Genomic DNA, 60492 nt, shown 5'->3' with positions numbered 1-60492 from the left:
GTAGAAATGAGGGTGTGCTTTATTGCCTAGGCTGGTCCTGAACTTCTGGCCTTAAGAGAACCTCCCACCTCAGCTTCACGAAGTGCTGGGATTACAGGCGTGAGCCACCATGCCCAGCCTATTTTCAATTGTGATTAATCCCACCAGATAATTTTACAAAGATTACTTCCTCCAAATGTTGTATTGACTCACACTCAAACTCTTAACAGCAGTGTTTGTGCGTCCCTGTTTCAGGGTAGTCATCGGCATCTGTGCACAGTCTTTATTTTTTGCCAATTCGATGGACAAAAAAAATAATATCTCATTAATTCAATTTTTAGTTTCCTGACTACTAGTAAGATTGAACAGGTTTTTATTATTTGTTAGCCTTTGCATCTCCTCTTCTGTTACCTATTCATATACTTTGCACTTTAAACAATCAACCTTTTCATCTTCTCTAAAAATCAATCTGTAAAGTTTATTTTATGGTAGGGATATTATCTCTATTTTGTCAGATATATTACTAGCATTTTATTCCAAAGTATTTTCATTTGACTTATTATGATGTCTTTCATTTTACAGAAAAAGTTATCTTTTAGATAATCAAATTAGTCAACCTTTTATATAGAGAACATATACTACAAATACATAGATATATACAGTAAAATATATTGTGTGTATATACATTTAGTGTGTATATATGTGTGTTTGTTTCAACCTGAGTTTCTAACCTATCTCATTTGCCTTCTCTCTGAAGAACTTCTTTTAACATTCCTTGTAAGGCAAATCCACTGAAAACAAACACCCTCAGTTTTTGTCTGTCTGAGAAAGTTTTCTTTTTCCTTCACTTTTGAAGTATAATTTTGGTGGAACATATATATACACTAAATGTATATACATACACATATGTATCAATGTGTATAAAAATATATGTATATATGTGACCATTGTTTCAGTATTCTATGTTACTTAAAAGTTACCGATGCAACTCGTATCAATTTGTCAATTAAGTAACCTGATTTCATATTATTCCAGGTCTTAAAGTTAATTAAAGATCTTGGAAATTCTATTTAAGATGACACATTACAGATCATAATTAATGTTGAAATAAAAATTTTCTCAGAATTTATATAAATGAGTTTATTTTTCTAATTCGTAATTGATCTAACAGATAACAGTGTGTTCAAAATGATAATTTCAACAATGTATTCAATTAGGTAAGCATATATTTTGTTTATGTATGCATGTATACATAGATATTATGTATGTATGTATGCATATGTATAAGTGAAATGAATTACAGGAATTACAAAATGAAATAGGAAGAAGGAATTAGTATTATTTTGGTATTATAAGGTACTCGTACTACCCAGGAAGAAATATAATGTTATTTGAAAGTGGCCTTGGATTATTTGTAAATATATATTGCAAACTCTAGGGCAACCACTAAAAACAAACAAAAAAATAGGTATGACTGATATGCTAAGAAAAGAGAATATATGGAATCATATAAAAGGCTCAATTTAAACTACAAAAGACAGAAAAAAAAAGTGGAAGACACAAACACAAACAAAAAACAAGTACAGCAAATAGAAAAAAGTTAAATATTAATTCAGCTATATCAGTAATCACTTTAAACATTAATGGTCTAAATACACTAATTAAAAATCAGATATTTGTTCCTCAGATCAGTTAAAAAAAACAGATTGTCAAAGTGAAACTAAAAACAAGATCCAATGATATGCTGTCCATAAGATACCCACTTTAAATGTAAATACACATAAATCAAATGGATGAATAAAGATATACCAGGCTAACACTAAACAAAAGAAACCAGGAGTAGCTATATTAATTTCAGACAGAGGAGACTTCTGAGCAAGGAAGCCTTATCAGTGATAAAGAGAAGCACTGTATAATGATAAGGTCAATTCTTCAAGAAGATAGAAAAATCCTTATTATGTATGTACCTAACAACAGAGTTGTTTTGTTGTTTGAGGAGAGGAGAGGGAATAGCAAGAGGACTTTCTCTTGCAATGTGGACACCAGCTTAGCCACAGTAGAATAGGGCACTGGGCAGAGTTGTGAGGCCCCCATCCCAGGCCCTAGCTCCCAGATAACATTTCTAAATATACCATGGGCCAGAAAGGAACCTGCTTCCTAGAAGGAAAGGATCCAGGGCAGAGCCCTGGACTAAAGAGCCCTGACTAAAGAGCCCTTGGGCCCTGAGTCAATTAAACTTCTTTCCTTTATAAATCACCCAGTCTCAGGTATGTCTTTATTAACAGTGTGAGAACAGACTAATAGAGTAAATTGGTACTGAGAGTGGGGTGCTGCTATAAAGATACCTGAAAACATGAAAGCAACTTTGGAACTGGGTAACATGCTGAAGTTCAAACAGTTTGGAGACCTCAGAAGAGGCCAGGAAGATAAGGGAAAATTTGGAACTTCCTAGAGGCTTGTTGAATGGCTTTGGTCAAAGTGCTGATAGTGATACAAATAATAAAGTCCAGGCTGAGGTGGTCTCAGATGGAGATGAGGAGCTTGTTGCAAACTAGAGTAAAGGTCACTCTTGCTATGCAAAGAGACTGGCAGCATTTTGCTCCTGCACTAGAGATCTGTGGAAGTATGAATTTGAGAAACATGATTTAGGGTATCTGGTAGAAGAAATTTCTAAGTGGCAAAGTGTTCAAGAGGAAGCTGAACCTAAAAGTTTAAAACATTTGCAGATCGACAATGCAGTAGAAAAGAAAAACCCATTTTTCTGGGGAGGAATTCAAGCTGGCTGCAGAAATTTGCATCAGTAACAAGGGGCCAAATGCCAATCATCAAGACCATGGGGAAAATGTCTCCAGGGCATGTCAGAGACCTTCATAGCAGTCCCTCCCATCACAGGCCAGGAGACTTAGCCTGGTCCAAGTACAGGGCCCCCCCGATGTGTGCAACCTCTGGACTTGGTGCTCCATGTCCCAGCTGTTCCAGTCCATGGCTAAAAGGGGCCAAGGTACAGATCAGTCTGTTACTTCAAAGGGTGCAAGTCCCAAACCTTGGCAGCTTCCATGTGGTGTTGGTCAATTCTACACTGCAGAAAACAAGAATTTAGGTTTAGGAATATCAGCCTAGATTTCAGAGGATGTATGGAAATGCATGAATGTCCAGGCAGAGGTGTGCTGCAGGGGCCGAGCCCTCATGGAGAACCTCTACTAGGGCAGTGTAAAAGGGAAATGTGGGGTTGGAGCCTCCATACAGAATTCCCACTGGGGCACCGCCTGGTGGACATCTGAGAAGAGGGCCACCATCCTCCAAACCACAGAATGGTAGCTCCACTGACAGCTTGTACCATGTGCCTGGAAAAGCTGCAGACACTTAACACTAGTCCATGAAAGCAGCCAGGAGTGGGGCTGTACCCTGCAAAGCCATAGAGGTGGAGCTGCCCAAGGCCATAGGAGCCCGCCTCTTGCATCAGCAAGAGGTGAATCATATAGCAAGATATGGATGTGAGACATATCTAGATGTGAGACATACCTAGATGTGAGACATGGAGTCAAAGGAAATCATATTGGAACTTTAAGGTTTATTGACTGTCCTACTGGATTTCGGACTTGCATGGGGCCTGTAGCCCCTTTATTTTGGCCAATTTCTCCCATTTGGAATGGGTGTAGGTACCCATTGCCTGTACCCCTATTGTATCTAGGACGTAAATAACTTGCTTTTGATTTTACAGGCTCATAGGTAGAAGGGGCTAGCCTTGTCTCAGATGAGACTTTGGACTGTGGACTTCTGAGTTAATGTTGAAATGAGTTAAGACTTAGAGGGACTGTTGGGAAGGCATGATTGGTTTTGAAATGTGAGAACATGAGACTTGAGAGGGGCTGGGGCGGAATGATATAGTTTGGGTGTCCCAACCCAAATCTCACCTTGAATTGTAATAATCTCCATGCATCAAGAGCAGGACTAGGTGGAAATAATTGAATCATGGGAATGATTTCCCCTATACAGTTCTTTTGGTAGTGAATAAGTCTCACAAGATCTATGGTTTTTATAAATGGGAGATCTCCTGTACAAGCTCTCTTGCCTATGGCCATGTAAGACATGACTTTGCTCCTCGTTCACTTTGCACCATGATTGTGAGCCCTCTCCAGCTATGTGGAACTTTGAGCCAATTAAACCTCTTTCCTTCGTAAATTACCCAGTCTCTGGTATGTCTTTATTAGCAGCATGAGAACAGACTAATACAACTACCAAAGGTACAATCTGTGAAAAAAAAATTAATAAGTTTGACTCTATTAAAATTTAAACTTCTGTTCTACAAAAGACACTATCAGAATGAGAAGAACAGCCACAGACTGGGACAAAATACTTGCAAAAGACTGTTTTGCAAAAGACAAAATACTTGCAAAAGACTTGCAAAATACTTGCAGAATTCTTGCAAAATACTGGGACAAAATACTTGCAAAGACTGTTTTGCAAAAGACAAAATACTTGCAAAAGACTTGCAAAATACTGGGACAAAATACTTGCAAAAGACTGTTTTGCAAAAGACAAAATACTTGCAAAAGACTTGCAGAATACTTGCAAAATACTGGGACAAAATACTTGCAAAAGACTGTTTTGCAAAAGACAAAAGACTTGCAAAAGACTTGCAGAATACTTGCAAAATACTGGAACAAAATACTTGCAAAAGACTGTTCTGCAAAAGACAAAATACTTGCAAAAGATTTGCAAAAGACTTGCGAAATACTTGCAAAAGACTTTATATCTGATAAAGGACTGTTACCAAAATGTACAAAGAACTCTTGAAACTCAACAATAAGAAAATAAATGACCTCATTGTAAAATGGGGTTTTAACAGAACTGAACAGACACCTCATCGAAGACACCTTGCCAAAGATGGCAAATAAGCATTCAGACAGATACCAACATCATAACTCATGAAGGAACTGTAAATTTAAACAATGAAATACCGCTACGCAGCTATTAGAATAGCCGAAATCCAAAACGCCAACAAGTCGAAATCCACCAGCAACACAAAATGCTATCAAGGATGTAGAACAATAGGAACTCATTCATTGCTGGTGGAAATGCAAAATAGTATAGACATTTTGGGAGACATTTTGGCAGTTTCTTGCAAAACTAATCATACTCTTGCTATATGATTCAGTAACTGTGGTCCTTTTTTTTTAAAATTTCTATTTTCCGAGATGGAGTCTCACTCTGTCACTGAGGCTGGAGTCCACTGGTGTAATCTCAGCTCACTGCAACCTCCACCTCCTAGGCTCAAGCAATCCTCCCACCTGAGTCTCCCAAATAGTTGGGACAACAGGCAAATGTCACCATGCCCAGCTAATTTTTTGTATTTTTGGTAGAGACAGGTTTTTACCATGTTGCCCAGGCTGGTCTCAAATTCCTGAGCTGAAGCATTCAGTCTGCTTTGGCCTCCCAAAGTGCTGGGATTATAGGAGTGAGCCACTGTACCTGGCCTTCTCCTTGGTACTTATCTAAATAAGTTGAAAACTTATATCCACACAAAACCTGTACACTGATGTTTATAGCAGTTTTATTCATAATTTCTAAAACTTGGAAGCCACCAAGTTGTCCTTTAGTAGGTGAATGGATAAGTAAACTTATCCATTCAATGGAATGGATAACTTATACAGCAATGGAATATGATTCAGCACTAAAAAGAAATGAGGTATGAAATTATGAAAAGACATGGACAAGCTTAAATACATATTAGTAAGTGAAATAAGGCAGTAAGAAAAGGCTATGTACCATGGGATTCCAACTGTGTAACATTCTGGAAAAGGCAAAACTATGGGGACAGTAAAAGTAGCAGTGGTTGTAAGGATTAAGTTAAGATAATGTAAAGCACTTTATAACCCGAAAAGTAAATCCAATACTGTCCCCATAATGTTTTTGGGACTTAAGGGTCTGAGGCTGGATAACTCTTTCTATATTTTGCTATACTTGGTAAAATTTTGGGGTCGAAGGTTAAATGTGTTTAAGAAATCCAAACATTATATTCAGAACCCCTAAAATTACTAAATGTGTCATATTTACTCCTTTTTTGACAAAGGAAGAAAATCTTTAGAAGAGAGAGGACTCCATAAACTTCAGATTGCAAGTATGTCCAGAGCAGGACATCCAGTGTGGCTTTCCTGTTATTCCAGAATTGTGGCTGAGAACAAAACGCACTGAATACACCTCTTTCTAATTACAGTGAAGCAGCCTGAAGTTGACAGCAGCCACCAGATGCAACGCAGGTTCACTGTGTACTAGTTACCGGTTCAGCCCACTGCATTTTGGACTGTACTCTTCCTATACCCAGTGTCCAGTGAGGCAGAACACTCACACATACAAGTAACATGAAGTGGGTTTATTACTTACAGACAGTCACCAAAGGACAACAGAAGCATGAGTCATAATGAGCCCATCTCCCAAGGCCGAGGAAAACTGCTTAGGGAGGATGGTGTCTCATCTGCTCGTGCACCACTTGCACCACCACTGAGGGACCCCAGCAAGCAGTTTGCTCTGAGTTTTTATCACAGGGCAATGGGATGTGGTGGGCTAGTACTAGTTGAAGGACATCATATTTTTAGAAGAGACTGGAACAGAGCCTGGGATGTTCGGGTCAATTCCTCTTTATCTATAATATGTAGCATTCCAACATATTCTATAGCTATTCTTGAACACTACAAGTGAGAAAAGGGGAAGAACTGTGTTGGTTCAAGGCCACCCAGAGAACTGTTCCATATGAGACACCTCCATCCCTTGCCTAATGACAGCTGAGAAACCAGAAAAGTGGGTACCACCACCCCATCACTCTTTAGGAGGCTGAACATCCTGGGAGCTAGAAGACCTGCTACTAGGAGGAAACTCTAGGAGGAAAACAAACAAATGGCTGGGGAGAGATACCAGGATCTGCATGTTGGTGTGTCAGATGGACATGTGGCCAAAATCCTTTTGATTAAGTTTGTAATTCAAAGAAATACAGAGGCTGGGCGTGGTGGCTCATGCCTGTAATCCCAGCACTTTGTGAGGCTGAGGCAGGCAGATCACCTGAGGTCAGAAGTTCAAGACTAGCCTGGACAACATGGTGAAACCCTGTCTCTACTAAAAATACAAAAAATTAGCTGGGCGTAGTGGCAGGCACCTGCCATCCCAGCTACTTGGGAGGCTGAGGCAGAAGAATCGCTTGAACCTGGGAGGCAGAGGTTGCAGTTAGCTGAGATTACACCACTGCACTCCAGCCTAGGCAACAAGAGCAAAACGCTGTCTCAAAAAAAAAAAAAGTACAGAAGATAGCGCCTGCCTGTGCCTTCACACCTGAGAGCAGGCCACGGGGACATAAGATTTATGTCTTTAATCTTGTCAGAACTGACAAACTGACAGACATTGGGGCAAAAAAAGTGAGTACGTTAGAGAAATGTGACAAGGTGTCAGCGTGGGCGGTGGGGTGGGGATCTTCAGAATACATGGCCAAATCTCAGTGGGACACTGGTGTCTAGGGAGCTTCCTTAGCAAGCATCGTGTAGCTGCATAATCTGCAGCAATGGGCAGTTAGGAAGAAGACTGTAGGTTTTCCTGATCATGGCCTTTTGCCTTTCCTTCTTGTCCATCATCAGAGGAGTCGCTGCAGAGACCAGGAGAGACAGAAGTGTATGAAGGGTGTGGCTGGTGCCCAGCCCTCAATTCTTCAGGCTGCTCTGCCAAAGGGAGATGGACATGAGATTCAACTTTTAAAGTAAAGTTAAATGAGTCTTAGAAAACAAAATGAGACTAGTTGAAAAAGGGACAATGTTAAAAAAATTAAGTTATATAGCCAAGATGTGAACAGATGTTTTCCAGTGGGAAAAGGGGATTTTACAGAACAAATATTAGGTAGGCATTACAAAAATGCAACTGTTTACACACACACGTGTAAATATGTGTATATACATGTGTGGATGTGTAAACAGCTGCATTTTTGTAATGCCTACCTAATCTTTACATGTATACTTATATAAATACAAATAACTATTATTGCACACACACATATATATGATGATAGAGGATGTGGCATGTAGGATGAGCCTTGAGAAATGGGTTGGAATGTGAGGAATCCCAAGTGGGAATCAGAAATTCAGGAGAATAGCTTCAACAAAAGGGGCAAAGACAGTACAGACTTGCCACAGGGAAGTACAGAACCATTCTAGAGGACCACTTTGAAGTCCAGATGGACAGGAACGTTAGGGTGTGTAAATGGGATGATAAAGCTTTGATGGGCAGTTTACATCAAATAGTGGCGGTGACTGAAGTCACAATGTCTATATTTCTCCCCTCTAAACCTAACTCACAGGGGTTGGTCAATAAAGTCTTGCCGAATAAATGAAAAACAAAACAAAATTAAAAAATAATGAAATGAATGGACTGCCAAGCGGTAGAGCCTCTCTTTTATGTACTAAGCAATGGACAGCCAGGAAAGGATACCTTAGAGGGGAATGACGCGGGTAGAGGGTGTTTCAGGAACATGGCTGAAGAGCCTCTCACAGCCTTAGCTGGGAGGTTGAATAAAGGACTGTAGCAGGACCACTCCAGGCTTTGAGGACACTTTTGGGAGCCCTGGTGGATTCCCAGCATCAACACTTACTGAGGGCTGCTTTCCATCCCCAGGTTCTTTCCGGCATTTGTAATTTCCAATCCACTTAGGACACCTTTACTCCCATGAAACCGTTTCTGTTGGGGCCGTGAGAGGGGACAGACAGTATAAGACGCCCTGGACCCAAGGGATGCCGGGTCCCTGGAAGTGCCCATCCCTTGGATGACCACGTGTGCCTTGCTGGCGTCCCGCTCAGAAAGTCCAGTGTCGTCCGCTCATCGCCCTCCACACGACCAGGGGGCGCCCGCGGTCTCGGACCGCCTAGTTCGTAGGCGTGGGTTCTCCCTCGCTGTGCCGGGCGGGGCCATATCCTCGGACCCAGAAGACGCGTCAGAGTTCCACGCTGGCCAATCAGAACTGTCCATGTACTACCGGGGGCGGGGCTGCCAAGGGAGGAGGAAGATGGCGGCGGGGGCGAGGTGAGGTGTTGGCAGTGGAAAGGGGTTCGGGCGTGGGGGGCGGGGGCCGCGGGGCGATGGCCCGCTCCGGCCGCCGGGGCGGATAAAAAGCCGTCACGCCGCGGGAGTGGGCGGGAGGGAGAGAGGGTGCCCGAGCGCCACAAGAGTATGACGGGGCTGTACGAGTTGGTGTGGCGGGTGCTGCACGCGCTGCTCTGTCTGCACCGCACGCTCACCTCCTGGCTCCGCGTTCGATTCGGCACCTGGAACTGGATCTGGCGGCGCTGCTGCCGCGCCGCCTCTGCCGCGGTCCTAGCGCCGCTCGGCTTCACGCTCCGCAAGCCCCCGGCGATCGGCAGGAACCGCCGTTACCACAGGCACCCGCGCGGGGGGTCGTGCCTGGCCGCCGCCCACCACCGGCTGCGCTGGCGCGCGGACGGCCGTTCCCTGGAGAAGCTGCCTGTGCACATGGGCCTGGTGTTCACCGAGGTGGAGCAGGAGCCCAGCTTCTCGGATATCGCAAGCCTCGTGGTATGGTGTATGGCCGTGGGCATCTCCTACATTAGCGTCTACGACCACCAAGGTGAGACCTGGTGCGGTGGTGGGGGGTGGCCGAGGCGTCTTGGACCGCTGGAACCGCTCGTCTGGAGGGTGGTGCCCAGGTGGCTCCGCACACGGCTCGGCGAGTTGCCGCGGCCCCTCTGTGCAAATCACAGCGCTAGCGCTTTCGAGGAAGGGAGATCGGCTTTATTGAACACCTACTAAGTCGCTGGATTTGACTCAGTCGCTTTTTAGCATTTTACAAATATCCCTTATTTGTTATAATACCGCAGTTATATAGATGGTATTTGTATACCCATGTTTCCCAAAAGGGAGCCAAGGTTTAAAAACGTTAATTGATTTGCCAAAGGCCACAAAGATCGTAATGGGGCTACAAAGATTGTAATGGGGATATTGCAATTTTAGCCAGTCTGTGCTTTTTCACAGTCTTTGCCTTTGGTTACACCACAGAGTTTCTTTAAGAGAGGTTCCAGGCGCTGTTTTTAAGTCGCAGTCAGGCTCTAGAGGACTTAGGCAGGGGCTGTGTGGTAGGTACTCCAAATGAGAGCAGTTGGGATTAGGGGGTATTTGAACTGAGTTTATGAAAAGTATGTGAGAGACTGGATAGGCAGAAAAGAAAAATGGTCCCTTTCTGTCTTGGAAGCCTGGGATGGTTTGTGATCCTTGATCATCAGTGCCCAACACAGTACTTGATATAATTGTCCTTTTACACATTTTGATTGAGAGAATGAATTTCACCATAGGGAGTTTTTGTAGGTACGGAAATTCAATACTTATTGGGTAGCTACAAACCTAAAGCATTGTGCTAGGCATATTCCTTGGAATCTTGCATTTAATTTCATGGACTCTCGGGCTTGTCAGGAGGTAGGCACATACTCATATATTTGACATGGTTAATAACCATGTCAAAGTGTTGAGAGTAAAATTACTACTGTGAGAAGAGAGAAATTGTGAATGGAGGCACTTGAGAAGTTCACGCAGTGGAGGTGGGATTTAAGCAGGACTTTGAAGAATAGGTAGGAGATAAAGTTGAGGAAGACGCTAAATGTCAGTTTTGAGTTTCAATCAAATCTTGAAAGCATTGGAATTTCTTTAAAGATAAACATGTGATAAGAATGATTTAGGAGTATTGGTATGAAGGAAAGATAAGGAAAGTTTTATTTTCTGTTCAATAAATTACCTGTGTGCTCTAAAGGAGCACAAATCTTTGTCAGATAGGTAAATTTAAGTCCAGGGTTTTGTCAGAAAGGGAAAATGTAGGTGTGACAGTAACTCTTACAGGGTGAGTTTGGATTGCCCTATCATCTTTCCTGCAGCCTGCAAGGAATATGATGACTCAGTAGCCTGTCATTACCAAATGATGATTTGCCCTATAGGGCAAAGTTTGCTATATTCTGGGACTGACATTTTATGGAACTTGCTAAAGAACTCAGCAGACCAATAGAAATCATGAGACTGTTAGGAGGTGACACAATCCTTGCCTAAACCAATGCAACCAGTATTGTCTGGCGAAAAAATAAGTGAAGCAAAAGTGGACATCAAAGACATTAAGCAGTGTGGTGGATTGATGTATAGCCAAGTGGTTCTTGTAAAGCAAGTACCTTTATATTCTAGTAGGGAAGGAAAATGTGTAGCTAAATTGTTTGACTTGGGGACTATGCCTGCTAGTACAGGCTATAATGTTGCCACATTTCCTTGTTCCGGCAATTCCTGTGTTTAAATTGCTGATGTGATTCGGAAGTATCCTGTCATATTTGTTGAAAGAAAAATGATTGGTAATGAAAAGGAAGAAGTAAGCTAAACCAAGTTTTGACTGAAAACTGAAAGGCAGCTTAAGGAGCATTTTCAGTCAAGGGGCTTACAAGATTTTTGTGTCTTAACTGTAAAAGCAGTTTTTTTGTTTGTTTGTTTAAAGGAATAAGGGATAATATCATTCCTGAATTAAGAGACCTTTAATTAGTCCATCCTTGGTTTTGATTCATTCATGCTTTCATTTACAGGTGACGTTTGGGGTCTGTTAAGTACCAGGTACACTTCCAGACATGGAAATGCAGCAGTGTACTCACGGAACTTAGATTTCAGTGGGAGTCTGACAAATAGTATAAGTAGGTAAATACGTGGTAATGTAAGTGCAATGAGGAACAATAAAGCAGGGAAGGGAAGATAGGAATGTTGAAAGTCAGTGGTGTAGGAAGGGGTACAGTTTTAAATAGGGAGCCCAAGGAAAGGCTCAATAACTTTGAATATAGACTTGAAAATACAGGCCATGTGGATATCTAAGAATTACTCAGGGGGAGTATAGACAAGCTTTATTCAGTGTTTCTTTTTTTTTTAAATTTTTTTATTATTATTTTTTGAGATGGAGTCTTGCTCTGTTGCCCAGGGTGGAGTGCAGTGGTGCAGTCTCAGCTCACTGCAACCTCCGCCTCCCAGGTTCAAACAATTCTCCTGTCTCAGCCTACCTGAGTAGCTGGGACTACAGGTGTATGCCACCACGGGCTAGTTTTTATATTTTTAGTACAGATGGGGTTTGGCCATGTTGGCCATGCTGGTATCTTAACTCCTGACCTCAGGTGATCCGCCCTCTTCAGCTTCCCAAAGTGCTGGGATTACAGGCGTGAGCCACCATGCCCGGCCATATTCAGTGTTTCTAAATAAACTTCTATTTAAGCCTATTTCTAGATAGATATGTAACATGTAAAAAACATTTATTGACATAAATGCCACTGGGATACAAGAAGTACACGAAATGGTGTCTCTTAAGGAGTTTACACTCAAGTAAGGATGTCCATTAAGAATTAACACAAGGTTGGGAGGCCGAGGCGGGTGGATCACGAGGTCAAGAGATCGAGACCATCCTGGTCAACATGGTGAAACCCCGTCTCTACTAAAAATACAAAAAATTAGCTGGGCGTGGTGGCGCGTGCCTGTAATCCCAGCTACTCAAGAGAATGAGGCAGGAGAATTGCCTGAACCCAGGAGGCGGAGGTTGCGGTGAGCCGAGATCGCGCCATTGCACTCCAGCCTGGGTAACAAAAGCGAAACTCCGTCTCAAAAAAAAAAAAAAAAAAAGAATTAACACAATACTAAGTGAATGGCGGAGACTTTAAGGAGTGAAAAATGGAACATTCCCCGGGTTACCTCCATATTCCTTTGGTGAGGAAGGGAAGTGACACCTGAGATGGACCTAGTCAAAAAAGATAGAATTGAGATTGGCGTGAACAGTGTTCTCTGTATGTGTGAATGGAGATTTCCCCAATGGCAGCATTCGCATTAGACTAGCTTCAGTAATAGCATTGAGTAGAGTGTTGGGAGCAGTTAATATAGTAGATTAATTTATGTAATGAAAGTTGGGAAATGAGACAGGATGAAAGCTTGGACATCTCTTCTGGTTATCTGTTGCTTTATAGAACTCTACCCAAAGCATAGTGTTTTAAAACAACAATTTATGTGTTGACTTAGTTCAGTTGGGCAGTTTTTCCTTTGGGTCGCTCATAAGGTTTCAGTCAGATAGAGTCTGGGACCTGAAGGTTTCTCGTTATATCTGGTGCTTGGTTTTTGATGGTTGGAATAGATAGGGCAGGTTGGTCATCTGGCTTCACGTGGTATGGAGGTTGTTGGGCTTTCTTTTTTAATAGTGGCTTCAGGGTAACCAGTTAACTAACTTCCCCCAGAACAAACAAATGTTTCCAGAGACTTAGCCAAAGGCCAAAGCTGAAAGATGTCTTATGATCTAGCCTAGGAAATTATGTAGTGTTAATGTTGCTGTCTTCTCTTGGTCAGAGAAGTCTCATGTCTGCTCTGCATCAAGAAAGTGGAGAAATAGACTTCACCTCACAAGGAGAAAATGGCTTGTGTGGAATGGTGGAGTGAGGATTGAAGGGGGATTGATGGCAGCCACTTTGAAGACAAGCTTAGCACCTTACATTTTCTACTGCCCTACACCCCTTTGCGCTCAAATTTATAAATTCATTCTAATGGTGGTTGAATCTAGAAATGTTTAATCCTTAGACTAAAAGATCCATTATATTGTCCTTGATTCGACTTTGCCAGCAAACTCATCTTTTAATTTTTCATTTACCTGGAATATTTCTTGATTTTAATAGTTTCTGCAAGTAATTCTTTCATCTATCAAAAATTGGAGTTGTTTTCTCAGGACAGTGATAAGGAATTTTTTTGAGCTCAGAATTCTAGCGAGATTTGGCTGTTCTGTCTATATGGTTATAATTTAGAAAATGATCATAACTGGGATGGTACGAGAACCAGGGGTTGGGATAAATGGATTTTGTTGTTACAGCCTTAGGGGTGTCATGTTTGCCTGTGTCTCACATGGAAGTACACTTGGCTCCAAGTTATCTGGATATGTATTGTTATCTTAAGTGATGGAACTTGTTCTTATTTCCTGGCTGTACTGTGACTTGCTGAGAACCTTGCTGTTGGTCACTGTTTTTCAAAACCTGTCTGTGGACCATCTGTAAATTAGTCGTTGGGTGTGCTTATAAAAAATACAGATTCAACACACTTAGTAATCAGACTGAATGAGGTAACTGGGACCTAATCATCTGTTTTTAATCACGCTACCTATGTATTTCTGCACACTGAAGTTTAACCCTAATGCAGATCAAAAGATACTCTGCTACTTGCCTTACATTAGTTTATTTATATTTTCATGTTCCTTTTCATGATTGAGGATAATTTGGGGTAGGCCTTAGGATTATTTGCTGTAAATTGGAATGATCCAGAATAAAGCATTGCCTTCTGTGTGAGAATTCAACAGTAAAACAACAAAATTTTTTTTGTGCTGCTCTTTCTAATGTTATTTCCTTAGTTTATTTAAATCCAAGCTAGGTGTCTTTTGAAATGGTTTTTGGGTACAGGTTTTTCACAGTAATATTTTAAAAGTCTGCCTAGTGTATCCCCTCTTTTCAACCTATTTCTCAATGCTTTGCATACTTTTTGCTACATCTGTATTTAGATTATTTAATGTTCCATCCTCCTGGAACTCCCTCTTCTCCTTTTTCTGACAAATGGCTGTATGCCTAGATAGAGGCTATTGTTGAATAATCACCTTGTAATTTTAGCATCTCTTGACTATTCACTACATTCCCTGTCTTACTGTGTCTCCAAATCTCCTCAGAACTTCAAACATCTATCTCTAAAGGTACTTCTGTTCTCTACTTTGTGTAGTCATATTTACATGTATATGTGCATAAACTTTCTTACTAGATTGTAAGCTCCACAGATGGTACCAATCCTTCTCATTTTTTGCTTTTCTTACTGAGTGTATTTTGGTGTTATACATGTAATGAATAGTTAATATGTGTTCTTTGAATTCAGAGAAGGGCTGCATTTCCTGTAGATAAGAATAAAGAACTGAGTTGCACTTTCTGTTTCCCAATGCTAATACCCAGAAGTCTTAAAATAATGGAGGAAAATGAAAAGTTCGCCCTGCTTATTTGGCACAGTGACACAGATGCTATTGGGAAGTATGATTTTCTTAAGTTTCTTCTCCTTGTGTTGGAATACGGAGGTGCCAGAAATGTTGAAAGTCTAAATTTAAATGTGATTACATTTTACATACTCAATAGTACAACCTAGAATGCTTCTCTTTCCTCATGAGGAAACTCACGTGAGGGAACAGTCTATATCTTTGTGTAGTTCATTTCTTGTACAGAATTTCACATTTATCTTAACATCCTGAAATGTCCTTCCTCTTCACCTTTTTCTGGCAGAGGGCTAGCTACCTGTCAAAAGATTGTTGAATCTTTTTTTTTTTTTTTTTGAGATGGAGTCTGGCTCTGTTGCCCAAGGCTGGAGTGTAGAGGCGCAATCTTGGCTCACTGCAACTCCAGGATTCTAGCTATTCTCCTGCTTCAGCCTCCCAAATAACTGGGATTACAGGCATATGCCACCATGATGGCTAATTTTTTTGTATTTTTAGTAGAGATGGGGTTTCACCATGTTGACCAGGCTGGTCTTGAACTCCTGACCTCAAGATCCACCTGCCTCAGCCTCCCAAAGTGCTGGGATTACAGGTGTGAGCCACAGTGCCCAACCTGTTGATTCTCTTAAGTCCATCCTAATGTGAAAAGTTGAGACCCTGCCTCAATCAATTAATCAATCAAACCTGTATCTTAATAGTAATAATTACTCTTTGTTGAGTTTTACTCTGTACTGGATACTATAGAAAAGTGCCTTAGCAGTTTTACAGATAAACTGAGAATTAAAAAGCCAGGTTCCAAATCTAATAAGGAGCAGATCTAGATATTTGAACCAGATTTTTATTCTAGAGCATTTGGCTTAACCATTACATTATTTTGATTTCCACTGGTAAGAGAATGTGACCACAACAGTCACTGTTAGTACCATTTTTGATTCTTTTGGGTCATCTTAAAGCCTTGGTAAACAGGTACTTATCTACAGGTGATAGAAATTATTTGTAAAATACATTTAAAGGCTAATGGAAATTTCTTCATCCCACCAGTGTATATGTTCATCCTTTGAGTTATAGGACACATTTTTTAAAAACCAACTAAAAATGTAATGTTATGGTGCTCCAGCTTTGTGTAGAGCTGTTACTTTGTCAGATGAGCAGTCTGTAAACATATTCTCATTTTAACAATGTGCAACAAGGTACTGAAAAAACCCACATGGATTGTTCATTTTACATATCTCTTGTGCTGACAAGCTAGAGCTTAAACCCAGTGCTCATTTTGTTGTACTTTGTCACCATTACACATACCTGGTCCCTTACTACAGCACTGCAGAATATATAATTTTCTACAGTGTAATTGTTGTTCTGTGAGGTGTCCTGAGGGGCTCTCTCCTGAAATAAAATAGCTTAATGGCCTATGTATTTTGTTATGATTTATTTTCTTATGACTGCTTCAGTCATGTAAAATTTTAATGGTAGATTTTTTTCACTTTAAATAATTGCTCCATAAATATATGTTTTCTTCTCTGTAGATTTCTCTCTAGTCGTTTTATAATTGGGTTGTTAGAGGTAACTTAGATGTCTAGTTTAAAAGGAAAAAGAGGTAGGTCAATTTTCAGAATTGGCATTTATTTATAAATAGAGATTACTTTAATTCCTTAACCAGTGAAGTGCTTAATAATGAGGAGAGATTGTTTCAGTGTTTATCTCATTTTTTCCCTGTTGTTTGTTCTTGTAAGTACTTGCTATTATATTATTTCTAAAAAAAAGTCTGTTTCTGTAGAAGGGAATGAATAATCACAGTAAAAATTCCAGTTTCAGATTTAAAAGAGATAGTAAATGTTTTTAAAAGTCTCATTTTATAGACTTGATTATACATTTCACATACATTTTAAAATAATCAGTATTTAAGGAATACAGATAAGATTTGCTGATGGAATACTTTTCTAATTAATTTTTTTTTTTTTGAAACGGAGTTTCGCTCGTTACCCAGGCTGGAGTGCAATGGCGCGATCTCGGCTCACCGCAACCTCCGCCTCCTGGGTTCAGGCAATTCTCCTGCCTCAGCGTCCTGAGTAGCTGGGATTACAGGCACGCGCCACCATGCCCAGCTAATTTTTTGTATTTTTAGTAGAGACGGGGTTTCACCATATTGACCAGGATGGTCTCGATCTCTTGACCTCGTGATCCACCCGCCTCGGTCTCCCAAAGTGCTGGGATTACAGGCGTGAGCCACCACGCCCGACCCTTCTAATTAATTTTTTTAAAATGTGCATATCATGACTTTATTAGTTAATGTGTAAGACTGAATACAGTATGTAATCTAATAGGTGAATTGAACATATTCAGTTCTGTCTTCCGTGACACCACAAATGCTCTTCTAATCCAGATGTCTGGTTTCTCCTCTGTTGCACTTCCAAATGTGTGGTGTCCTAGAGTTTGGAGCTGTACGTATGCCCTTGTCTTTCTGTTATTTTTTTTATTGCAACTACTCAATTCTGCTAGTGTAGCCAAAAAGTGGCCATAAGTGAATGGGTGTGGCTGTTTTCCATAGCGGTAGTTTGCTGACCCCTGTCGCCCAGGTGATCTCCCCAATCCCGTGGCTTTAAATGTCATGTGTGTGCTGACACACAAGTTTGAGCTGGAAATACAGCCCTGATATCTCTCATAATTCCAAACTTCTGTATCTAACTCCTTGTCTGACATCTACTTTTATTAGGTAAATCCTATGCCTTCTATGTCTAAAACAGTACTTTTGAGACCTAACCCTTGTTTTAGTCTCCACTGCAGCCACCCAAGTTTAAGTTACCATTGTTCTTTCACCTGGATTGTTGTAGTAGCCTCCTAATTGATCTCCATTTCTATCCTGGTCCCTGTATAATCCATTCTTCACCTACCAGAAGGTGATCTTTTTTTTCATGGTGTCATTCAGACTGAATAAAACCCTCCAACAGCTTCTCATTGTACTTGGAATGCTTTCGAAGTTCATTACCAAGGCCCATAGTCCTCATGTTACAGCCACTGCTGGCATCTCTGGTCTCGTATGATATTCCTCTTTCCTCGAATGTGATGAGAAACCTGAGTACTGAGAGAATATGCAATAAAGTGATTCTTATAATAGTAATCACCCGGGGAACTATTGATTTTTATATTTTAAGAACTGAAAAAAGTCGCAAAGAACTTTTTTGTTTAATACAATTGTTAAAATAATCATGAGTCTAGCACCAAGGAAGGATACCAATCCCATATTATACAAGTGAAAAAAGCAGGATACAAAATTGCATAATCATGACACTAGGATTACATGTGCATGTGGACAAAGACTAGAAAATATTGAGAAATAGAAATAATTGTGTTACAATGGTAAGGTTAGGGACATTCCAATAGTTTGTTATGGGTCAGGTTAGGGAACATGCCCTTATTGTCTAAACTTTCAACATCTTATTTTTTAAGACTAGAATTTAAAGCAAATGTTTTTTAGAATATAAAATGAAATCTTAATTTGGCCCCCGAAATGCATACCTGCTGTTTATTAAGAAATAACAAAGCATGATAGTCTTTCTGAGGTATAACTTTGGTAGAATAATTTTCTTTTCATGGAAGTTGAAGATTTTGTGGTTTTTCTTTTAGTTTTTCACCTTTTATTGTAGATTCAGGGGATATGTGTGCAGGTTTGTTACCTTGGAAATTGGAAGATTTTCTTGGGTGTGTTTTGTCATAAATGGTGATTTGATATATCTTTTCCTTCTTTCTTTTTTTAAGAGATAGGATCTTACTTTGTTGCCCAGGCTGGAGTACAGTGGTGCGATCATAGTTTGCTGCAGGCTTGAACTCCTGGGCTCAAAGGATCCTCTTGCCTCAGTCTCCTGAGTAGGTGGTACTACAGGCACAAACCACCATGCCTGTCTCTCTCTCTCTCTCTCTCTCTCACACACACACACACAGGGTCTTGCTACATTGCCCTGGCTGGTCTCAAATTCCTGACCTCAAGTGATCCTCCTATCTCAGCTTCCCAAAGTGTTTGAGATTACAGGCATGAGCCACCATGCCCAGCCCATTTATCTTTTTTCTTTATATTTTATGTAATTTACATTTGGGAAATTGAGAGTACATGAAATATAATTTAAAGCAACAAAACATAAAGTAAAATTCTTTAAGTCATTATTGCAAAAACTTATTTTAGCTTCCCAAGTCACTCCTAAGGAATTCAAATATCTGTTCACCCTGTGAAACCTCCTTAAAAGCCTTTTAAAAAAGAGCTCTAGAAGCAGGAGAATCGCTTGTACTCAGGAAGCGGAGATTGCAGTGGCCGAGATCATGCCATTGCACTCCAGCCTGGGCGAGAGAGTGAGACTCTGTCTAATTAAAAAAAATAAAAGAGCTCTAGTCCTAGTTTTTTCAAAAAATACTCCTCATTTATTAAAAGATAAGTTTTATTTTATAAAATTCAACTTTTTTGGAGGGGAATTCAAAATTTAATTGTACAGTGGGATGTGGGTTTGTTCCTTTATCAGAATTAGAAATAGTAACTGAACTGAATAATTAGAGGGATACCTGGATTTCAGGCTAAATTCTTAGATGCTTGGCCAGAGACAATTGCTTGACCTTTCTGAATCTATTTCCTCTTCTGTAGAAGGATGGGATAAAATAATTCTTGAGGCTCAATACTATATAATTCTGTAAAATACTGTTTTCTTAAAAATTTCAGTGTTTTCAAGTGTTTTCCCTTAATCGGTTATTTCTGAATGAAGATGGCATCAGCTGCCTTTTACATAAAAATAATTTTCATAATAGTTTCTTTATCACTTTGGCTTTAGTTTAGATTCTAGAAGGGAAACAGGATGAATTATAATATGAGAAAAATAATTTGTACATGTTATGATATTACTAAAGGAATTGCCTGTTTTAGTCAAAGCCAATCTATCTTGTATTTCTTGTGTGTCATGTGAAGTATATGTGTAGACATTGAATCCTGAAGAAAATTGTAAGCTGATAATATTGCTTGTGGATAAGTATAATCTGATTTCTGGGTGGGGGTCAAGTTATGAGTTACTAGGAATCATCTTGCTCATAGTGTCTTATCTACACACTTAGCAGTTCTCAGACACTATACCTTTAAATTTCATCTCTGCATCCAAATCAGCGAAGACAAAGATTCTGTTCAAATAACTTTATGAAAGTCTTTATAAGAGATATTTTGTAACCATGTCACTCTGTAATATTCTTTCCTTTTAATGGAATTTCTGCCTGTGTGCAATAAGGAAGTGTCTGCTTTTATTGCGGGAAGTTCCTGGAAACCAGGAAAAATTCCATTCAGTGACATGTTCCTTTATGTTTTGTTGTTGTTAAGTGGCACTTTGTACATTGATAATTCAGTTTATTAAATAAACATTTAACTGCTATATGGAAAATATAGGAAAAGAGATGAGTAAGGCACATGTTCACAAGTAAGTCTACAATTTAGTGGGAGGGGGAGGGTGGAGAGATTTAAGCTGTAATAAAAAGTAGAATACTAGTTTATTAATAAGTTTAGATGAGTGTATGTGGAGGGGATGAGGGTGAGGGTAAGTCAGAGGAGGAATGGGGCACATCTGCCTGGGGAATTGGGAAAGGCCTCTTGAAGGTAAGTGATATTTCAGCTGGCCTGTGAAGAATTAGGAGAATTTAACAGTCATGGGCTTGGGAAAGTGGCATAAAGGATGGAGGTTGGAGTCACTCCATGTGTTTTTGAGGAACTTAGGCAATTCTAATTTGTGGGGATAATGTATTACTGAGAAATGGAAAGCCTCATTTATTTAATAAAATAAATGATTTCTGTTCAACAAGCATGGAGACAGACACTGGAATGTTAATGTTGCGCTGAGCAGTTTGTTCTTAATACACTAGGCATTTTAGGAACCATTTAAGATACTGAAGTTGGAATGTGCCAGGACTAAAGATGTACCCAAAGAAGAAGAATCTGGTAGTGAAGCTAGCAGTACTTAATAGAAGGGGGCAGAAACACCCACAGAAGTTGGTTATAATATTATAAGGAAGTAGGCTGGGCCAGTGGTTCATGTCTGTAATCTGAACTCTTTTTGAGGCCCGAGGAGGAAGAATCACTTGAGGGCCAGGAGTTAGAGACCAGTCTGATCAGCAAAGCAAAACCCTGTCTCTACAAAAGTAAAAAATAAAAAAATTAGCTGGGCACAGTGGTGTGCACCTGTAGTCCCAGCTACTCAGGAGGCTGAGGCAGGGGAATCACTTGAGCCTTGAAGCTGGAGGCTGCAGGGAGCTATAATAGCCCCACTGTACTCCAACCTGGATAACAGGGTGAGACCCTGCTTCTTAAAAATATATGTGTGTATATATAGTAAAGAACAACACAATGGCTTGGAAAAGTGGGGGCAATGGACAGAAAGGAATATGAGCTTAGCATAATTAGTAGGGCTTTGAGGGGTGATAATGGGAGAATAGGGAGGATGCCTGGGTGACTGGGCAGATACTGATGCCTTTTTTTTTTAGAAATAGAGCGTCCAGAAGATGGACTTTGTTTTTAATTATAAACCACTTTATAGAGGTTATGATTTTAAATCACCTGTTGTCCTACCCCTATATATTTACTGTTCTCATTTTGCTTGTCCTCTTCCAGTCTCGGCCTTAAGTGCATATACACTTAAAGTCCTGATCCTTTTTATTTATTTTCTAACCTTGATGTCATATAAGTGTTTTGAGAGCTAGCTGCATTAGATAAGCCACCAAGGTTTGGCTTTGTGTGCTCTCGGATGCCATCTAACTTCATGGTAGAATTAGATGTTTGAATGAACTAGAAATGTTAGGAACTAAATGAGTCTGTTTCTACTAAAAATTTTAATGTTTTGTTTATCATGGCTACTTTTCCATTAATTTTAATTTTTAAAGATACTTATTCATTATCTTAATTACTTAGTTTTTTTGGCACCCCCTTCAATTTTTGCACCCAAAATTTTGCCTCACTTATTTTTGTCTGGGCTTTTTTTTTTGTTTTCAAGTGACTAGAATCAGGAAAGGAAGAACACATGGACAAAAAGAGAGGGCTGAGGTGGGAACCCTGAGGAATAATCTTTATTTAGGGTGAATTAGAGGAAAGGATTCAGTGGAAAGTGAGAATGGGCCTTTCAAGGAGCCAAGTTGGGTGTTGAATCAGGAAGGAGACCATTGAGACAAGTTGGGATGAAGACAGAATTTTGGGAAGGAAGCATGGTGGTCATTAATGGTAATGCTTCAGAAAAGCTGAGAAGGGGAGAATAAAGATTGAAGAGAGGTGGTGAATATTTTGGTGATAAGATTGTCATCCATTGCCTTGAAGAGGGCAAAAGTTCCTGAAAAGATTTACCATTTTAATCTGGAGGCTAACGTAAATATGAGCAAAGTGGTAAGAACTGAAGGTTAGGTTTTTAGAAAGAGTATCAAAGAAGGGGATTGGTGTGATATGAACAGACAAAGCAGGGCTTTCTAGTATTACCCAACACTATGAAAATGAATAAATATTAGTTTTTATGGGAAAGGTAGTTATTTACCATTTTATTTTTAATAAACGTATATATCCTGGCTAGAGTGTTATGGAGATTTTACATTTTTTGTTTGTTTGTTTGTTTTAGACAAAGAGTCTTTCTCTGTTGACTAAGTTGGAGTTTAGTGGCATGATCACTGTAGCCTTGAACTTCTGGGCTCAAGCGATCCTCCCACCCACACCTTCTGAGTGACTGGGACTAAGGGCATGTGCCACCACGTCCAGCTAATTAAAAAAATTTTTTTTGTAGAGACAAGGTCTTGCTCTGTTGTCCAGGCTAACCTGTAATTCCTGGCCTCAAGTGTTCTCCTGCCTTGGCCTCCCAAAGTGCTGGGATTACAGGTGAGAGCCACTGGCACCCAGCCCATTGTTAAGAAATTTTTGAAATTCATATGACTTCCAAATTTATATGTACAGTACAGACCAAAGTGTGGTCTAACCTGCATAGATACTTGGAAATCTTGTAAAATTTATAAGCCAGCATCATATATTTATATCCTGTTTTGGAATATATGCTTTTTATATCATACATGTGAAGTTTATGATTGATTTGAGGATTATCATTATATCCTACACTTTTGTATTTCTCCATAGGTATTACTGTTCTAAACATTACCATTCAAATAGCTCCTGATATTAATCAACTTCCTTTAAAAATTTTGCTGCTGTTTAATGATATATTTTTTGCTTAATCTGATTCTGGATATGGCTGTTTCAGAATGTTCACTTTTATATTTCCATACTTAGAGTCTTATGAGTGTGGGCTTTTATAATAATTGTGGGCATTCATTTGTAGTGTCATCTTAGCCTTCTACTTTTCTCTATATATACCCACTTATATTTGAAATCTTACTAATCATGATTCCTGTGTATATGGTTCTCCCACCTTAAGGAGGATGACTACCAAATGTGTATCTCTGTCTCAATTTCTGAGCTCCCATATTATTTCAGCAGACATTTATTTATTGTTTGCTTTGTGCCGGGCCCTGTGGCTGGCCCTGGTGAGGAAAACAGATAAGATCCCTACCCACATTAGTGCTTACATGACCTCTTTTGAACTCCTTCTGTGTCATGTCTCTTAATCACTTCTATAGTAACCCCCACCTAAATTTTCTGTCATCAGCTGTCTAAAACTGAACTTAACCTTTTCTTCAAACCAGTTCTCTTTGTGGAATTTTCAACTTTTAAAAAATTTTTTCATTTTCTGCTACCTAGGATAAAAGCCATGGAATTTTCTACATTCACTTCTAAGTCAGTCATTTACCATATTCTCTCAATTCTTCCTTTGTGATGAATTATTTTTCCCCTCATTGCCTCAACAAATTATGTATGGACTAACACAGTAGTCTGCTGCTTGCCCTTCTATATGCTGTTGCCAGATTAATTCTTTTAAAGATATAAATTTTCACATATTTCCACATTGCTCAGAAATTGTTGCTTATCCATTTGGTAGGCAGAATGAGATAAAAATTAGGACTATCCTCTTACCCCTTTTCTCATATCCTTGGCATCAACAGCATTCATTTTTTTTTTTTTTTTAACATTCCAAACTCTTGCTTTTTCTTAAGCATTTTTTCCCATCTAATATCCTCTCTGGTTTCTTCTGTTTAACTTTCTGAGTTCATCTCAGCTCAAATCTCATTTTATAAAGCCTTCCTCACCAAAGGAGACCACTTTTGCTTCTATTGTAACTATTGTTACACATATGCTTCCGGCTTGGCATTTGTGTACAGTATATTCAGCAGGTTCTGTGCCGTATATATATATATATATATATATATGTACATATTTAATATACATATATATAAAAATATATATCAGTTCTCTGTAGAATATCCAACTTTACAATATATTTATATATATTATGTATATTAAATATATATATTTAAAACAATAGATATACAAATATATTGTAAAGTTGGAAATTCTACAAAGAGAACTGACTTGAAGGAAAAGATGTTTTAAGCAGTTATATGTGTGTGTGTGTGTGTGTGTGTAGTGTGTGTATGTGTCTGTGTGTGTATATATTAGCCTGTGTTCTCTCTCCCAGTTATTTTGTTGAACTACTTTAAAGTCAGGCCTGACTGAGAGTACAGAGTAGGAACACTTGATAAAGATTAAAAAGGCAGTGCCCACTAGAAAGCTATTGTCAAAGACTTGTTGCTTTTTTTTAGTTAGAGCTCTTACTAGTTTTACATTAAATGTATGTCACATAGTTCCTTTGTCTTTCTCAATAACATGACAGTAGTTAACAGTGTTAACTTTTTCCTACATAGAAGGCCATATATTGTTTTATGTATTTTATTTCTGTGCTTTCTTTTAATTTGTAAATTGTTACTTTTTCTGTTCTCTACTTTTTACATAATCCATACTACTTCCTCTTACGATTTAAAAATCTAATTAAATTGAGGCTATAGTATTTAATACAAGTAGTATATCTGCAGAAAAAGTATATTATACTGTGAATGAGGAACATACAGGCTGTAGACCACTGCTGCAATTTATAATTTCTTGGAGAAGACCCTTAAGAGGTTAGGCCTCAGTTACTGAAACCATAAAGATTTTAAGTAAGTGATCTTTTAAAATTCCTTTCTAATTCTGAATTTCTGTCATATTCACATGCCGCTACTTAAGTAGTTACCTCTGTTCTTTTTTTTTTTTTTTTTTTTTTTTTTTTGCTAGAAGCCAGACTCTTGTATTAACAAAGTTTTCTTGTCATGTTTTCCTTTTAGATTCTAGTTTAGGACTAGCCATTACAGCTTTGTTTGGCATTTGCTCAGTTCTGGATCTAGTGTTGTTTTCACAACAAGCATTCATTAATCATTGAAGAGGAAAAATTAACCTAGTTGTGATTTACTTGCCTTTTTCTTTTTTAAAGGTATTTTCAAAAGAAATAATTCCAGATTGATGGATGAAATTTTAAAACAACAGCAAGAACTTCTGGGCCTAGATTGTTCAAAATATTCACCAGAGTTTGCAAATAGTAATGACAAAGATGATCAAGGTAAGCATGAGTGTATAAATGAACATGTAACATATGAAGATGTGTGTTTTGTGTTTCATGGCAATTTCTGTCACCAGGCACATTTTTTAACTGGTTCCACAGAGAATCCATAAAATGGACATATTTGTAGGGATATTGAAATGAATATATAACTAGAGGTACAACTGGTTGTTCTATGGGGTGAGGAAAGAAATTGAACCTTTACTAGACAAGAAAGAATTTGCATGTCTATAGATAAGAATTTTGCAGTGTTATCCAAGAATCCTATCAGTTGTAAAATAGCTCCTATGGAAGCAGAATTGATAAAGGTGTGTATGCTATAGACAGTGCATATTCCACTGTAACAGTTTTTCCTTACGGTTTTTATTTTTTCTTTTATTCTGTGTTAACTGCTAACTGTATCACAATTCTAGGTAAATTTTAGATATATGAAAATTTGTTAGCTAGCTTAAAAAGTTTCTGTTTTCTAGAGGATGTAGTCACAATACATAGTCATTCTGAACGCTTTGAAAAGAAGGCAGTGTATGAATATATGCATGGATGTGATTTGGGGTACATGCGTCCTTTCAGAGGAGAGTAGCTAAGTATCTTTTGATATTGAAATTGAAGAGCTTAAAGAACTATATGTTTATTATGCTCTAAACTTAATATTTCTTAAAACTGATTTTGAAATATACCTGTAAGATTGTGTTTTTACACTACATTGTTTGTTTTTTCCTCCAGTTTTAAATTGCCATTTGGCAGTGAAGGTGCTGTCCCCTGAAGATGGAAAAGCAGATATTGTGAGAGCTGCTCAGGACTTTTGCCAGTTAGTAGCCCAGAAGCAAAAGAGACCCACAGATTTGGATGTAGATATGTTAGACAGTTTACTTAGTAAGTTATATATATATATATGTGTATGTGTGTGTGTCTGTGTGTGTGTTTAGTTTTGTCACACAAGGATACAGTATGAAAAAACATTTACATTTCTTTCACTCTATAAAGCCTGATTCTTTCTGGTGTTATACCTGTTATAATTCTGCAATTTAAAGACCCTTGTGAAAATGATTTCAAGACAATGAGATTTGTAGCCACTCACTTGCATGAGGATTTAATGGTAAAGGAGAGGACCTTTGAGGATCTTTTTTGCAGGGATATATATTTTCGAAAATAGGACTCTGCTTGCAGCCTTCCTCTTCCTCTTTCTTTTTAGTTTGAACTTTCCCTTAACTTTGAACTTAATATCTTTTTATGAGGTGATCCCAGGAATATAATCTTACTGTTACCCATGATTCCTTTTTCATTATTCTTTCTGTTATGCTATACCAAATATACAGCTGTATTTGTCATGTTATACCAAATATAACATTTTTTCTTCAGCTGTTTAAAAAAGCCTTTGGTTTGCTTGTACTCTCTAGAGAATTTCTTCTAGGACCTTTTTGCCTTAATTTCATGGTCCTTCTTGCTTACTAGCATTAGCCTTGATCCTTTTGAAAGACAATCTCCCTAATAAATTCATGTTCATTAATAGCTTCTGTAGTCATACAGTTTTAGACATTCATTTATTTTTTTATTACTTACAGTATCCATTTACTTGTTAGTTATGTGTTTTCAGGTTGGATGGGGAGGCTCACACTTATAATCCCAGCACTTTAGGAGGCTGAGGCAGGTGGATCACTTGAGCTCAGGAGTTTGAGACCAACCTGGGCAACATACCAAAATTCTCTCTCTATGAAAAAATTAAAATTGGCCAGGCATGGTGGCTCACACTTGTGGTCCCAGCTACTCAGGAGGCTGAAGAAGGAGTATAGTTTGAGTTCTAGAGGTAGAAGTTGCAGTGAGCCAAGATTGCGTCACTGCACTCCAGCCTGGGTAACAGAGTGAGACCCTGTCTCAAAAAAAAAGAAAGAAAAATGCGTTTTCTGTGTAACTTACTTACTAACTGTCCATTCTTTGTTTCTTCCACTTTGACATGTATCCATCACAGAGTGAAGTCAATCTCCCGCCTCTTGGTTTTGCTAACTTCCTACTTTTGTTAACTACTTTCTTCTTACCCTACTCTTATATTCTGTACTCTGTCATCTGTCATTGCCTCACTATATTCAGGCTCATTGAGTAGTAGACCATTCTGGGGGCTCTCTGCTCAGAGGTGACTGGGATGTTGACTGTTTCCTATACCCTATGATGCCCCAGTGAGAGAGTAATTTTATAAGGACATTCTGTAAGTTAATGGAGATCCAAAGATGACTTTCAGGTAGTCCATGGGAAAGCACTAATGTTTATTAATCCCAGATGTTACCTGCAGGGATTCTAGGCTCGTGATAAACGAAAATGTACACAATTCTTAACTCATTAATTTGACAGAAATGAGCACTCTGAATACCATCACCTCCAAAGTTCTCCTGTGACTCCATTTAGTCCCCATTGCTACTCCCTAAACCAACAACCACTAGTCTGTTTCTGACTATACTTTTGCTTTTTCTATAAATTTTATGTAAAAGGAATCATGCAATATATGGTCTTTTATGTCTTGCTTTCTTACCATAATATTTTTGAGGTTCATCTATGTAAAATGGTTAGTCATTCATTATTTTTTATTGGTGAGTAGTAGTTTCTGGATATACCACATTTTGCTTATGCATTCATCAGTTAATACACATTTGGTTTGTTTCTGGTTTTTGAATAATGCTGTATAACCATTGGTGTACAAGTTTTTGTGTCGACATTTTTCTTTTTTTTGAGCAGACTCTTAGTAGTAGAATTGCTATATTGTATGGTGAATGAATGCTTCACTTTTAAAGAAATTGCCAAACTTTTTTTCCCAAATAGGCTGTACATTTAACATCCCTACCAGCAATATTGAGGGTACTAGTTTCTCCATATCCCTGCCAAGACATGATATTGTCAGCTTGGTTTATTAAAATTTTAGCCATTCTACAGTGGGTACGGCAGACCTTGGGTGAGATCTAGTGCTATGCTGGCTTCAGGTCTGATCCAGCTTGGTCCCAGTAATGGTGGCAATAGGGGTGCTTGTGTCACCCCACCTCCAGCTCCAGGTGACTTAGGACAGAGAGAGATACTCTATTTCGTTAGGAATAAATAAGGGAAGAGAACAGTAGTCTCTGCCTGGTAATTTTTCCGATCTTACCCAAGACAACCAAGGCAGCACCTCTGTGAGTTTGCAAGAACCACAGTGTTACTGGGCTTGTGGTGCCTCCTGATGCTTAGCTATAGCTTGGGTCACATCATCCAAGTCCCTTAAATACCTGGAAAGCCTCCCAAGAAGGATGGGTACAAATGAGCCCAGACTGTGAAACTACTATAAATACCTAAGTCTTCAGTGTCCAGACATCTAGGACCAACCACAATCATTAAGACAATCCAGGAAAACATAACCTCCTCAAGTGAACTAAATAACACACCAGAAACTAATCCTGGGGAAGCAGAGATATGTGACCTTACAGATAATTCAAAATAAATATTTTGAGGAAATTCAAAGAAATTCAAGATAACACAGAGAAGAAAGTCAGAATTCTATCAGATAAATTTAACAAAGAGGCCAGGCGGTGGCTCACACATGTAATCCCAGCACTTTGGGAGGCTGAGGCAGGCGGATCACGAGGTCAGGAGATCAAGACCATGCTGGCTAACACAGTGAAACCCCATCTCTACTAAAAATACAAAAAAATTAGCTGGGCATGGTGGCATGCACCAGTCATCCCAGCTACTCGGGAGTCTGAGGCAGGAGAATTGCTTGAACCCAGGAGGCGGAGGTTGCAGTGAGCCAAGATCGCACCACTGCACTCCAACTTTGACAACAGAGCGAGACTGTCTCAAGAAAAAAATTTAACGAAGAGATTGAAATAATTAAAAGGAATGAAGCAGAAATTCTGCAGTTGAAAATGTAGTTGACATACTGAAAATGCATGAGTCTCTTAATTGCAGAATTGATCAAGCAGAAGAAAGTTATGAGCTTGAAGACAAGCTATTTACAAATACACAGAGGAGACAAAAAAGAATAAAGCATGCACACCTAGGAAATAGCCTCTTGAGGGCAAATCTAAGTTATTGATCTTAAATAGGAGATAAAGAGAGAGAGAGATGGGGGTACAAAGTTTTTTCAAACCTAGAGAACTTCTCAAACCTAGAGAAAAATATCAGCATTCAACTACAAGAAGATTATAGAACACCAAGCAGATTTAACCAAAAGGTGACTACTTCAAGGCATTTAATAATCAAACTCCCAAAGGTCAAGGATTTAAAAAAAATATGGATCCTAAAAGCAACAAGAGAAGAGAAACAACATACAATATAGGTCCATTATGTCTGTCAGCAGACTTTTCAGTAGAAACCTTACAGGCTAGAAGAGAGTGGCATGACATATTTAAAAAAGTGCTGGAATAATAGTATGCTCAGTGAAATTATCCTTCAAACATGAAGAAGAAATAGACTTTCCCAGACAAACAAAAGTTAAGAGATTTAGTCAACACCACACCTGCCCTGCAAGAAATGCTAAAGGGAACACTTCTAATCAGAAAGCAAAAGATGTTAATGAGCAATAAATCATCTGAAGGTATAATTCTCACTAGTAATAGTAAATATGCAGACTATTACAGCACTGTAACTGTGATGTGTAAACTACTGTCAAGTAAAAAGATTAAAAGATGACTCAGTCAATAATAACTACAACAGCTTTTGAAGACATAGACAATACAATAAGGTATAATTAATAACGGAGTTTTAAAATGGGGAGATGATGTAAAGTACAGTTTTAACTTTTTGCTTATTTGTTAATGCAAGCAATGTTAACTTGTTATCAGCTTAAAATAATGGGTTATAAGATAGTATTTGCAAGCCTCATGGTAACTTCCAATCAAAAAACAAGATACACAAAAAATAAAAAGCAAGAAATTAACTCATACCACTAGAGAAAGTTACCTTCCCCCTAAAAGGAGAACAGGAAGGAAGTAAAGAAGGAAGAGAAGACCACAAACAACCAGAAAAGAAATAACAAAATGGCAGGAGTAAGTCCTTATTAGTAATAACATTGAATGTAAATAGACTAAACTCTTCAATCCTGATGGATAAAAAGCAAGACCCAATGATCTGTTCCCTACCAGAAACACACTTTACCTATAAAGACACACAGAGACTGAAAAATAAAGGAATGGAAAAAGATATTTTATACCAATGGAAACCCAAAAAGGGCAGAAGTTACTATACTTATGTCAAGACAAAAACTCTAAGAGGAGACAAAAAAGTTCACTATCTAATGATAAAGGGATCAGTTCAGCAAGAGGATGTAACGATTGTAAATACATATGCACCCAACACTAGAGAACCCAGATATATAAACCAAATATTAATAGAGCTAAAGAGAAATAGAGCCCAATACAATAATAGCTGGAGACTTCAACACCCCACTTCAACATTGGACAGATCAAGACAGAAAATCAACAAAGAAACATTGAACTTAATCTGCACTATAGACCAAAGGGAGTTAATAGATATTTACAAAACATTTTATCCAATGACTGCAGAAAATACATTCTCCTCGTCAGCACATGAAAGATTCTCAAGGAGAGACCAAACGTTAGGCCACAAAGCAAGTCTAAGACCTTCACAAAAATTGAAATGATATCAAGCATCTTCTCTGACCACAATGGAATAAAACTAGAAATCAGTAACAAGAGGAATGTTGCAAACTATACGAACACATTGAAACTAATCAGTATGCTCCTGGATTACCTGTGGGTCAATGAAGAAATTAAGGAAATTGAAAAATTTCTTGAAACAAGGTGATAAAAATACAACATACCAAAACCTCTGGGATACAGCAAAGCAGTACTAAGAGGGAAGTTTATAGCTATAAATGCCTACATCGGAAAAGAAAAGAAACAAATAAACAACCTAAGGGTGCAGCTTGAAGAACTAGAAAAGCAAGAGCAAATCAAAAGTTAGTAGAAGAAAAGAAATAATAAACATCAAAGCAGAAATAAATGAATTTGAAATGAAAAAACATACAAAAGATCAAAACAGAAATTTGGTGTTTTAGAAAAGATAAACAAAATTGAGAAACTGTTAGACTGTGAAAAAAAACCCAGAAGACCCAAATAAATAAACTCAGAGATGGAGAGGAGATATTGTAACTGGTACTGCAGAAATTCAAAGGATCATTAGTGGCTACTGTAAGCAACTGTATGCCAATAAGTTGGAAAACCTAGAAGAAATAAATTCCTAGACACATACAACCCACCAAGATTGAACCATGAAGAAATCCAAATCCTGAAGAGACCAGTAATAAGTAACAAGATTGAAGCTAAAGTAATAAAAAGTCTTAGAGCAATGAAAAACTCAAGACTTGATGGGTTCATTGATGGATTCTACCAAATATTTAAAGAAGAACTAATACCAATTCTACTAAACTATTCTGCACAGTAGAAAGGACAGAATGGTTATAGATTCATTCTATGAAGCCAGTATTACCATGTTACTAAACCAGGCAAAGACACATTAAAAAAAAAAAAAAAAAAAAAACTACAAGCCAATATCACTGATAAATGTTCATGAAGAAATCCTCAACAAAATAAAGGCAAGCCAAATTTAACAATATATTAAAAAGATCATGACCAAGTGAGATTTATCCCAGGGATGCAAGGATTGTTGAACATACACAAATAAATGAATGTGATATATCATATTGACAGTATGAAAGTTAAAAGTCATGATCATTTCAGTTGATACTGAAAAAGCATTTGATAACATTAAACACTTTTATGATTTAAAAAACCCTTAAAAAACTGAGTATAGAAGGAAATACTACAACATAACAAAAGCCATATATGATGGACCTATAGCTATTATTCTGAATGGGGAAAAACTGAAAGCCTTTCCTCTAAGATCTGGAACACAAGGATTTCCACTTTCACCACTGTTATTCAGCATAGTATAGGAGGTCCTAGCTAGAGCAATCATACCAGAGAAAGAGGAAAAGGGATTCAGATTGGAAGGGAAGAAGTCCAAGTATTCTTGTTTGCAAATGATATGATCTCAAATTTGGAGAAACCTAAATATTCCACCAAACAACTATTGGAACAAGTAAACACATTCCGTAAAGTTGCAGGATACAAAACCAACATACAAAAATCAGTAGCATTTCTATATGTCAACAGTGAACAATCTGACAAAGAAGAAAGTAATCCCATTTACAATAGGTGCAAATAAAATTAAATATCTAGGAATTAACCAAAGAAGTGAAAGATCTCTACAATGAATACTGTAAAACGCTGATGAAAGAAATTAAGGAGGATACCAAAAAAAGTTAGGTTATTTCCTGTTCATGGATGGAATCAATATTGTTAAAATGTTCATACTCCCCAAAGCCATCTGCGGTCAATGCAATTCCTGTCAAAATATTAATGATGTTCGTCACAGAAATAGAAAAAAAATCCTAAAATTTATATGGAACCACAAAAAGACCCAGAATAGCCAAAGCAAAAAAGAACAAAATGGGAGGAATCACATTACCTGATTTCCGGTAGTTACCAAAACAGCATGGTACTGGCATAAAAACACACAAACTAAAGAAACAGAATAGAGAATCCAGAAACAAATACATCTCCAGTGAACTCATTTTTGACAAAGGTGCCAAGAACATACAGTGGGGAAAACTAGTATCTTTAATAAATAGTGCAGAGAAAACTGGATATCCATATGCGAAAGAATGAAGCTAGAACTCTATCTGTTTGATATACAAAAATCAAATCAGAATGCATTGAAGGCTTTAAGACCTCAAGCTAAGAAACTACTACAAGAAAACACTGGGGAAGCTCTCTAGGACATTGAACTAGGCTAAGGTTTCTTGACTAACATCCTGCAAGCACAGGTAACCAAAGCAAAAGTGAACAAATAGGATCACATCAAGTTAAACAGCTCCTGCACAGCAAAGGAAACAGTCAGTAAAGTGAAGAGACAACACAGAGAATGGGAGAAATTATTTGCAAACTGCCTGTCTTACTAGGGATTAATAGCCAGAATATGTAAAAAGCTCAAGCAGCTTTATAGGGAAAAAGTCTAATAATCTGATTTTTAAAATGGGCAAAAGATCCGAATAGATATTACTCAAAAGAATACATGCAGATAGCAAATAGATATATGTTTATGCAAAGATGGCTCAATATTATTGATCATTGGAGAAATGCAAATGCAAATCAGACCTATGTGAAATGGCTTTTTTCTAAACAACAGGTAATAACAAATGCTAATGAGGATATAGAGAAAGGAAATCCTTGTACCCTGTTGGTGGGACTGTAAGTTGGTACAACCAGTATGGAGAACAGTTTGGAGGTTTCTCAAAAAACTAAACATTGAGCCACCATATGATCCAGTAATCCCACTCACTTTGTGACAAGCCTGAACAATATCTCTTTCCTGTTATCCTTACCAATAAAATGAGAAGGTAGGACCAGATGATTTAGAGTTCTTTCCAACTCTAATATGCTACCTGTTCTGTTTTTGATACTTTGTCCCTCCTGCCTCCAAGCTTAAAGGACCCTGTCATACACTCTGGAGAGATACTGTGTATTCTCATAGGTTCAGCTACTTCCTAGGTTATGATGATCCCCATATATACCCTTATGCTTTTTTTTTTCCCCCAAGTCAGGTCTCATATGGAAACCACTTCATGAAAGAGAGAAAACTTGCCCTTGCCCTTGCCCTTGCTGAGGCCAGATGCTTGGTCTCCTTTTCCTCTCTGAGGCTGCTCAGGCTCTGGGGAACAATGAAGACATTTGTAGTGTATAGCTAGGAGTTGGTCTTTTTGGGTTCATAGCTGTAAAACGAGGTGCATGAGGGAAGGAAAGAGAATAGATACTTTTAAAATTTCCCTTTCATCTCTGAAGTTATTCAATTTTGTGGCTAGAACTAAGCAGTCATGCCCTTAGAACAATAGTACCTTTCCCAGGTTTCCAAGAGATCACCTACATTGAGTGTCAAAAGATACATGTGATTTTGGGGACACCTATTAGGCGTAGTGTAGGAGTTAGGTTACCCCTTCTTATCAGGTAATCAATCCAGTTAAATGGACTTTTGAGAAAATGTCCACATTTGGAAGGAGCATAGATATTAAAATATGTATTGGAGAGTTATGGAGTGGGGGCATGGAGACATGCAAATAAAACTTTGGAAGAAAACAGATAATTTAAGAGGCCAATTTGATTAATAGATTTTGCCCTAGGTCTGTGTGTGTTCGTGTGTGTGTGCATGTGTGTGTGTGCACACAGTGCATGTTAAGTTCATGTGTGCTTCTTTATTTCCAAGGTTCAAATGGTTGTCCTGATCCTGATTTAGTATTGAAGTTTGGTCCTGTGGACAGCACATTAGGCTTTCTTCCCTGGCACATCAGATTGACTGAGATTGTGTAAGTAATTAAAAGTGTACTGACTCTGTTTCGATTCAGCAAGTATTTCTTGAGCTCAGCACTGTGCTAGATCTGGTGGGGATTTCTAAAGCATTATAATATTGGATCCTTTACCTCAGTTATTTCACAGTACCACTGGTAAAATAAGGTCATACATAAATGAGTTAGACACAAAAGCGCATTGTTGTGCAGATGTTTGGTATTGCCACTAATTATCTTAAAAGATCAGGAGTGAGAGGTAATTATAAAAGGTGTGGCTTGATCTGAGGATAAATAAAATGGTTTCCATATTTAGAGAAAAGATGAGGCGGGGGACGGTGGGGGGAGAAAACCTGGGGGCGTGTTTTAAAGAAATAAGAGCAGACAGTGTCAGCCAGTAGTATGAGATGAAATCAAATAGTTCCGAGGTGTCAGGGCTCAGAAATCTTTAAATGCCAGCATAAGGAATGTGTATAGTGGTAGGCAGGCAATAGGAAGACCTGTTGAGCCTGCATATAATGTGGGAATGGTGATTTTGAAATATTTGTTTAGCAGCTTATGCATTAGAGTGGATTGGATTTGGGAAAGGATGAGATAAAAAGACAAATGAAGAGGCCATAACTATAATTTAAGGGAGAATACATGAAAGAGAATGAAATTCTCTTATTTAGAACAGTTTAGGCAAACTTTTTCTGTAAAGCGCCAGATAGTAAATATTTTAGGCTTTGCAGTCACTTGTAACGGCTCCTCTCTATTGCAGCTGTACATAGCTATGTATAGAGAGGAGGAGCCGTTACAAGTACTCTTCTGTTTAGCTATATCTTAAAAGATATCAGTTATCTTTTAAGATAATTAGTGGCAGTTATCTGCTGGTATAGCTAAACAACCATAGATGATATGTAAACAAGGGTCCTGATCATGTTCTGATAAAACTTTATTTACAGAATCAAGTATCAGACTCCTGGGCTGTATTTGCTGACCCCTGATTTAGAACAAAGGAGAGACATAGTAGTCTTAAAATATATTTAAATTCTGGGTCTTAGAAGGAGAATATTACAAATTCTCTCTCTCATGACAAGTATTTACCAAGTATAATTGCAGGCCTAGCACTTTACTAATTGTAATAAAGTTAGAGAAGAGATGAAATGACTCCTAAGTTTTTAAGCTTAAGTGACTAAGTAGTTATGATACTGAGAGGAAACCAGAAAGTGAAGATAATATTCATTTTTGAGGGGAAGATGCAGATGATTTTGAGGCCATAGTCTATTTGGATGCATATGCTTGGTGTAGGACAGATAAGGATGTAGAGTTGATGCTTCGAGTGAGAAGTCAAGGCTAAAGATGTATGTTTGGGTATCATCATAACCTAGGAAGTAGTTGAACCTATGAGAATATAGAGTATCTCTCCAGAGTGTATGAAAGGGGTCCTTTAAGCTTGGGGGCAGGAGGAACAAAGTATCAAAAAGAGAAGAGAACAGGTAGCATGTTAGAATTGGAAAGAACTCTAAATCATCTGGTCCTCCCTTCTCATTTTATAGGTAAGGATAACAGGAAAGAGACATTGTTCAGGCTTGTCACAAAGTGAGTTAGAACCCAGATCTCCAGACTCAGAGTTTCTTTATGGTGGGTGTGAGTTTCTTTATGGTGGGTGTAAGTTTCTCTTATATGGTTTTCTCCAGTGGTTTTCAAGTCATTTCAGGTGGTCTCCAAGTATGGCAGCAGTGATGCTGTGTACAGTTGGGAGTGGTTGGAGGGAAGAACAGATAGATTTTGGTTTGAATCTTGGCAATGCAGCACAATAACTTGACTTTGGAAAGTTATTTAAACTTTTGTATATTTGTACAAAGGGCATGATAATGTGGAGTTGAGGATTTAAATCTGATAATAGAGAAGATACGAAGCAAATAACAGGTTCTTCCTTTAACCTATGTACATGTCTGTGATAGCTGTATCACATTATACTGAGGTTTGCTTTGTATTTGTGTACCCTCTGTGAGACTGAGCACTGTGATGGCAGGGAAAATGTTTTAATCATAATATAGAGAGGGGAAGGGTGGGACTCTGACAGAACAGACTGATAAATAGCAGCAGAGCTTCTGAGGCACTGAGAGGTAGTGGCACTCTGTTTATTGAAGAGCTATAGGAGATGAGGATGTTGATTGAAGGGGTAAGAGGAGGAAGACTTAGGAAAGTAGAGAGTTGGAGGACATTTGAAGCAAGTTTAGCAAGAAGAATGCATTAAATGTGTTCTTTGAACATATTATTTCAGTGGCATGAATAAGACATAAGGTTGATAGCAGAGATAATATTAAGAGATGATGAGGTGACTTGTTTCAGAATTTTTGGCAGTCATAGGAAGGATAAAGAAAAGTATAACTAAAGAGAACCACAGAGTCAGGCAAGAGTCCTTTCATGGTAGGTTTGTTCAGTCTTTTTTTTTTGTTGTGCATGCGACTATCGGACTCAGATTGTGACTGTTCTATTCTGACCAGGTGTTTGACCCTGATACAGTTTAGAATTCCCAGGCCTCATTATAAAGCTGTAAAAATTACAGATGTTTTTCATGTTACTTATTGAAAATTAATAATTATAATTCATAAAGGGAACCTTCTGATTGTGCATTCAGCCTATCTTTAAAGTGCTTATTTTCACACTGTAATTACCCTTGAGTAATTGGAAATGGTGGAGGTAAGTGTTAATTTATAGATTGCTCACAACATGACTACAATATATCATCATGTTTGGATGCTGTGTGGCTCTGCCCAACATTAAGCCTGACTTTCCTAAACTAAGTAATAACTGGCTTTACTCTGACCAAAAGGAGTTCTTTAAGTGGATTTAAATGAGATCCTTTATACATAGATCTCCACCTTTGCATTAATCTAAGCTTATGGTTTAACAAGTTAAGAATCTCTCATTACTAGTTGCTTTTCTCTTCTTGTAGAAAAGGCATATTAGTTTTTTACTTGAACTCTTTCACAAAGAGCTGAACAATCTTAGTAGAAGTGGCTTGGCATATCCTGCTTATAATTTACCTTCAGAGCAGAGGGAATACCTATCTTCAGTAAACACTCTTCAATGAACAGCGAGTGCCACTACCCCTCAGTGCCTCAGAGGCTCTCTGCTGTTTCCCTGTCTGTTCTGTCAGGGCTCCATCCTTCCAGTCTCCATACTATGATTAAGATATTTTCTTGCCTGTCTTGGTGCTGTCTGGTAGAGGACAATTTGGTGTATTCTATTCTTAACCTCTTTTTGGTCCTTATCCTCTGGTTCCCTCCTACATTACATACAGTGTATATCTAATTGCTTTTTTTCCCCATGTTTTCTTTTCAGCTCTTTGCCTTCCCACCTAAACATCAGTTATGAGGACTTTTTCTCTGCCCTTCGTCAGTATGCAGCCTGTGAACAGCGTCTGGGAAAGTAGTGGTCATAGGTTGCATAATTTGATTTTAGGCTTATGGAGGAAAGGACCCAAGTGACTCTGATGTTTACAAAGCACCCTGTACACACCTAGTTCATAATCCTCATAATTTATCAGCAAATACAAAAAAGTGTCTTACTTGAGATTGAGTGAGTGTGTATGTGTGTGCGTGTGTACGTGCACACGTGCACGTTTGTATGTGTGGAAATAAACTTATAAATGGGGACGTATTGGAGAAGGAAATACATAGACCTACAACTTTGAGCAGATAGCAGCGATGTTTTAGGAACTGGAATGTCACACTTAACGTCTTCAGCCCCAGCTACTTCCCTGTTTTTGTGGGGAGAAGAGGGCCTGATAGAACTTTTCAGGTTGTGTTTGATGGGATGGAAATAATTTTTGTTCAGTCCTTCTTAGTGACCAAACTTTAATTTTTAAGAATAATATATTGACTTACTGAATTGAAGCATTCTGAGTTTAAAGAAGCTCCAGAGGAATGGAGTTCTGTGTTGCTCATGTGTTAAAAGCTTGCTCACCTTCAGAGAGAGCAGAGGGAATACCTATCTTCATATATCCGTCCATTTTCATCTCTTTATTATAGTCGAACAGTGTGACTTGAGAGTGTTGCTCTGGTGTCTGTATTCTAGGTTATGAAGATTATTTGAAAAATAACTCTTACTGCATTGAAATACAGACTTAAAAAAATTTAAATATTGGATTAGGCAGTCAAAAAAAGCAAACAAACATAAAAGGTGAATATGTTGTATTCTTAAAAGTAAAGATGGAGAACTCATTTTAAAAGGAAAGAAAGTTTTGATTTCCTTTTTTGTTTGATGGGCAGCATGCCGTATTATACCCAAAGTTGGTTTAAAAAATATTTCCATCAACTATTTTTATTTAAAATAAACATTTGAGGGAAGTTACTAAGGCAGCTTTTTTCCTCAAAAGTAACCTGTTACTCTTTGGAATAGCACATTTTAGGGCCGTGGTTAATACCTGAGACTTTTACTCAGTAAGTCCTGATGATTACTGTGTGTAAAAGGATTGAAGGCCTCTATGGGGAATAAAATATTACCAATGTCTATAAAAATAAATTTTACATGTTCTCTTTTATGACAGAGAGCAGCACTGGTTCTGTTATTTTTAAAATGAATAATTGATTTCTTGATAGGTGTCTAATATTTCTTCCCTCACTGCTGATTCTTAGATAGAAACCATTCTTTATATTTGGTAGACTGTTTTCAGAAAATCCTTATCAGCAAGTGTATAATAGTTATCTAAAACCGTACATTTAGAATGGAGCAGTTTAATACTAGATCTCGGAAGTTTGAAAAATAGCAAAGAAGATTGGATTTGAAAAGCATGGTCTACAATTCCTTGTCAAATTCTGAAGCTATGAAGGATAAATGTTTCAACGTTGGATTATGAAACCCCATTTATGATTTTTAAAATACACTTGAAATAAAAATGATTAAACTAAATTTTGGTCCAGTGATATTACTTTGCACTGCATCGTCCATTATACATTGTGTAAAACTTTGTTTTTGTTTTAATTTATTTCTGAGAGTTTTGTGTGAAGCTACAGCATATCTAATCAGAGAATTTGTTTCCTTATACTGTGATTATGTTATATTGAGGCATTTCTAGTGCAGCTTGAGACTGAATTTATGCCTTTTATAAACATGATAGGTATAAATGTCTTATAAACATTCTGGAGTATGTATAGCTTTAATGAATGAAATTTAATGAACCTGATAAAAATGAAGGGATTTAATCTTTGTTAAAGTGAAGTTAGTCAAATACATTACCTACTGGAATATAGCCCAAGCCACTAAAGGTTTAATATTCGCATTTTTGTACTTTTATTTTCTCATTCCATTCATAAGTATATACTTGAAAGTACATCTGTAGCCTGTGACTTGGGTTTCTTGAAGTTCTGGAAAGAGACCCTTACCACAAACTACTAGGATTCTGATTTCAATTATAGGCATTCCAGAACCTTCTCTTTATGAGTTCACCTGCTAGTACAGTCTCCACAGCTTGAATGCCATTGGTTGTTCTATACTTCCTGCCAAAATCATCACAAGTTGTACATCATCAAGGCTCCCTTTGCACTCCCGAGAAAAACTGATAATCTTAAACAAAAGTATGTGTCTTTATTTATATTGGAAAATACTGTCTTTAAATTGTTTCTTCTTGACACTCTCCACAATGGAAATATTATACCAAATTAAACCTATTTTATGAATGGCAGCTTGGAGCATAGCAGGAAGTTGGAGAATTTGAATTCCATTCCCAGTTCTCATTGTGTTTTGTTTCTTGAAACTATAATAATTGGTTACTGTTACAAAGTTTAAAAGGTGGTTTTAATGTGAATTGCAAATTCTGGTATATTGTGACTAACGCTTAAGAATGCCTGTCTTTGAGAGGAAGGTGTTATAATATTAATGAACAGTGCCAAATACACTGTGCATATCTACAATTTAATCTTTGAATGTATGTTACTGGATTAGCTCCCTCTTCTGTGTGATGGTACCATGCATAGAGTCAATCAAATCCTTGTGATGTTTTGTATGGACTTTGACAACATGTAAATAATGTGTAAAGCAAGTTTTTATGATTAAGGAATCAAATTTATTGAATTTTATTATTGAAAGTTGAAACTTAACATGTATGAACAAAAATCAATAAAAGAATATGCTCTTTTCATGGACCTGTAGTATTATGTGAATGCTACATTTATTCTGAACACTTAGGGGCTGCAAAAATGTATATGACTAGATAGCAATACTTTTTTTTTTTAAGATGGTATGCTCTTGATTGAAATAAATTATCACTTTTACCAGGTTAAACATATTTGAAATCTTATGTTACTTGCTTTTTTACAGATAATAGTGAAATAAATTCAACTTTGCCATTGCTAGAGTTGTCAAAATTCCACAGTAATTAAAATTGGAATTTTCACCGAATATGGAATTTCCAAATCAAAAACGTATATGTGTATCCTTTTAAAAAGGAATTTGATAGTTCTTGTGAAACGAGGAAATTTAAAGGTCAGAGTTATGATTTGTCTTAGGCTGCATAGACTGTTTACCTCGTAACTTGAAGGTCTAATCATAAGACAGTTGGTTTTTTGTGCATAGTTTTTATCTAAAAAGGTAAATAACTGGTTACTAGGAACTGCCTTTAGCAAAAATTAGTGTAGTAAAAGTTTAGGACAGTTTGAAATAAAACCCAGGAAACAAGATTAATGTGAGCAGTTCGCCAAGGTCCTAACCGGTAGGACACAAACTATGATAAAATGGGTAGGAAAAGGTAGTGCAAAAAGAATTTCTTAAGCTTTAAAAAATACACTTTCATTATAGGAAAAAGAGGATTCAGAGAAGCAAAGGAATATAACCTTATTGATTACATTTTTGGTGATCGCCCAGAATTTTTTGTACTTATATTTTAAAAAATGTATTCTGTAACAGGTTAATAAAGAGATTTTTTTTTTAACTATAAACTAGAAATTGAGAGTCTTGCTTTCTGTTTTGTATTTGATTATTGTGTCTGGATATAAATTACATCAACACATGAAAATAAAATGTTTTTAAAAATTATAGTTCACATTCAGTTATTCATAATGAATATTTAATGTTAGTCCAAATTCTTCAAATAATTTTATGCTCAGCTCTCCATCGTCTAGTGATTCAGGGACTGTAAGTTACTTTTAGCATAACATATCCAGATGATTGCAACAAATAAAATTGAATATACTCTGAGGTCAAACTATTTGCAATATCTGCTATTGACTGTTTATATCCCCTTTCATTGGTACTAGTAATTTAAGTTGCTGTTATGAAGACAAGAAAAAATCTGGCTTGGAAAAGGCAATCCTGGAAAAAAAATTCAGAATTTGGATAAACACTAACAGCATAGTTCTATATTTGTATAGAATAATGTTTCCATTCTGATAAAGATTTATTTCAACTGGTATATCTTATGGATTTGGTTCTAGAATGCTTTAATAAATGTGTATTTTTCAGTTTTAATTATCAGTAACAGCTATACTTAATAACTGCCTTAAATTAATTAATTATTTATTTATTTAGAGAGATGCTCTCACTGTACTGTCCAGGCTAGGCTTGAACTCAGGCTCAAGTAATCCTCCCTCTTCAGCTTCATGAGTAGCTGGGCTGACAGGTTGTATGCCACCACGCCAAGCAAATTTGTTATTTTTACATGAAATAGAAGTAGATGTAGGCAATGATAACAGTGACCAACTGTTGTCACCATGTATTTTAATTAGATTTCAAACAATTAGAAAATGGGACATCAAGAAGAATGTGGAAGCTACTTACCTGGGGATGTTTGACATGGCATTCATTTATGTAGTGCAGTGTTTATCAACTGGAGTGATTTTGCCCCCCAGAGGACATTTGACGACTGGAGACATTTTTGTCACAACTCAGGAGGTATGCTAGTGGTATCTAGTGGGACGAGGTCAAGGATGCTGCTAAACATGCTGCCATTCACAGGACAGCCCTTTCAACAAAGAATTAGCCTCAAATGTCGGTAGTGCTAAGTCTCAGAATCTTTGGTCTAGTTTGATTTCTATAGTTTTGTCACTTAATTTGTGGGAGGTGGGGTGGTACAGGATGTTGCCTAAAATATCCTATAGGTTAATTTCTTAAAACACCAGATTTATTTAGAATTCATTTTAGAGCCTAGAGATAAATTATATGTGCATATTTTAATTGTATGAAATAATATATTAACATTTTCCCACTCATTAATTTTGTTCATTATGTTCACATTTATCTTTGACATTTGACCTACCAGTTTTCCAAAGTCTGTCAGTTTTTTTGTCTTAATTTTACTAGAAAGAAAATGTAGTTTTAAGTTTACTAGCAAGAAAAGATAGTAATGTTTTATCCATGTACAAAGTTAGGAGAAATCCCATGCTTCAAATTACCCATTGTATTTATAAACATTAAATTAGCAGTTTCTCCCATTCATTCTGTAGGTAATTGTAATTGTGATTTCTACAGTTTAATCACTTACATTGTTCTTAAAAATGATTTTTTTTTGAGACAAGATCTCACCCTGTCACCCAGGCTGCAGTGCAGTGGCGCAATCTCTTACCCCCAGGCTCCCATCTCAGCCTGCTGAGTAGCTGGGACCACAGGTACACATCACCACACCTGGCTATTTTTTATTTTTGGAAGAGAACGGGTCTTGCCATGTTGCCCAAGCTGGTCTTGAACTCTTGAGCTCAAGCAATCTGCCTGCCTCAGCTTTCCAAAGTGTTGGGATTACAGGCATGAGCCACCGCACCTGACCAAAAATCTCTAGAATGCATGTTTGTAACACATCCAGGGCTTGTTTTTGAGGTCACATCTCCAAGAATAATGACTGAATCACTGTTAAATTTCTTTGTCTCTTTTTAAATAATTCATCTGGTGGTCTTTTTTTTAGCCTTCTGAAAGTGCAACATTGATTGAGGTAGTTTCAACCTTATGTGATTTCCAAAAATAAGTAATTAGAGTGTTCTTTATAAAAGGATTTTTCTTGCCCTGGAGTAAGATGACTTTTCTAGGGGATAATTAGAGGGAAATAAACCTGCTTTTGTTCAGGTACCTATGAGATGTAAATGTATATGAGAAATTGTCCTTATAACTCTTGTCATTGACTTTGGAGTGTGCAGTGCACACCAAATGTAAATAATCCAGGAGATTAATAGGAATGAACAGAAAATCTCCAGGCAAATGATTTCATTAAATATTGATTTATGAATTACTTGGAAACTGAAAGCTAACTATGCATGAGTATGGAGTATGGAGAATACCAAACTGGTTACAGATCCAAACCCTATCAGTTGTACTATAAGGTATCAGATGCCTATTAGATGTTAAGACCAGCTATAATGCTCATAGCATATCAGTTGGTGATGCCTTTAATTATTTTAAAGGAAAGAATCAGTTTCCCTACTGCCTACTCTTCAGAGCACTGGAAGAAAAAAGCAAAGTTAACAAAATGAGCCTGTGTGCGTCCAAATATGGATTTTTGTCAATTTAAAAGGAGAAATAAGTATTACACGTAAAACAGTACTACTTAGCTACTAAACTGGTGATTATGTCCAAAAATTGTCAATTTTTTAAAAATCTAATGTCCGAAAAAGATGAACTTAGCTCTTGGTAGTTAGGCATGCTGCAAGGATGCCTTCTCTAACTTGTGTCAGCATCATTTTTTTTCCTACTCCCAAATTCCCTGCCCTGCGTGAGGGAAAAAAAAAAAGTTTATTCCTTTTACTCCTTATCACAAGTAATAAGTAAGTTTACTCCTTATCACAAGTAATAAGTAAGTTTACTCCTATCACAAGCAATCTTCACATTGTACCTTTGTTACCATTTCTTCCTCTTCAGGTTTTTTTTTTTTTTCCCTTTCCTGTTTCTGTGCTATATTCTCCCCCTCAGCTACAGGCAGGTTCAGGTTTTTAACCTAATGCCTTGAGTCATTAGCTTACATCAAACTAAAAACCTTTTCCCTCCACTGTTAACTGTCCTGAGAACCTTTACCTGTTTCCTTGTTTCCTCAAGATTCCTGATCCTCTTACCCTGCTTCCATATTACTTATCACTTTCTAACATGTGTGTGATTTACTTATTAAGCTTTTTTTTTATTGTACTTTAAGTTCTGGGGTACATGTGCAGATCTTACAGGATTGTTGCATAGGTACATACATGCCATGGTGGTTCGCTGTCTCCATCCCCCTGTCACTTACATCAGCCATTTCTTCCAGTGTTATCCCTCCCCAACCTCACTGCCCCTCGCTGCCCCTCCCCTAGCCCCCCACCTCCCAGCAGACCCCAGTGTGTGATGTTCCTCTCCCTGTGTCCATGTGTTCTCATTGTTCAGCACTCGCCTATGAGTGAGAACATGTGGTGTTTGGTTTTCTTTTTTTTTTTTTTTTAGAGAGAGAGAATGAGGAGGAGGAAAAAGGAAGAGAAAGAGAGAGAGAGAATGGGGAGGAGGAAAAAGGAAAAGAAAGAGGGAGAGAGAATGGGAGTATTGCTTTCTTGCCCAGGCTAGAATGCAATTTAGTAATGGGTATTGAAAACCTCTTGTATACTGATAATTATACTTAATGATGTAGTCAGGAAGGAATAAGGGAAGAAGATAACAAACAAACAGCCAACCAATATTTCATTTAAACCTATGAAATGCTATGCGATTACTGAGGAGTGATTTACTTCCAATTATATAGTCACTTTTGGAATAGGTGTGAGGTGGTAATGTATGTTTTGTGTATTTGAAGTGGAGAGTTCTATAAATGTTTATTAAGTTTACTTGTTCCAGGTCTGAGTTCAAGTCCTGAATATCCTTGTTAATTTTCTATCTCGTTGATCTATAGAATCGTTAGCTATTCTTGTTACATTGATCCTTTTACCATTATGTAATGTCCTTCTTTGCCTCTTTTGATCTTTGTTGCTTTAAAGTCTACTTTATCAGAGGCGAGAATTGCATCTCCTGCTTTTTGTTTATTTGTTTATTTTTACTCTCTGTTTGGTAAATCTTCCTCCTTCTCTTTGAGTCTTTGTGTATTGTTGCATGTAAGATGGGTCTGGATGCAGCATACCGATGGGTTTTGGCTTTTTATCCAATTGCAATATATATAAGTTTAATACTGGCGTTTGATGCTAGCTGGCTGTTTTGCCCATTAGTTGATGTAAATTTTTCATTGTATGATAATGTTCTTTGCTTTTTGATATATTTTTGGAAAGGCTGATATTGGTTGTTCCTCTATATGTATAGTGCTTCTTTCAGAAGCTCTTGTAAAGCAGGCCTGGTGGTGGTGAACTCTCTAAGTACTTGTTTATTCGCAAAAGATTTAATTTTTCCTTCGCTCATAAAGCTTAGTTTGGCTGGATAGGAAATTCTGGGTTGAAAGTTCTTTTCTTAAGGATGTTAAATATTGGTCCCCACTCTTTTCTGGCTTGTAGGGTTTCTGCTGAGAGATCTGCTGTGAGTCTGATAGATTTCCCTTTGTGGGTAACCTGACCTTTCTCTCTGGCTGCCCTTAGTATTTTCTCCTTCATTTCAACCCTAATAAATCTGGCAATTATGTGCCTTGGGGTTGGTCTTCTTGAAGAATATCTTTGTAGTGTTCTCTGTATTACCTGGAGTTGAATATTACCTTGCCTTGCTAGGTTGGGAAAGTTTTCCTGAATGATATCCTGAAGAGTATTTTCCAACTTGGATTCATTCTCTTCATCACATTCAGGTACACCTATCAAACGTAGATTAGGTCTTTTCACATAGTCCCATATTTCCTGGAGACTTTGCTCATTCCTTTTTATCCTTTTTTCTCCAATCTTGTCTTCTCGTTTCATTTCACTGAGCTGGTCCTCGACTTCTGATATCCTTTCTTCTGCTTGATCAATTCGACTGTTTAAGCTTGTGCATGCTTCGCGAAGTCCTCGTGTTGTGCTTTTCAGCTCCATCAATTCACTTATATTCCTCTCTAAATTGTCCATTCTCGTTAGCATTTCGTCAAACCTTTTTTTAAGGTTCTTAGTTTCTTTGCATTGGGTTAGAACAAGTTCTTTTAATTCACAGAAGTTTCTCATCACCCACATTTTGAAACCTGCTTCTGTTATTGGAACACACTCGTTCTCCATTAAGCCTTGTTCCGTTACTGATGAGGAATTGCGATCCCCTGTAGAGGGAGAGGCATTCTGATTTTGAGTATTCTCCGCCTTTTTAGGCTGCTTTCTTCCCTTGATTATATATTTATCCATCTGTCGTCTTTCTAATTACCGACTTTCTAACTAGGTCTCTGAGCGGACATCCAACTTTTTGATTCCCAGCGCCGAAATCTGAGCAATCCACTGCGCCGGCCAAGACAGCGGTGTTAAGGTTGATGGTGCCTTTCTGCCCAGGAATCTCTGGACTCTGCACCAAGAACTGCCGCTTTAAGGCGCCAGCAAAACCGCCGCGCCGGCCACAAGAGTCGCTCTGGCGACCCATGGAGCTCCTCCGCTGGGAATCTCCTGGCCCATGAGCTACAAATATTCGTCTGAAATTGTGGCGTCCTCTCGTTCTCTGTGCTTTCACTGGGAGCTACGTGCCCAAGCTGCTAGTGATCAGCCATCTTGGATCTCTCTCCCGGTGTTTGGTTTTCTATTCTTGTATCAGTTTGCTGAGAATGATGGTTTCCAGATTCATCCATGTCCCTACAAAGGGCATGAACTTATCGTTATTTTATGGCTGCATAGTATTCCATGGTGTATATGTGCCACATTTTCTTTGTCCTGTGTATCATTGATAGGCATTTGGGTTGGTTCTAGGTCTTTGCTATTGTAAGTAGTGCCACGATGAACATACATGTGCATGTGTCTTTATAATAAAATGATTTATAATTCTTTGGGTATATACCCAGTAATGGAATTGCTGGGTCAAATGGAATTTCTATTTCTAGATCCTTGAGGAATCGCCACACTTCATACTGGTACCAAAACAGAGATATAGACCAATGGAACAAAACAGTGGCCTTGGAGGCAACACCACACATCTATAACCATTTGATCTTTGACAAACCTGACAAAAACAAGCAATAGGGAAAGGATTCCCTGTTTAATAAATGGTGTTGGGAAAATTGACTAGCCATGTGCAGAAAGCAGAAACTGGACCCCTTATACCTTACACTAAAATTAACTCCAGATGGATTAAAGATTTAAACATAAGACCTAACACCATAAAAACCCTAGAAGAAAACCTAGGCAAAACCATTCAGGACATAGGCATAGGCAAGGACTTCATGACTAAAACACCAAAAGCAATGGCAACAAAAGCCAAAATAGACAAATGGCATCTAATTAAACTTAAGAATTTCAGCACAGCAAAAGAAACAATCATTAAAGCGAACTGGTAACCAACAGAAAGGGAAAAAATATTTGCAATCTACCCATCTGACAAACGGCTAATATCCAGAATCTACAAAGAATTAAAGCAGATTTACAAGAAAACAAACTTTCAAAAGTGGGCGAAGGATATGAACAGATATTTTTCAAAAGAAGACATTTATGAGGCCAACAAACATGAAAAAATGCTCATCATCACTCGTCATTAGAGAAATGCAAATCAAAACCATATTGAGATACCATCTTACACCAGTTAGAATGGTGATCATTAAAAAATCTGGAGACAAGTGATACTGGAGAGGATGTGGAGAAATAGAAACAATTTTACACTGTTGGGAGTGTAAATTTGTTCAATCATTGTGGAAGCTTATTTTTTAATAGCCTGCCTCTTACTAGAATGTGAACTCAAAGTCACGGCAGGAATTTTTTAAAAAATTGATTTAATTGACAAATATGTATTGAATACAACATGATGTTTTGATATTTGTATACATGTGGCTAAATTGAGCTAACATGCTTAACTCACGTTTTCTTGTGATGAGAACACTTATAATCTATTCTCAGTGATTTTCAAGAATACAGTACAATCTTATGAACTATAGTCACCATGTTGTACAATAGATCTCTTAAACCTAATTGACCTGTTTAACTGAAATTTTGTATTCTTTAACCAATAGCTCCCTCACCACCTCTACCCACCACCCTACACCCAGCCCTGATAAGCACCATTTTACTCTCTACTTCTTATGAGTTCAACTTTTTTAGATTCCACATATAAGATCATTTGGTATTGGTCTTCCTCTGCTTTGCTGATTTCATGACATGATATCCTTTAGGTTCATCCATGTTGTTCCAAATACGAGGATTTTTGTCTTTTTAAAGGCAGAATGGTATTGCATTATGTATATAGACCGCATTTTCTTTATCCGTTCATTCATTGGACACTTAGGTTGATTCCGTGCCTTGGCTATTGTGAATAATGTCACAATCAACATGGGAATGTATATGTCTCTGACATACTGACTTCATTTCCTTTGGATGAGTACCCAGCAGTGGGATTGCTGGATCATGGTAGTTCTATTTTTAATTTTTAATTTTTTTTTTTTTTTTTTTCAGACAGTCTCACTTTGTCTCCCAGGCTGGAGTGCAATGGTGTGATCTTGGCTCACTGCAACCTCCGCCTCCTGAGTTCAAGCAAGTCTCCTGCCTCAGAGTCCCGAGTAGCTGGGATTACAGGCGCCTACCACCATGCCCAGCTAATTTTTTGTAGAGATGGGGATTCGCAGTGTTGACCAGGCTGGTCTTGAACTCCTGATCTTAGGTGATCTGCCCTCCTTGGCCTCCCAACGTGCTGGAATTACAGGCATGAGCCACCATGCCTGGCCCTATTTTTAATTTTTTAAAGAACCCTCAATGTTTTCTTTACTAATTTACCTTCCCTCAATAGTAAAGTTATTTTCTTCACACCTCTCTCCCAACACTTTTATTTTTTTTTATGCTAACCATTCTAACAAGCATGAAGCTATATCTCGTTGTGATGGTAATTTGCATTTCCCTGATGACTGGTGATCTTGAGTATTTTTTGATGTACCTGTTGGCCATTTGTATGTCTTTTAAGAAATACCTATTCAGGTCCTTGGCCCACTTTAAAATCCAGTTATTTGTTTTCTTGCTATTGAGATATTTGAGTTCTTTACATATTCGGGATATTAACCCTTTATCGGATACATGCTTTGCAGACATTTTCTCCCATTTCATAGGTTGTCTCTTCACTCTTGATTCTATGGCTGTGCAGAAGGTTTTTAGTTTGATGTAATCTTGCTTGTTTTTGCTTTTGTTGCCTATGCTTTTGGAATCATATATAAAAAATCATTGCCCAGTCCAATGTCATGAAGAGCTTCCCTCATGTTTTTCTCTTAACAGTTTTACAGTTTCAGGTCTTATGTTTAAGTCTTCAATCTATTTTGAATTGATTTTTGTATATGTGGGAGATGAGGTTCTAATATTATACATGTGGATATCCAGTTTTCCCAGCACCATTCATTAAAGATTGTTCTTTCTCCATTGTGTGTCCTTGACACTTTTTCTGAAATTAACCAACCATAAATGTGTAGATTTATTTCTGGGCTCTCTGTTCTGTTCCATTGGCCTATGTGTCTGTTTTTACACTGGTACCATGCTGTTTTGATTACTTTATAGTATATTTTGAAGTTGGGTAACTTTATGTCTCCAACTTTGTTCTTTTTGCTCAAAAGCATTGTCTTTTCAGAGTCTTTGTGGTTCTTTATGAATTTTAGGATTTTTTTTCTATTTCTGTGAAAAATGTCATTAGAATTTTCATAGAGATTGCATTGAATCTGTATATCACTGGGCAGTGTGGACATTTAAAAAATATTAATTCTTCCAGTTCATTAACATGGGATACCTTTTTATTTGTGTCATCTTCAATTTCTTTTATCAGTGTTTTATAGTTTTCACTTTACAGGTGTCTCACCTCTGGTTAAATTTATTCCTACTTATTTTTTTGAGTATTGTAAATGGGATTTTTTCTTTTAATTAGAATTTTGCATTGGTGTTCTTAAGTGAGAGATAAGTCTGAAGTTTCCTGTCCTTTGCAGTATAATTCAGGTTTGGAATCAATGTTATGTTTTCTTTATAAAAATTAATGGAAAATATTTTCCTTTTTTAGAAGTATTTAAATAGCTCTGGTTCTTGATGATTTGGTAGGATTCCTCTCTGAAATCATTTAGGACCAGTGCAAGTTAGGTTAGTTTTTGATTAGTTTTTACATTTCAAGTTTTGCTTTATATCTTGTCAATTTGGTAATAGGTATTTTCTGAGGAAATATCTGTTTCATCTAAGTTTTCAAATTTATTTGGAAAGATGTATATTACATTTAATATACATCTTTCATTTTTTTAAATATAGCATTTTTTTCAAAGTCATTTTCCCCTATTTATTTCCTATTTTGAGTATTTGTGTTCTTCCTGTCATCTGCTTCCTCTTGACTTTGATTGGTTAACTAGTGACCGTTTATTTTGTTGATAAATGCTTTAAGAGTCAGATTATTTATTTATTCTGTTGTTTCATTTCTAAATAATTATTTGTACCTTATCTTTATTATTGCATTTCCTCTTTCAGCTTGGTTACTATTTTTATAGCTTTTGAAATGAGTATTGAATTCAGTGCATTAATTCTTTAATTTTTATTGATATATAATCTCTAAATTTTCCACTAATCACTGCTTTAATTTTATACTATACATTCCAATATGTGATGTTTTAAGTATGATTTTTAAAAAAGAAATTTGGTGATTCTTTTTTTTTTTTACTTTGACCTGAGTTGTTTGTTTTATGGAGAATTTTTTTTTTTTTTAATTTCCGCGGTGAAATGACATTTTTGGTTTTAAAAATATTTCTAACTTTTAGTTTTACTGTGTTGTGACCAAAGAATGTTGATTGTATTTTATTTTTGAATTTTTGTGACATAACCTATACTAAATTTCTTTGAATGTTTCACATTGTTTGATGAAAAGATAAGATTCTTTGGCATCAGGGTATATTTTGGATATATATAATATCTACATTATTTTTTTTTGGCCTTTTATATACTTAGTGTATACTTTTTTCACTTGACCTGTCTTGGACTGATAATGATCTGTTAGTATATTTCTGTTTATTGCTTCTTGCATCTGTAGTTTCTGCTTTATGAAGGTGACTGCTATGTTATTTGGTACATAGATATTCAAAATGATTATATCTTCATTATGGCTATAATACTTTAAAGTATCTTTATTTGTTTTGTTTAATGCTTTAAGGCCTGAATTCTCCTTTTTCAGATATAAAGCTCACAACCTTGCTTTACTTTTGTTTGCAATTGCCTACCCTACTTTTCCTATTCCTTTACTTTTTGGCCTTTTTTTGGAAATCAGGCAAATTGGTTTTAGGCCAGTCCACATTTATTGATACAACTTACTGGTGAGTCTTTACAGCACAGTTAATCAGCCTGAGACTTCCAAATTCATGTTAGAGCTGCTACTTGCTACAAATCTGTAGCAGTGCTAAATATTTTACTTTTGTAAACACATTTTACAATACTGATGATCTGTCTAACCTTCATTTTCTTAAATTTTATAAGCAAGAAATATTTGCCAGCTTTATCAAAAGAATATGGCCACCCCAAGTTAATATTTTTTTAAATGGGCACAATTACTTAAGAGAAAATATGTTTTTGAGTAGGAATATTATGCTTTTATTATGCAAGCAAGCTCAAATGGTCAGCAGTACATTGATCAAGTCTGCTAGAACAGCATTCATTGGGAGAAAACTACCAAAGACAAAATAATATCTAGGGGATGCCATTGTCCATCCCTCTAGAAAATGCATAGAGATTTTAGCAGGGATTGGTATTCTATTCAGAAAGAAGAATACTTAGATTTTTGGCCTACTAAGCTGCATGACTAAAAAGGCAATGGCATTCTGCTGGTTGATCAGGGACCAGGGGGAACCTGACCCTTTCCTGATAGCTTAGGCTTTGTCGTTAGGAGGTGTGTATGAGGGGTGGAGTCTGGTTTTTTTTCTCCCTTGCTGTAATCAGGGGGCTGCATCCAAGTGATGTGGCAATCTGGTAGTAGGATTCACCTGCCTCTTTCCTGGCATGACGAAGACACTGCAATCCAAGATTCGGGGTTAGCTGAGAATGATTGCCTTAAGTGCTAGGCATAGTAAGTTTCTATGTAGCTTTGCAAATTCCAGCTCCCTCTCTGGGAAACTAGACTCAGGCAAGTTAACAATTAACCTTCAATTTCTATTACAGAAACGTCATTATGTTAGTTAATTTTTTGTCTCAGAAGCAATGTATGTTCATATAAAGTCCCTTATATTTTTGATATGGTTGTCATCAATAGGTAATTGTGTCATTATTTCAATCTGGTCAGTTGTGAGAAAGTTGTTTTTGATTTTGTCATTTAAATTTGGATGTTGTTACTATGGGAAAATGGAAAAATACAACTTCTCTTTAAAAAGTAGTAAGTGGCTTGGATATGAAAGTTGCTTCCCTTGAGGGGAAAACATGTTAGTGAAAATAATTTTCTGCACATGACATGCTTCTACAAAGTTGTTACACATAGTTTTTATTGTACTTCAGTTTTTCTAACAAATGGCAGCGGGTAAAGCATTTTTAATATATTGTTAAGCTATAAACTGATTCACAATAAGAAATAGGACAAATAAACTTCAGTTGGGGTCTGGGATGGATGGATTTTTAACTTATTTTTTCGTATATTTGAAAGTAAAATATAGATAACTAAAAAAAGAGAAACATTGATTATACACTTTCCTTTCTATGTTTTATGCTTCTTAAGTTTTCAATAATTTGTAATATTTTAGTAAAGGAATGCCTATATAGTAAACTTCATATTGGAAAAGGCAGGATTCTGTATTTTATCTATGTGGTATATATTTTATTCTACTTACATAAGATTTATGTACTTTTTGAATTTTAAGTATTTGATATGAATTTTGTGTTGTTTTGGACAGAAACATCAAATGTGTTTGATATTTTCATTGGCATTTTCTTTTTCCTTTTTTATTGCACCATCTTCCACACCTGTAACAATGGCATGCTTATGGTGGATGCTTGATGAATATTAGGTAAATAAATGACTGCAGTATGTCCTCCCTGAGGCAACCTTAATCCCTATTTGAATATGTCTATTGGAATCAAATTTGTGATCTCATAGAATGAATACTCTGCAATTCAGCATGATCTCATGTGACCATTAATTTTATATGTCAACTTGACTAGGCCACAGGGTGCCCAGATACTTGGTCAAATGTTATTCTAGGTGTGTCCATGAAGGTGTTTTTGGAAGATGAACATTTAAATGGGTAGACTGAGAAAGCAGATTGACCTACCTAATGTTCATGGGTCTCATCCAGTCAGTTGAAAGTTTGAATAGAGCAAAAAGGCTGATCCTCCAGGTGTGTAAGAAGAAGCTCCTCCTGCTTGACTACCTTGATCTGGGACATTGGGTTTTTTTCTGCCTTTGAACTAGAACTGAAACATTGGCTCTTCCTGAGTTTTAAGGCTGCAGGCCTTTAGACTGGAACTTACACCATTGCTCTTCTGTCTCCAGCTTGCCAATAGCAGATCTCGAGACTTGTCAACCTCCATAATCACATGAACAAATTCCTTATTATAAATCAATCTCTCTCCCTCCCTCAGTCCCCACAGCCTATTTTCATTTTGTTTCTTTGGAAAACCCTAAGATACTTGGCTACCATTCTGTTTATAAACATAATTTAAAATATTAATGCTTATTTTCTTGAACCTAATTTCTCTGTAAACCAGTCTTATTTTACTGGGTACTTTAGGAATATACAGTAATAGATTATGATGGTACAGTAGGTTCAGTAATGGTCATCCAGACATCAAGTCCTAATGAATTTGTAAATGTTACTTAATATTGGAAAAGGGGTCTTTGCAGATCTAATTAATGGTCTTGAGGAAAGGGGATTACTCTGGATTATCTGGGAAGGCCCTAAATACCATCACAAATGGTCTTAAAAGAGACAAAGGGAGATAACATGAACACACAGAAAAGAAGACATACAGATGAGGAGGAGGCAGTGTGACTGTGAGGCAGAGACTGGAGTGATGCAGCCACAAGCCAAAGAATAACTAATGGCATCAGTAGCTGGAAGAAGCAAGAAACAGATTGTCCCCTAGAATCTTAGGAAGGAATGTGGCCCTGTTAATTCAAAGTTCAGGCCTCCAGAACTGTGAGATAATAAAGTTTTGTTGTTTTAAGTCACCAATTTTGTGACAATTTATTACAACAGTCACAGGAAACTAATACAGATGGAAAAAATAGCAGTTACTTAGGTGATCATTAAAATTGCTATTATAATAGAAAATGGCCTGACTGGTTAAGAGTGTGTGTGTGTGTGTGTGTGTGTGTGTGTGTGTGAAAAATTTACAGATAACCATTATGCTTTACTATGTAATTATTTTGCAGCCTGTTTCTGTTTGTCTGCATACTCTGAATTGATTCAAATTATTGTGCTGTATAGACTTTTCGAGGCTCAATTTGGATTTCTGAGATAAATGACATATGGATTACCCTCAAATATTACTGAACTGCAGTCACTTGGTAAAACTTACTTTTCAAACAACTAGTAATAAGATGGATGACAGTCTTATGTTACTGTGTCAAACAATTCAAAGGTGTAGTGGACAATCAGTGTTTGGATGGCTGTCCGTCCTCCAAATATTCCCTTCTGTTTGGGATAGTCCACCATTGGTATACTGTTCATGGAAGATAGGATACTACCCCTAAATATAGTAGCTAAAATGTTTTTCTTTTCCTCTTCCTTCTCCTGGAGCCAGGAATTGGTCATGGGATCAGGGTTCAGTTAATCAAACACTCCCACCCAGAACTTTGCATCTTTAGTGACTAACTTATGCCTTGGAGGATTTAGGCAGAATTCATGGTGGCAGGGACAGCTGTTTCTGCCCTTCAGCACTGCCTTTGTTGGCCCATATTCCAAGTTTGGTTTGTCAATATCCCATCAATAATGTGAGCTCTCAACATCCTTCCAATAAATTCCCTTTTTACTTGAAAGGTAACAAATTCTGCTTGATACTTAAGACAAACTGATATGACATTTTTGTTGCATGATGTGGCATATATAGGAAGTTAATAGATAAACTTATTATTGAAGGTTTACTTCATGCCAGTCATTCCTTTAAGCATTTTAGACATTTATTTAATCCTCACAACAACCTTATAAGGAAGGTACCATTAAATTTCCCATTTTGCAGATAAGGAAATGGGGGCATTTGCAAAATCAAAAATAAAAGGCAGCCGATATTTTGTTACTCTGTAGTGGTTTAACTTCAATCATTATTAGTAAGTAAGTCAGTTCTCTAAGACTCTGCCTTTTTAAGCGCAGCCAGGTCCAGACAGCTCAGGCACTGCAAGCTTCATGTATCCTTTATCTGCTGCTTAAGTGTGGATCTCAAAATAGCACCACATACAGATGGTGCAGCTCGCCTAGCAGATGTAGAGTGAAGCTATCTGCAAAAATTCACAAATGAATAGTTTAATTTGTTACAGATATATAAAAATAATAAGTGCACTATTTTAATGTATAACTTTTTTTAAGGAACACCTTCCTCATCTAGAGAATCATTTGGGATTATTTAAGGCAATCTGAATTTTGCAGCTCAGCTGAAAACCATAAGGAGAATCCCAATACAGAAGTATATACCAAAAATAACTTTTAAAGAAGTCAATATGGGTTAGGTTTTGTAGTCAAACTGGCAGAAATAGTTTTTTAGGCTTTTCTGCCCTAGTGCCATCCTTTGACCTAGTGATATTTTACGTTTGCTGCAGTGGGCTAAAGACATCATATAGGTAGAATGAATTCTCTGAAGCATAATTCTGTGTTTCTGGGATCCTCCCGTTTCTTCAGTATTATATACATCTGCCTAAATCTCCTTTGTTCTTTGATTTTCTATTCATTCTCACATTGCCTCTTACCTCCTTCTTTCCCTTGGCAGCTTATCCCATTAGGTTTCTTTCAGCTATCTATCTAGTGGTGCATAATGGAGTACCGTGAAATTTGCTAGCTTAAACAATAATTTTTAAATTTATTTCTCATTATTCTGTGAGGCAGGAATTCAAAGAGGGAACAGCAGAGATGACTAATGTCTGCCCCATATCCTGTCTACTACAATGTCCAAAATGGTTTCCTCACTTCCATGTCTGGTACCTGCACTAAGGAGCCTCTAATGGTAGGAGTTGGCTTGAGTGATTCTGCTGAGGTTGTGTATTTAGGGCCTTTAGTCTAACTCTTGGCTGGGATCCTCAATTCTTCATGTAATCTAATGACCTCTCCCTCTCTACATGGTGTCTCCAATGAAGTAACCAGATTTCTTATGTAGCAGCTTAGGATTTTCAAGAGTAAAAAGCAGAAGCTGCCAGGGCTTCTGCCTTCTTCTGTTGGTCAAAAGAGGTCACTGGGCCAGGTCACATTCAAGGGGAGGAGACTGTACAAGGACTTTGCCAGTCACAAAAGAACCAGGGCACCACATTGTGTAACGGCAGCATAACAACCATGTTTGTGTTCAAAGACTGTGTACATGATGGACATTTGATAAAAGCATTTTCTCCGTTCTCCTTGCATTAGGCTACATCCTTGTTTCAGTGACCTATACGCAGATGTGAAAACAATTATCTCGCATATCATTGTTATTATTGCTTCTTTGGGTTAAGTCAGATTTGTAATAATTTTGGTCAGAGTTTAACACAGAATTTAGAAAGCAGTGAGCTACACTTCAAAATAAAGATAAGACCAGAACAAAGTGAGAATACATTTCTGAGTAAAAGAATTGGGAGATCCTATAGGTTGATTTTTTTAAAAATCAAATCCTTAAGATATTACTGATGAAATATAACTTAAGCTGTAACTAACATAAACGTAATCCATGAATCTTGTGTTCTTTCTCTGAGTTTTGACAATTTCATATACTTGTGTAAACATTATTCAAAACAGGACATAAATCATTTCTATCACCTCAGAAGGTGTTCTCATGCCCCTTTCCAGGTAGCTCCTTATCACACCCAGAAGCAGTCACGGTTCTCATTTCAACTACCACTGATTAGCAATTGTATGGATATAGTAAATTTTGTTTTTCCATGTGCCTGTTTCCACAGGCTTTTTGGTAACTTCCAGTTTTAGGCTACTTTAAATAAATTTCTGCATAAAAGCTTGCTGGGATATTGATAAGAATTGTATTAACTCTAGAGATCAATTTGAAGAAAATAAAAGCCATCAATTTTGAGTCTTTCAGTCAACATAGAATGGTTTATATCTCTAGGTTTTCATTTTTCTCAGCTATGTTTTGTGTTTTATATTGTAGTGATTTCCACATTTCTCATGATGTTTATTTTTAGATACTTGATGTTCCTTGATATCCTGTCACATTGCTAATTTCACTTATTAGTTGCGTAGTCATTTTTTAGATGCCATAGCTTATATGCAGTCATGCCACTTGTGACTAAGGATCGTTTAGCTTCTTCCTCTCCTGTCTTCATGCTGCTTATTTCTTTTTCTTACCTTATCAAACTAGCTAGGACTTCCAATACAGTGTTGGAGATAGTACACATCCTTGCCCTTTTGCCAAGGATAAGAGAAATATTGTAATATTGCACCATTAAAATATGATGTTGGTTGTTGACAAGGTTACCCTCTGTTTCTTGTTGCTGTAAGTTTTTATTTTTAAAATCATGAACGGGTATTGTCTTTTACCAATTTTTTTCTCTATGGAAATGATTTTATGACCTTCCTTCTTTACTATTTTAATGTGATGAATTACATTGATTTTTTTAACTGTTAAACCAATCTTAAATTCTTAGGATTAAACCTTACTTGTTTGTCATGTGTTATAGTTTTTATTGCTATATTTGGCTTGCTAATTTTTGTTAAGGAGTTTTAAAATATTTGTTGAGGTATATTGGTCTGTGCTTTTATTGCGCTGTATTTACTTCTAGTATGAATATTATGCTGCCTTGCTTCATAAAACAAGTTGGAAAGTGTTTCTATAAAAGAGTAATAACTCTCTTATAAAACAGTTTAAGACTGGCGTTATTTTTCCTTAAATGTCTGATAGCATTCATTGGTGAAGCCATTTGGACCTCGAGTTTTCTTTGTGGTAATGGTTTTGATTACAAACTCAATTTCTTTCACAGATAGAGGTTTACTAAATATATTTGCGTTCTCTTGAATGAGCTTTGGCAGCTTGTGTTTTTTGCCTTGCTTGCCAGATTTTACTGGCATAAAATTGTTTATGATACCCTTTATCATTCTTCTAATATCTGTCAGATCATAGTGATATTCTCCTTTATTTGTGAAACTGATAATTTATGTTTCCTTGTTCTATAATCTTTGGCCCTTGTGTTAGTTAGAAGTGTGTGGCTTAATTTCTTAATGTTTGGAAATTTTCTGTGTATTGTATTGTTACCCATTTCTAATTTTATTCTTGTGGGGTCAGAGAATTACTCTGTCTGATTTTTATTATTTGAAATTCATTGAGACTTTTTTTTTGGCTTGACACATGGTGCATCTTGGTGTTTGTTCCATGTACACTTAAACAGAACAGATATTCTGCAGTTGTTGGGTATTATGTTCTATAAATGACAGATCCAGTAATATTATTTAAATCTATGTGTTTGTTGATTTTTATCTCTGCCTTCTTTAGGTAGTGAGAGAAGGGTATTAAAATTTCTAACTACAGTTATCTATTTGTTGATTTCTTTAGTTTTGACAATTTTGATTAATGTATTTTTAGGTTCTGTTATGAAATGATTGCATATGTAGTATTGTCATATCTTCTTAATAATTGTTCCTTTTATCATTATCAAATATCCTACTTTATAATAATACTTCTTGTCTCAAAGTCTGCTTGGTCTGATATAACATAGTCACAAACACTTTCTTATGCTTAATGTTTGCATAGTATAGCTTCTTGCACATTTTAAGACTTTAATGTGTTTCTTTACTATATTTTTGAGTATTGCTTATTTATCATATCTAATAAACTGCCTTTCAACTGGAATGTTTAGTCCATTTTTACTTCATATGGTTAATTCTACCATCTTGCTACTTTAAAAAATTATATATTTTTTGTTTACTTCTTTCTCCATTCTTGCCATCTTAGGTATTTTCAATATTGAGTTCCTTTTCTCCTCTGTTGTATTTTTTCAGAAAAAAACTAAAATTTATTTTTATTTTAAATACACTGTATTTTTTATTTTATTTTTTTTTTTTTTATTGCATTTTAGGTTTTGGGGTACATGTGAAGAACATGCAAGATTGTTGCATAGGTGTATATGTGGCAGTGTGATTTGCTGCCTTCCTCCCCTTCACCTATATGTGGCATTTCTCCCCATGCTATCTCTCCCCAACTTCCCACCCCGCACTGTCTCTCCCCTATTTCCCCCCAACAGACCCCAGTGTATAGTGCTCCCCTCCCTGTGTCCATGTGTTCTTATTGTTCAACACCCGTCTATGAGTGAGAACATGCAGTGTTTGATTTTGTTTTCTTGTGTCAGTTTGCTGAGAATGATGGTTTCCAGGTTCATCCATGTCCCTACAAAGGACACGAACTCGTCATTTTTGATGGCTGCATAATATTCCATGGTGTATATGTGCCACATTTTTCCTGTCCAGTCTATCATCGATG

At 37.1% G+C, this 60492-nt stretch overlaps 1 protein-coding gene across 1 annotated transcript; it reads left to right on the top strand.

Annotated features, from left to right (window-relative positions):
• The first annotated feature begins 9180 nt into the window (after positions 1–9180).
• Positions 9181–41052, top strand: NUS1 (NUS1 dehydrodolichyl diphosphate synthase subunit). The gene is made up of 5 exons (XM_012460440.3): positions 9181–9595; positions 25417–25542; positions 26266–26415; positions 34840–34939; positions 38252–41052. Exons 1-5 carry the CDS (start codon positions 9181–9183, stop codon positions 38340–38342), a joined length of 882 nt encoding a protein of 293 aa, XP_012315863.1. The 3' UTR covers positions 38343–41052.
• Positions 41053–60492: the final 19440 nt, after the last annotated feature.

Source organism: Aotus nancymaae, unplaced genomic scaffold, assembly GCF_030222135.1.
Source record: "Aotus nancymaae isolate 86718 unplaced genomic scaffold, 86718_ANA_hifiasm-v0.15.2.pri h1tg000040l, whole genome shotgun sequence".
Classification (NCBI taxonomy): domain Eukaryota; kingdom Metazoa; phylum Chordata; class Mammalia; order Primates; family Aotidae; genus Aotus; species Aotus nancymaae.
Note: the sequence above shows the minus strand (reverse complement) of the source record. Positions and strands in the feature narration are given on the sequence as shown.

Coding starts and splice junctions, on each gene's coding strand:
- NUS1 (XM_012460440.3), top strand. CDS start 9,181: ATGACGGGGCTGTACGAGTTGGTGTGGCGGGTGCTGCACGCGCTGCTC. Junction 9,596..25,416: donor TAGCGTCTACGACCACCAAG/GTGAGACCTGGT, acceptor TCTTTTTTAAAG/GTATTTTCAAAAGAAATAAT. Junction 34,940..38,251: donor ATCAGATTGACTGAGATTGT/GTAAGTAATTAA, acceptor TTTTCTTTTCAG/CTCTTTGCCTTCCCACCTAA.